Source organism: Stomoxys calcitrans, chromosome 3, assembly GCF_963082655.1.
Source record: "Stomoxys calcitrans chromosome 3, idStoCalc2.1, whole genome shotgun sequence".
NCBI classification, from domain to species: domain Eukaryota; kingdom Metazoa; phylum Arthropoda; class Insecta; order Diptera; family Muscidae; genus Stomoxys; species Stomoxys calcitrans.
The window spans coordinates 54,329,529-54,401,617 of NC_081554.1; the positions used below are offsets into that span (position 1 = coordinate 54,329,529).

A 72,089-nucleotide genomic window follows, 5' to 3' on the forward strand; every position below is an offset into this window, starting at 1 on the left:
TTCTGCAATATAGCACAGATCGGGTTAGATTTGGATATAGCTGCCATATGGACCGATCTCTCGGTTTTAAGGTTTTGGGCCTATTAAAGGCGCATTTTTTGTCCGATGTCACCGAAATTTGGGACAGTCAGTTAAGTTTAGCCCCTCGACATACTTCTGCAATATGGCACAGATCGGGTCAGATTTGAATATAGCTGCCATATGGACCGATCTCTCGGTTTTAAGGTTTTGGGCCCATTAAAGGCGCATTTATTGTCCGATGTCGCCGAAATTTGAGACGGTGAGTTAAGTAAACTCCCTCCACATATTTCTGCGATTTTGCCCAGATCGGTCCAAATTTGGATATAGCTGCCATATAAACCGATCTCTAGATTTAAGGTGTTGGACCCATTAAGGGGGCATTTATTGTCCGATTTCGCCGAAATTTGGGACAGTGAGTTACGTTTAGCCCCTCGACATACTTCTGCAATATGGCACAGATCGGGTCAGATTTGGATATAGCTGCCATATGGACCGATCTCTCGGTTTTAAGGTTTTGGGCCCATTAAAGGCGCATTTATTGTCCGATTTCGGCGAAATTTGGGACAGTGAGTTGTGTTGGGTCCTTTGACATTCTTCTTTAATTTGACCCAGATTGGTCCAGATTTAAATATAGCTGCCATATAGACCGATCTCTCGGTTTTAAGGTTTTTTGGCTGCATTTATTGTCCAATGTCGCCGAAATTTGGGACAGTGAGTTGTGTTAGGCTCTTCAACATTTTTCTGAAACTTGGCCGAAATCGGTCCAGATTTGGATATAGCTGCCATATAGACCGATATCTCGATTTAAAATCTTGGCCCTATAAAAGGCGCATTTATAATCCGATTTCACTGAAATTTGACCCAGTGACTTATGTTAGGCTTTTCGACATCCGTGTCGTATATGGTTAAGATGGGTTTATTTTCGGCCCGGCCGAACTTAACGTCTTTTTACTTGTTTCATTTTCAATTTTGACAAAACCTTATTTTAAGTTCGTTGAACTTTGAATTTCGATTTGGATCCTCTATTGCCTTGTTCCCCTTTCACCTTCCCCCCTTGTACATAAGATTCTAGTAATGAGATAACGCTAAGCCATGCAATATTCATGCATTAAACTCAAAGTAGGTGCACTTTATTCAATCAACAATCAAATCGTTGGCCACAACCAATGCATTCAATTTAAAATCGTCGTAAGAGCTTTTTTTCATTTGGGTTCATTTTCCTTTTGGAAACTTCCTAGAGTAGGCCAACACTGAGAGGTTGATGAACGTTTCTGAATGTGGGTGAAATGAATTCGTTTACACATCGTTTATAGATAACCACATGAAATGATATCGGCCTATGATGTCCAAAACGAAATTTCCATGTGCAAAATTTACATTAACCACACAGAATAGCAGTATTTGCTTCAAAATTCTAGGGAATTAACATTTTTTATTTATTTGCTCAATTCTTGGGGGTTATATGACATTTTTTTATGGGACTATGTAAATGCCCGTGTTTACATCGGCATTAATTACTCTCCGCACGTAGGCAAGAAATAAATCAAAGATTTTGCTATGCGAAAAGGAGTAACATTTTATTATATAAATATCGTTTACTTGGAATTTTCCAAGGGGCTTATGACCCCAAAGGAGAGATTGTTGGGAAATTTTGATTGCTCCACTTTGACGGATTACGATGGACTTGTGAGTCATTTTTTGAATGGTTGGGATTTTAAGGAGACGTAGCCGGGCAATGGTTACTTATGGGACAGATATTTTTATCTTTGAGATGGGTGCATCGAGTTAAGCCAAATTTTGTTTTGACACTTATTTTTGCCAACAACACGAAAATTTCTCTACCCTGAAACCCCCAAACGGACATTATGATCAGAGAGGCTAAAAAAGCCATTTAGATCACCAGGTGCTGATGGAATTTTTCTGGAATTACTACAGAAAGAGCGCCATCTAGCGTCCATTCTGGCCACTATATTCACAAGATACCTAAGAGATCGGTGCGATAAGTGACAGCATGTGTAGGACATGCTTCCCCACATGCTATCACTTAACGCACCGAACTCTTAGGTATGTTGTGAATATAGCGGTCGGATGGGACGCTAGATGGCGCTCTTTCTGTAGTAATTCCAGGAAAAGTCCTCGCGTGTTGTCCTCCCCTCCTATAGGTGTGGGTACCTTGGCACCTGTAGTCGAAAGTACTGCTTCCTGAGCACAACTAGTCGTCAGACTAATTAATGAAGAAGAGACGGATTAACCAGAGGGATGCACAGTTCGTTCCCAGCCTATAAGTAAAGGTAGTGTTTCTGACTCGCATTCAGACAGCGACGGTGTCAATGAAAAAGTCATCGCAGCCAAATCGAGAGTTGAGGGCATCGCGATGACTGCAGAAGTGAGCGATGATGGCTTTGCTAAGCTCACAAGCAGACCGAGAAAACGATCCGGTGCAGGACGAAGGAGATAGAGGAGTATGTACCGGCAACACAATCGGGCGAAAGTGCAGGATGCTGGAATAGAAAGAACTGACATTCAAAGCACTTCTACGGAAGCTAGAAAAAGAATCAGATCTCCCTAAAGAGCATAACACTGCTAAAATGCTGAAGAAGAAAAAGAACTCCCCGCTTTCAAGTACTCTGGGAAAACCAAGCCAGCCATCCCGCAATGGATACTCCAGACAGTGTCCTGCGGAGGTAGACAAAGTCGGAACAGGAACGAAGGAAGCGCGCACGGCCCCTGAGTCTTCTTGGAGGACTGTGACTTCAAAACTGAGGTCACAGCCATCACGGAAGGGGAAGATGATCGCTGATTATGGTAAGGAACCGCCCTCTTACGCCAGAATGGCAAGGAAGCACAACAGAGATGAGCTGACTTATGCAGTCATCAATATTGGGCTGGCATCCACTAGAATTCCGCCAGATCATCGGTCCCAAGTGGAGGATCTGGTTAACGATCGGATTTTCGAACATGTGTGGAACTCTGTAGAGGGTCCACCCATACAAATGATGAGCTGCGAGTATAGAGGAGACATCTTTACGCTGCCTTTTGCGTCGGCGGAATGTATTGATACCGTCAAACAGGTCGTCAGAGGTATCCACGCTGCCTAGGAGGACGCAAAGCTCGACCTGGTGAGAAAGATGGGTATCCCCGAGGTCACAAAGGCGACGGTCTTCATCAAGGGACGGGGCAGTAAATTTGCGACGGAACGCATGTTGAGATTCTTGGGCAAGCAAAACCAAGGTTTAGTCGCAAAGAAGTGGAAGGTATTCCACAGGGAGGAGAAGGAGGAAGGAACTTCTCTCCTTGTGGTTGGCATTGATCAGGTCTCCGTGACGAGTTTAGCTAAGACTAAAGGTATGGCGCACTACGGGATCAAAGCTGTCTTTTTTGGGACGATTGGGAAGACTAGGATAGGCAGAAAATCTCATTGTGGACCACGCCCAGTAGGAGACTATTCTAGATGTCCGACAAATTGACATACAGATTAAGTGTGAGGCAACCACTGCGTCTATAAGACTTAAGGCGATGGGAGAATGGATTGAGGATGGGAGCAGATCTATAGAAGACCTGGAAGGAAGGGAAAAGGTTTCCGGTTGGATACCTAAGATAAACCTTGAAATTGAGTGCGAGGCACTGCTGCCAGTGGCACAGTCTTGGATTGACGGTACCCTAATATTGCCCTTTGGAAGATCATGTTACACGGATGGATCAAAGCTAGAGGACAGAGTGGGCCTGGGGGCCTACATTGAGAACCCAGGGACTGGGATCTGTTTTAGACTGCCTGACCATAATACAGTCCTGCAGACGGAGATCCGGGCATGCGTGAGGTGGTGTGGTGCTAACGCGAGGACGTCGAGTGTGAACATCTTTACGGACAGTAAAATTGCCATAAGGGCATTAACAACCAGGACGGTAAGGTGACGAACAGTCTTGCAGTGTAGGAAGGAGATTTATGTCTTCTCTGAGGATGGCAAAATCTGCATCGTTTGGGTGACGGACCATAACGGAGTAAGGGTGAATGAAAGGACAAACGATTTGGCTGTGATGGCCAGAGGACTCCCGTCAATAAACTTGGTTAAACCTTTCGGGACGACGAATGCGCATGCATCATTGTAGAACAGCGAAACGATCGGAAGGACGGCGAAAATCCTATGGTGGAAAATCAAAATCCATTCTGGCTTGCAAAGAGCGATAAATGCTCACGGCACAACCCGGCAATCCCATGGCAGCCGGTTGTACGTACCGGATTGACCCGATGGAGTTATCCATCGGCAAGGGCTGCCGCCTCAGTGTACAACACACTGCTACAACAACAACAACAACAACAGTGGTGTAAAAGCAAAAGAAAGAGGAAAAAACTGGCGGTAAGCGCCAGCGAAAAACTTTAAGAGCATAGGCAAGGAACGCGCTTGTGACACTATGGAAAAAGAGACTATCAGAAGAACAGCGAAGAAAGAGTGAATGCAACCAGGACGAGACTACTACGGTTACAGATAATGATGAAAATTGGAAGGAGCTGGGTCACAAAAGACAAAAGTGCACCCATACAAAAAAGGGTCAACTAGCGAGACTGTATACAGGGTATATATAGTATATTCCTGACTTGAGTTAATTCAGGCCACGAGTCAATTTGGGCCACGATGTCCAACAACTTGCATTTAAGATATAATTCTCGCGCTAAATGCTTGGCTCCATCACAACAGGCGACCGGTTTCCCCTCGGAACCCATTTTCATTACTTCAAGGTGAACCCAAATCTAGTGCTTATCCACCACTAGCATAGTATCTTCGCCTAAACCTCTGCATGTAAACTCTACGCAGCTGCATCCATTCTGCGTAATACTTGTTCGACGTATCGCATAACCGCCTCCTAGAACCCCTCGTGCTTCAACATCCTCCCAACTGTTGTTCCAACTGAAACGTCTCAAATTGCAGCATTCGGTTACCTTCGACTTTCGAAATTTTGCCCATGAACATTCCACCAAGGAACAGGGGCATTTTATTCTGCTTTCGGAAAAGTCGCTAACATTTTTAATTATTTCGCGAGCGAAATTTCACAGCAATCAAACGTTTTTGTTACAAGACATGCCACTAAGGAATAGGGGCAAACTTCTGAGTTATGAGTGAGTGAAGTTCGATTCGAGTTTATGCTCAATGATAAGGGGCCTCCTCTTTATAGCCGAGTTCGAACGGTGTGCCGCAGTGCGACACCTCTTTGGAGAGCTCCAACAACTCAACCAAGAATGGATTATGTCGGTCTAATACCTGTTGTAGCTCCCATATAAATCCATCTCTCGATTTGATTTATTGAAACTATCCGTTTTGGCATAAATTTAACATAATGACTTCTATCATGTCTATCAACAACCATGCCTAGTATGGTTCCCATCGGAAGGTAATCAGATGATGTTTAGTTTCTGCTGCCAAAAAGAAACGCTTTTCCCTTATTTTCTCTGCTTAAATGTTTCGACTTTCGAATCATATTCACTATACTTCCGTCTACCTGTTGCTTTATTCCCCTTCTCATTTACCAATATTGCGAGTTCGATAATTTTGTTATCTTATCTCCCGGTGACAGACAGCCCGGCAAGTGGTAGACAGTGCATATGCACTTGATAAAAACAAAAATTCTCATAACAGATGGGCAAACATATCGCATGCGAGTAAATAGAGCTGGCTGCTTGTTGCGATAACAGCCCACACACTCACACACACACACATGCACTAACTAAAGATTACCCCTTCCTAATAAATACACACTAATAACAACAACAAGCAGAGAGATAACCATAAAACAATTTTCATTCATAAAAATTTCAAAGCGCCAACCAATAGCAGACAACATACGAACTTGGGCTAACCAAACATACCAAGCAACTTGCTGGGAGGTTATAAGTTGGCCGAGGCAGACACAACAAGTTTGTTGGTTGACAACGAACCTAGAACCAAGAGAATGCATTGCCGCAGCATGTACATGCCGGCAATAACAAACAACAACAATAAACATTACGGCCTGTATAAATGCCTTGGCTATGCAGGCGCCAATTAACAAAGCCAATAACAACAACAGCAACGGCAGTCTTCACTGCTGCATAGCCAATGCAAAACAAATTGTCAAGTTACGCACATACACACAAGCACACTTGGCCGCCTAGCTTGCTGGCCTGTGTTGCTGTGAACACTAACTCATACACCACCACCAGCCGCAACACTTGAGCAATGAATGTTTGAGTCATATGCCAGGCAACATGTATGTTCGCAAGCCTTCGTTTTGGCCGAGATGAAAACACGAGCGTCATGAACAGCATAAGGCACTGTGAGTGTTTATTTTGGTATGAAGGGTTGTTGATTCTCATGTTGTGTTCGAAGCCTTAGGTAGCAACTTGACTTGTTGCGAGCGGTTTTACAGCATTTGCCGCATGGTCGCTGTCTTTGGACAATCTGAAAATTTAATATAAAAATTTCAGTTGACGCGAGCGCACACGCTGACGGATGTTAGTTTCCGTGTTCAGACAGCAACAACACAACACTTTGGTGCTCACATTGTGGATAATAGAACACATGTTCAAAAGCAGAGATTAATCAGCAGCAACAACAACAATAATACAAACACGAGACGGTTTGCACAAAATGAAAACAACGTTTGACGTGAATTATTAACAAAAACAAAAAAAACCAGGAAAACTCGTCAACCCAAAGATGACATAAATAAAAATAACAAACAAACAAAAGTGAAATGTTATGAAAAAAATAATAATAAGAAGAAAATACCTAACATATGCACATATAAAAATAATGAGTATGAAATACTATAAGAAGTGAAAAATTATTGGAATAAAATTGAAAAATTAAACCAAAAGCAAAAGAAATTCTTTTAAAAACAACAATAGCCATAACAAAAATCATTAAAGAGAAATAAACGAAAAATTATTAAAGTTATCTATTGGTGAGTGTTAAAACAACAACAACCACACAATTAAAACAATAACAATGTAGTGAAATACAAAGCATTGATAAAAACAAATTTTTATGGCAAAAATATATCAAACAATTATCTTAAAGAATTTATAAAGTGAAAGTGTTATAAACCTTAAACAATTTTAAGAAAATACCCAACAATACCCCGTATTTATATGTGTTTGCTTGCCTACCTACCATCATCGTTAATCGTTTTTACTATTGGATTACGCGCTCAAATATTGGATTAACCCCAAAGCCCCCCACCATCAACATAACGCTTTGATTTCAACATACATTCATCACTACACCAGCGCCACCACAACTTGACCTTTGCCGGTAGTTGGGATTAAACAGAGCGAGAGAGAGAGAGCAACAGAAAAAGAGAAAAAACAGCAACAACAACTTTAAACTATTATTAATTAATACCTCACTCACACTGAAGCCATGGCTGCGGATTTATCAACAACCACAACAGGGGGAAAAGCAACACTCACAACTTCCTCAACGGAAAATCTCTACATGCAGTTGAATGCATCGGAATTGTCGGCGATCATAATGAAAGGTGAGTTCTTTCTTCCGTCAGCTGTCTGTAATTGCATATAGACACGGTTAAATTTAGTTTTTTGTTTGTGTTAATTAATTTGTTAATTTAATAGGCAGATGAATGCTAAACTTATTAAGAGGGAGATTAGTTATCATATTTATGACTTGATTTTTTCCTTTTGCAAATGAAGAAATTTCAAAGTCAAAACAGATGTTGTGTGATGTGGGTAATGTGAAATAACTGTTAAATAGCAAAGGGGAGGTTAGGAGGTTTGAATGGGATATAAAAGTGAGTTGGTATCGAACTTTAAATGCTTTTATGCAACATCACACATTTTGCCTTACTATTGAAAGTTCTTTGCTGTGCTATACTTTAAATAGAAAGCATTAGACGAAGTGCTCTATAGAGGGAGAATATTCTGCAATGGAATCTAAAAAAAATCGGAATTTAAAGATATATTCAGAGAATTATTTTTAGAGCAAAGATGAAAAATACCCTTTTGCTGAAATTTTTATGTTAAAAATTAAAAACCACCAGCCATATGGCAGGTCTTGTGGTTGTCGTTGGCTACAATAGTGACATAAATTCTATTCTTCAAATGGGAATTTTGTTCTGGGTGGTTAGCGTAGTACTTACCCTTAACAGTTTGCCACATAAAATGGACCAATAGAGTAAAAAGCAACCGCAAGATGGGTTTAAATTTTCTAAAATTATGGCAATTTTAGAAACGATTGTGTTTTGGGGTTTCCAAAAAAAAAAAAAGAAGAAACATCCACCTAAACTTTGCATAAAATGAATTGAAATATATTTCTGTGTCAGAGGCAATAATAGACCAAATACAGAAAAATTACTTGCTACTCAAAACTAAGGACGAAAAGGCACTTTAAATTTTCAGCCGAATTGGACAATAATTGAGTTCTTTAGGGATTAAGGAGGTCTAAAAGGGTGAACCATATCAGTTTATAGAAATATTCGGTCATGTCATAGAAAAACATTATAGGCCAAAGCGGGTAAAAAAATGGGATCTAACGAAATCTAAACAGGGATTCGACCGATATGCACCATACCTGTCATGAATATGAGGAACTCCAAAAATAGCATCCTATTTCCAAATTTCAACCAAATTTTATAAGAAACGGTCTCAAATGGGGGCATCAAACATGAGATCGATTTATATGGATATCATATTTGGCTTGAAGGTAAGGAGTTATGTTATAGGTTGGGTTAGGTTGAAAAGAGGATGCGGATGTTAATCTAACCCATGCTACCATGGGCATACACCTAAGCCAATAATCGGCTTGTTGTGCGCTCAATGTTATAACGTCCTATGGAAAAATGCAGTCAATATGGGTGTAAATTTTCTGTTTTAAGGTTTAAGAAAACAAATTTGAGCGATCGGTTTTTTTGGTACCTATATTCGAGTTTTTTTTTTCTCTTCGAACCACACTTGACTTGAATTTTAAGTAAGAAAAAAGAACATCATATGTAACATATCACCCAAATTCTATATAGAATTTAGCCCCTTATTTGAGATTAAAGAAGTAAAAATGGGGAATCGTTGAATATGGGAGTCGTATTAAGTTTTAGACTAATTTCCACCAATATACATCAGGACGTTCTAGTATTAGGTTTTAGATCAATTCCACCAAAATACATCAGGACGTTCTAGTATTAGGTTTTAGATTAATTCCACCAAAATGGATCAGGATTGCAGGTTCTAGCGACTCATGGAACCAAAACTGAGATATCGGGAATTGTTGTAAAACTATGTTAGGCTTTTGATCTCTTCGAAACACATTTTGCTTGGATGTTGGAAGTCCTAAAAGAACATAACATGCCAGATGACAAAGTTCGTATTAACCCATTCGCATTTAGGTTAGGTTAGGTAAAAGTGGCAGTCCTTTACAGACTCACTTAGATAATATAAAGTCCATTGTGATGCCACAGTAGCGCCAGATCAAGGCTTCTGGGGGGAATCGAACCCATGACCCCTGCACTGGTAATCCAAGCACGCTACCAACTCGGCTACCGGTGTGCCCAGATTCACATTTAAGAGGGTGTATTCAAATCAATCAACTTTTAATGAAATCATCATAGATACGAGTAATATTTTGAATCTTGCGCTAACCTCATGCTGAGACAAAATCCGTTTCAGCGACGGCAAAATCAATACATTATGAATTCACCACCCTGGAATACTTTAGCCAAATTCGTTGCCTTCTTTCGGAGAAATTCTCTCTGCCTACAAAGAGTAGCTGCCTACTTCACAAACTAAATTTCTGCCAAATCAGGCAAACATCTAAGCTTCTAGGGTTTGTAAAGGGATTATCGGAAGAAAAGTTTATATTGGGAATATATCAAGATAGACTGATTGCGCCCTCTGATGGCAACATTTTTTACAAATTTGCTCACGAATATTGCAGGGGGGCAAACCTATCGCATATCAATAAGGGCCATCTAAAACACTTTGAGACGCATTAAAATCTGCAACTATGTCAAATTCAACTTAGTTTTTATAATTTTTGGGGGCTAAAACTATTCTGGGGGATGCTTAGCCCACCCCCAGAGACTTTTCTACGCTTTTACTCATAGAAGATATCATCGTGCATTATCACCGTGCATAATATCAAATTGAATAAGCATTGCGCCCTCTAGAAGCTCAATAAGTATAGGGGTTTCCAACAAAAGGTATTATTTTCAAACTCCCGGTATGCTCCTTTAAGCTTGGTCGTAGTGGTCATTTGGCTGATATTCTTTTTGATCAACGGCATACCTTCCTCATTATGATAAAGTAAACACGATCTATGCTCAAAGCATTTTAAAACATTTTAAAACAAAAATCTTCGACTTGCCGACGGAATTTGGAACTTTTTCAACCATATGATGGCAGTACTAATTTAAATGTGCATACATTGCATATTAATAATTTTTTCCACAATACATTTTACTTTATGACCAAAACTTAATTATGTGCCTGACATGCTCGCAAATGCAAATTGAAATATTTGCAAATTTTGCCAAACTTAGGGCAAACTTCTCACATATCAATGAGTGCAGTCCGACTCAAGTTTTTTGAGCTCAATGATTAGGGGTATCCTTTTTATAGTCGAGTCCGAACGGCGAGCCGCAGTACGACACGTCTTTTGCGAAGTTTTTACATGGCATAGTACTTCACATATGTTGCCAGCATTAGGAGGGAAAAACCACCGCTGAAAATTTTTTCTGATGGTCTCGCCAGGATGTGACGCGTTCAGCGTCATAGATGGTTGAATTAACGTAGAGAAAATATCTGTTCAATGAAAGACTTTTTGTGTCTAAAGCTATGTTGGGCACATGTGCTAGTGTGCGTAATATTTCGCGTACATGTGTAATAGTGTGTGTGCATTTGCCCACCACTGGTCTAATCTCTGCAAAACTTTTTGATCACCAGACAATCTTCTGCGAGTGTTCCGTATGAGGGTCCGAGCGTTCGCGGACGACTCGCCTAAGATTAGTGGACGGAGTTGTGTCCTCATGACTAGTCTTTTGGAGGATAGTACCTCGCATCTTCCACCTAAGTTACTAAAGAGTAAGTCAGAGGAGTCTTGGAAGATCTTAGAATCACGCAAGAATCAGGGGGAGGGTAACAAATGCGTATTTTGGAAGATTTATAAAATACTCTTCTGGAAGAGTTGCGCCTTACTCTCCTGGACGAGTAACAAATAAGTGCTTTGGAAAATGGAAGGTCTAAAAATACATATCAAGAGTAGTTGTTCATCAAAAACGTAACAACCACGAAAAAACTTTAAAAAAATTTTTGCTATTAGTCGTCGTATTAGTCATACTAAGTACCAATCGTCATATAAACCAAGTGAGAAATCAGTTTGGTGTTGTGGAAGATGTCCACTCAAAAAAAAAAACATCAAAAAACATAATTCAATACAAGTCCTAAATGCACCAGGCATGAAAATAAAAACAAACCCGCAAAGTTAACTCAGGTGATTTATAAGCAAATCTTCTGGAAGATTATAACGCAAAGTGTTGCACAATAATCGTCGCAAAGAGTTGCTTAGACTTCTGCACACGCAAAGGATTGTCCAATGATAAACCAGGAAAGTGTTTCACGATTCATTCGGACGATTATACGGCATTGAGCTGTAAGAGAATCCTGGCGAAGAGTTGCTAAAGCTTCCGCACATGCTATTGATTGCCCAATGGTAAACCAGAAGAGTGTTTCACGAGTCATACGGGCGATTATAACGCAATGGGTTGTAAGAAAATCTTGGCGAATTAAACATTCGCAAACACAATGGATTGTCCAATGATAACCCAGAAGAGTGTTTCACGACTCATACGGACGATTATAATGCAATGAGTTGTAAGAGAATCGTCGCAAAGAGTAGCTAAAATTTCCGCGCACGCAATGGATTGTCCAATGATAACCCAGAAGAGTGTTACACGATTCATACGGAAGAACAAGTGTGTAAAACCCTGCCAGAATATTGTTCTTTTCATCGCGGGGACGAACGCTCTTCCAAAATTATGAAAAATGTTGGTAGGAATCACTTGTATCGGTAGGAATCTTTCGCTTAAAACGCAAGGACTAGACTTTCTTCCTATATGTTTGGCTTGTGCTGAATTGCCCCTTTCATATTCATTGGCCATAGTATGGCAAGGTTTATGCGTCGGCTATGCAGACTTTTATCGGATTGGAAAAAAAAGTAAAAAAAAAATTTGTAATAAGGTTTCGATATGCATTATCAATGTTTGATTTGGTTCCCCAACTCTGTAAGACGTCTAAACTGTAAAAGACCCAATTCATATATTATTCATTCCAATTCCCTTTCCCAACAAATTTAAAACCCAACTAAATAGGTTATTGTTCCCAAATGAATCCAAAATTTTTATTCCTCCAAAAAAAAAAAAAAAACCAAATGAACTTTTTGGTTTTTTTCTTTGGATTTTTTGGGTCCCCCATCAACAATTAGTGGGACATTAACATAGCCCAGCACTTCCGTTTCATTGACGTCTACAATATAGAAATATGATAAAGATGAAGAATCTATGAATCAATGAACGACATTTCTCTTTGGCAAGATTTTATATATAGAAAACCCGTCCCCAAACTACACTCCTGTGTCCACCTTCCCCCTAACTCATAAAACACACAAATTTTCTGAATGGCAAAGCTAACACCTGTTTTGCATACCCGCAAATGAAAAAAAAAAATTCCTAAATACTCAAAATATGGCTAAACACAAAAATAAAATAAACCAATTTGAGCAAAAAAAAATGAGGAGAAAAAAAGAAAATAAACACCCACTACTCTTAATATAAAATAAGCGCAAACAAATTCATTAAATACGACATGCATATACACATATAGTACTGTTGCTAAAAAGCCAAAGCAAGAAAAAATATATTGAAAATAAATATGTTTTGTGAATATTTCGGAAAAAACACAAGCACTCACCAAATGAAGGAAAGCAAAGCAAAAAAACTAAACATTAAGCCAAAATCCCCACAAAATGCTAATGAATTGTGGTGGTCCGCATAACACCAAGAAGAAAAAAAAAATCTGAAAAACGAATTATTTAAACGTAAATTTTTTTTCTTTATTTATGTAAACCAGAACAACATGTGATGTGATGTATTATGAACGGCTGTGCGTTGTGTGCGGTGAACTTGTTTTTGGAAATTTAAACACTAAAAGTAGGTATAATTCGAAATAAAATGGTTTATAGCTGGCGTTTGTTGTGTGCATTTCGCATGATGATGTATGAAATATTCCAATAAGTATTCATTAACAAGGGGAAGGAGTTGAAAGTTGAACAGAAATATCTGCAAATGAATGAAGCTTGAAGTAGATTTGTAACTACAAGTCACAAAATGGTAAACCTCAAGTTAAGTTCCAATGAAAAAACCAGCAATAAGTACAATATGGGAGCTATATCCAGTTCTGAACCAATCTAGAAGGACCTCGGCAGTTGTTTTTAGATGGATTATTAAACAATCCGTATTCAATTTGATCAATTATATTCGAATTGTAATAACTACGGTTGACAAATGAGAACATTATTGCAAATTACCCGATATCTGATAAACATATATATATGGGAGCTATATCTAAATCTGAACCGATTTCTAAAGTACCAGCCAATTTCGAGAGAATCGGTTAACAAATGAGCAACTTATTGCAATATTTCTCAAAATCAGGCGAACATATATATGGGAGCTATATCTAAATCTGAACCGATTTCAAGCAAACTTTTTATATATTGTAAAAGTCGTCGAAGAAAGCGTTGTACAAAGTTTTAGGAAGATTGATCAATAAATGCACTTGCAGTGGCTCTAGCAGTGATAATCGGGCAATATATATGTGTGAGAGCTATATCTAAATCTGAACCGATTTCCATGAAATTCACCAGCAATATTAAGAGTCATAAGAAACCCCTACCTGCCGAATTTCGAGAGAATCGGTTAACAAATGAACACTTTATTGCAATATTTCTCAAAATCAGGCGAACATATATATGGGAGCTATATCTAAATCTGAACCGATTTCAAGCAAACTTTTTATATATTGTAAAAGTCATCGAGGAAAGCGTTGTACAAAGTTTTAGGAAGATTGGTCAATGAATGCTCTTGCAGTGGCTCTAGGAGTGAAAATCGGGCGATAAATATATACGAGAGCTATATCTAAATCTGAACCGATTTCTATGAAATTCACTAGTCAGTTCGACAGTTATAAGAAAATCCTTTCTGCCAAATTTCTATATAATCGGTTAACAAATGACCATTTTATTGCATTATTACTACAAATCGGACGAACATATATATGGGAGCTATATCTAAATCTGAACCGATTTCGAGCAAACTTTATGGATATTGTAAAAGTGATCGGAGAAGGCGTTGTACAAAATTTTGGGAAGATTGGTCAATAAATGCACTTGCAGTGGCTCTAGGAGTGAAAATCGGGCAATATATATGTGTGAGAGCTATATCTAAATCTGAAACAATTTCTATGAAATTCACCAGCAATATTAAGAGTCATAAGAAAATCGTTCCTGTCGAATTTCTAGAGAATCGGCTAACAAAGTATCATTTTATTGCATTATTACTACAAATCGGATGAAGATATATATGGGAGCTATATCTAAATCTGAACCGATTTTTTTCAATTTCAATAGGCTTCGTCTCTAGGTCGAAAAACATTCCTGTACAAAATTGGAAGACGATCGGATAAAATCTGCGACTTGTAGTTTGTACACAAATTAATGATTAAGCCTAAAATGTGATTAGGCCCTAAATCGGATGATCGATCTGTATGACAGCTATATCTAAATCTAGTCCGATCTCGATCATTTTTAGTTTAGACGTGGGGAGTCTTAAAGCAGCTCACTGTTACAAATTTCAGCAAAATCGGAGGACAAATGCCCCTTTTATGGTCTGTAGGCCCTAAAGCTGAAGATCGGTCTCTGTGACAGCTATATCTAAATATAGCCCGATCTTGACCATATTAGAGGCAGATGTCGGAAGTTTTGATACAACTCACTGTTCCAAATTTCAGCGAAATCGGGTAATAAATGTAAATGTAAATATATGTAAATAGGGTCCCATATACACCATATTCGAGTCGGATGTTGAGGACCCTAGTGCAACTCACTGTTTTCAATTTCAGCAAAATCGGAAAATAAATGCGCCTTTTATGGTTTTTAGACCCTTAAGATCGGTCTCTATGGCAGCTATATCTACATATTGCCCGTTCTGGACCATATTTGGAGTAGATGATCGGAATCTTGATACAACTAACAGTTCCAAATTTCAGCGAAATCGGGTAAAAAATGCGCCTGTCATAGGCATAAGACCCAAATTCGACAGATCGGTCTATATGGCAGCTATATACCAATATGCTCCGAATCGGACCATTTTTGGTTCTGATATCGGCGGGCCTAATAAATCTCACTATGCCAAATTTCAGCGGAATCGGATAATAAATACGCCTGTTATAGGCTTAAGACCCTAAATCGCCAGATCGGTCTATGTGGCAGTTATGTCCAAATATGGTCCGATGTGGCCCATTCAAGAACTTGACCTGCCTTGGGACAAAAAAAGAATCTGTGTAAAGTTTCAGTTCGATATCCCTATTTTTAAGGACTGTAGCATGATTTCAACAGACGTACGGACAGATGGACGGACATGGCTTGGTCGTCTTAGATATTTATAACGATCAAGAATATATATATATACTTTATAGGGTCGGAAATGGATATTTCGATGTGTTGCAAACGGAATGACAATAAGAATATACCCCACCCTTCGGTGATGGGTACAAAAAACGTAAACTCAAATAAAAAACTATACAACATTTAAAAAAGTCGAAAATGAGTACTATAAGAGCATTCCCCCAGACGAAACGGCTAAACCTACAAACTTGAAATTTTGCATAATTGTCACTCTCGCTGCAAAGGTTCGACACAAGGCTGGAATTTTTAAAATTCCAACCAGAACATACTAAAATTAGTTAATTACTTCAAACAGCATTACTGTTGCGATTTATTTAAGACTCATTTGTTTATGTTGATGCAAAGCCATATTACAACAACAATAGTTAGATGAATTTGTGAGATATAGAGAGATTCAGAGACTAAGCATGCTAAAGTCATAACTAAAGGGTGATTTTTTAAAAGCTATAGGAAAGTTTTTAAAAAATATTAAAAAAAAATTCACGAAATCTTTATTTGAATCGACAGTGCGGTCCATATAATTTAATGTTTGAAGATTATTTCATGCAAATGTTGACCGTGACTGAACCTCTAATGGTTCATCTGCTTAGTCCAATTTTAGCATACTCTTTCCAACATTTCGGTCGGTATCTCACGAATAAATGCTTCAATGTTGTCTTCCAATAAGCTTTAACATAGCCCCACAAAACAATAGTCTACAAAAAAGTCTATCACAGTAGAGTTTTTTATCCGATTTCGCTGAAATTTAAAACAATGAGTAGTTCTAGGCCTCCCAACATTCGACCCAAATATGGTACAGATCGGACTATATTTCGATATAGCTGCCATATAGACCGATCTTCCGATAAGGGGTCTGAAGGCCATAAAAGCTTTATTTTTTATCCGATTTCGCTGAAATTTGAAACAGTGGGTAGTTTTGGGTCTCCCGACGTCCGTCCTAAATATGGTTTGTATCGGACAATATTTAGATATAGCTGTCATATAGACCGATCTCCCGATAAGGGGTCTGAAGGCCAGAAAAACTTCATTTTACATCCGATTTCACTGAAATTTGAAATAGTGCGCAGTTTTAAGCCTCTCAACATCCAACCCAAATATGGTACAGATCGGACTATATTTGGATATAGCTGCCATATAGCCCATAAAAGCTTTATTTTTTATCCGATTTCGCTGAAATTTGAAACACAAAATTCAACAGTGACCACACAATGTCCGTGCCGAATTTGGGTGCATAAGTTATCCAATTTTCACCAGATTGTGGTGAAAGGGGGTTTACATATACACGCGAGGTGGTGGGTATCCAAAGTTCGGCCCGGCCGAACTTAATTTTTACTTGTTCTTAGTGTTTTATTACTTATATTGAAAAACTAATTTTTTACTTTATTTGCGTGGTTTATGCGTCAAAAAATTAGCAAAAACTGTCCAACTATTATTTTTTTTCTGAATAAAATTTTTGTATTGTTTACCTTTTATTTCCCCCAAAAGAAAAAATCCCCAAGTTGATGTATTATGGAAATAATTGAATTTTGATTTGGAGGAATGGCGTTCATTCGCTCAACTAACTGGTGTTGGTTAGTCTAGAGGTCTTTGCTGTTTGTGGGACAAAAAAAAAAAGAATACATATACCCAAGTGTGTGAATGTGTGTTTGTATAATTGTTACAATTTGCATAACGAATTAATTGAATGAATTTATTTTCAATTTCACGCCATCGCTGCTGCTGCTGCTGCTGCTGCTGCTGGTGTTGAACTGTGTAAAAGCTTAAGTCAAAGACAAAAACAAAAAAACACACATTTATATAGCGTTTAATGAACCCTCAGCAGCAAATGTATTTCAACCCAGACAAGACAAACCCGATACCACCATGAAAATTTAGCACGTTTTTATGACATTTTTCAAAATGAAAAAAAACCGCAATGGAAAAAAATACGTAAGCAGACATTCAGTCATATAAATCTGTTTTATTCAAAAAAAAAAAAAAAAAAAATCGACCTTAAAAAGTTTAAACACCCTTTTGGGAAAACAGTTCAGCATATATAAGAGAATTTCAAATTTTTTTTTTTAAAGAAAGTTCTTGATTTTTTTTTGTGTTATGCTAAACCCTACACTCAAACAGTGGCCAGCATAAAACGCAAATAAGTTTTTTTTGATGTTTTTTGTTGGTTTGGTTTTTTTTTCGTTTTTGTATATGCCACTACTGCCTGAAATTTGAGAAGTCAATGTGCCAATTTCTTGTTGTATATTTATTTATTTATTTCGTTGATTACAACAGATTTTTTTTTTGCCTTTCATTTCATTTTTTTGTCACTTGCCCCTAAAAAATTTTGATTTTTCAAGACTCAATCGTCTACAGCAAAAATGTGTTAAAAATTCATTACAAAATTAAATACCCGCAGCCGCATGCATGGACAATAATTTATGACTTTGTTGAGCTTTTGTTGATGGCTTTAAGCCCTATGGTGAAGAAGAGAGACCAACAGAAAGAAATAAAAAACAACAACAACAAAATACAGCACAAAATAAACAAACGTCAACAGGTGTTGGCTAAAAGTATTAATGGCTGTGCTATAATAGCCCTTTAGAAAAAATGTCACGAGTGTTGTTGGTCCCTCCCCCCTTCCTTACACATCATAAAAGAGATGTTTCTCAGGGGTTTCAGATATAATGACATTAAATAAAACAAATTTTAGTATGGTAAAAAGGGGAAAAGTATTAAAAAAAATAAATAAAATAAAAAATTTTTAAAAAATGAGAGAAAACCTACAATGAAAAAATTAATATAATAAAAATAAAACCAATCATATTAAGAAATAATAGAAATTTTACAAAAGTAAACAGGAATTTGGCAAGCCACGGTAGCGCAGATTTTAGCATGTCCTCCCACAATGCTGAACACCTGGCCTCGAATTCTGGCGAGAAAAAAAATTCAGCGGTACTTTTCCCCCAGTAATGCTGGCAACATTTGCCCTGAAAAAACTTCTCGCCAAAGAGGTGCTGCATTTTTAGACAATAAATCAGATTTTTATGGGTTTAAGACCCTAAATAGGAAGATCGGTCTATATGACAGCTATATCTATATAGTCTGATCTGACCCATATTTGGGGCGGATGTTGGGAGGCTCAAAACAACTCACTATTTCAAATTTCAGCGAAATCGGATAAAAAATAAAGCTTTTATGGACTTCAGGCCCTTTATCGGGAGATCGGTCTATATGGTAGCTATATCTAAATACAGTCCTATCTGAACCATATTTGGGTCGAATGTTGGGAGGCCTAGAACTACTCACTGTTTTAAATTTCAGCAAAATCGGTTAAAAAAGGAAAGCCTTTATGGGCTTTAGACCCTTTATCGGGAGATCGGTGTATATGGCAGCTATATCTAAATATTGTCAGACCTAAACCATATTTAGGTCAAGTGCCAGGAAGCTTAAGATAACGCACTGTTTCAAATTTCAACGAAATCGGTTAAAAATAAAGCTTTTATGGGCTTCAGACACTTTATCGGCAGATCGGTATATATGGCAGCTATATCTAAATATAGTCCGATCTGAACCGTATTTGGGTCGAATGTTGGAAGTCCTAGAACTACTCACTGTTTCAAATTTCAGCGAAATCGGATAAAAAGGAAAGCTTTTATGGGCTTCAGACCCTTTATCGGGAGATCGGTCTATATGACAGCTATATATAGATATAGTCCGATCTGAATCATATTTGGATCAGATGTTGGAAGGCTTAAATTAACACACTGCTACAAATTTCAGCGAAATCGGGTAATAAATAAAGCTGTTATGGGCTTCAGACCCTTTATCGGCAGATCGGTATATATGGCAGCTATATCTAAATATAGTCCGATTTGGCCCACTCAAGAACTTAACCAGCGTGCATCAAAAAGACGCATCTGTGCCAAACTTCAGCTCAATATCTCAATTTTTGAAGGCTGTGGAGTTATCACAACAGACGGATGGACAGACGGCTATACTCACGGCCATCGTTAAATCGTCTTGGAATTTTACGACGATCCGAAATATATATACTTTGTAAGGTCGGAAATTGATATTTCGATGTGTTGCAAACGGAATGACTATATGAATATGCCCCCTATCCTACGATGGTGGGTATAAAAAAAAATATTAGTTAAATATTTTTTTTATTTTTAAGTTAGAAAAAAAAAAACAGTAAGGAAAGGCAAAAGTCGGGCGGAGCCGACTATATGATACCCTACACCTAATCTACAATTATAATTTCGAGCCATATCTATGAGGGCCATATCTCAAACTGAACCGACTTCCAAACATATCGTTTGAAAATTGTTGTTATTACGGCCATATAAATGCAAATCGGGAGATAAATATATATGGCAGCTATATCCAAATCTGAACCGATTTTGATGAAATTTGTAGATATATAAAGATCGGCAACAAAATAATCCGTGCCAAATTTTGTGCAGATCCGTCGAAAATTGGAGTTACTACTCCCATTTAAGTGCAAATCGGGCGATACATATACATGCGAGCTATATCCAAATCTGAACCGATTTTGACGAAATCTGGCAGATATGTTAGGATCAGTAAGAAAACAATCCATGCCAAATTTTGTGCAGTTCGGTTAAAAATTGTAGCTACTACGGCCATTTAAGTGCAAATCGGGCGATACATATATATGGGAGCTATATCCAAATCTGCACCGATTTTGATGAAGTCTTGCAGAAATGTTAGGATCAGTAAAAAAACAGACCGTGCCAAAGTTTGTGCAGATCGGTTGAAAATTGTAGCTACTACGGCCATTTAAGTGCAAATCGGGCGATAAATATATATGGGAGCTATATCCAAATCTGAACCGATTTTGATGAAATCTTGGAAATATGTTAGGATCAGTAAAAAAAATGTCCGTGCCATTGTTTCTGCAGATCGGTCGAAAATTGTAGCTACTACGGCCGTTTAAGTGCAAATCGGGCGTTACATATATATGGGAGCTATATCTAAATCTGAACCGATTTTGATGAAGTCTTGCAAATATGTTAGGATAAGTAAAAAAACAATCCTTGCCAAAGTTTGTGCAGATCGGTCGAAAATTGTAACTTCTACGGCCATTTAAGTGCAAATCGGGCGATACTTACGACGGACATGGCTAAATTGAATCAGAAAGTGATTCTGAGCCGATCGGTATACTTATCACTGGGTCTAGCTCTTCTCCTTATTAGCGTAGCAAACAAATGCACAAACTTATAATACCCTGTACCACAGTGGTGGTGTAGGGTATAAAAAATCTCTTAGTAATATCTCTGTCTGTTTAGCTGTTGGTATTGCCGATAGGTGTGGCTCTATCCTCTCTCCTCTTCAGCCAATGTCTCCAGCAAGTTAAAGCTGGCGAATCAACTTTATTGCCTTTGCGCTTCAATTGCCAGTATCCTTATTTTAATTATAACAAGTTGATTATGTTTAGTTTCATCACTCCTGCTCCCACATGACCAGAAACACACATACACTAACACACACACGCACCCACACATACATACATACATTTACAAACACCGTCATACAAAAGTATGCAAGTAGATTTTGTCTATATGCCACATTTATATTGTTGTTCTCATTTCATCAACTCAGCTACGCATTGAAGGACAAACCCTGTTAAGGGGTTTGGAGACGTTGGATATCCTTAATGCCATCCAACGCAGAAAAACAAAATATTACGATTTTTATGGCGCCACATGGCAATCACATTAGTTTTTCCTTGCTCATCTGGTAGTTGTGTTTTTTCCGATTTCTTTTTATTTCTTTTTATGCTTTCTTTTGCTTTCCGTTTTTACTTCATCTTCCTGCGTGCGTGTGTGAGTGTGTATGTGTGTTTTTTTTGGTAGTGTTACTGTGTGTGTGTCGGTTTATTTGTTATATATCATCACAATTTGTACAATGATGGTGATAATAAAAACAAGAACAATCTACACTGTACAGTCAGTCAGTCTTTCAAGGAAGCAGACAATGAAGCTGAGGCTGCCAAGGCTGCTGCTGCTGCTGCTGCTGCTACTCCTGCTTGTTTTGTGTCCTCTGCTACTGGCATGATTTGCTTCATATTTGGTGTTGGCATTGGTGATGATGGCAAAAAAAAAATTTTCCTTTTTTTTTTACACTTAACTGCTCTACGCAAAAACCCATTGCCGCCATTTGTTGGCCATCAGCACCAAGACCTTCCAAATCAAACCATCAATACAAATAACTCAACCACCTACTTGTTGTAAAAGGGTGATGCTTAGAGTGGCAGAACTTTCAAGATAGCAAACAAAAAAATTCAGCTATAAAGCCTACGTCCAAATTCTGTTATATTCACTTAAAAGTTATAAGGCCCTGGTTATTCCTACTGCTGATTACTGCTTCTAATATCTGTAACTTTTTTTTCTTTTTCTCTATCACTCCAAAACATATCCCTCCCCTCCATTTGCCACCGCATTTTCTTTGCAGCAAAATGAATGAAAATAAAGAAAAAAAACCCACATTTATGACACACAGCTGTGTCATCTATCCCCACTCGATTCTGTGTCGGGTTTTTATATCTTTTATAAACACAATTTTTATTCGACAGCAGCTTTGGCAACAACAACAACAATAACAACATACAACGGAATTTATACTACAAATAGCTCCAACATTTGTTTACTTCCTACATTTACTTTAACCATAGCCAGCAGCTTGCACCACTGGCAACACTTCCAGATCTCTTTGCCCCCTTCAGAGCAACAATACCACATTGCCCTCGTTTAAGCCATATGGCCTCCTACTCCATATGCCACCCTATGCCCTTGCTTTAGCAGCAGACACAAGACAACTTTATATCCTCTTGCTGCTCGTATGGCGCATTCTCTGCCCCTCCCAAAACCCCCTAACAACGTCAGTTTGTCTATAAATTTTTTCATGCTCGTTTGCGACTCAAACAATTGGGACTTTTCTCATACACAACACCAGTTGGAAAATTTGGCCATAAGGAGCAAAAGAACTTTTTTTTTGTTGAAATGTTGAAATTTGTTATTGCATTGCCTTGCTTTTTGTTTCTATTGGTTAGGGAGAGGTATGAAGGTTTGAAAAAAGAGACCATAAACTTTGAAGTGTAAATATGTGTATGAGGTTTTTCCTTGCTTTTCCATTTCTCTCTAGTCTATTGCCTTTTTCCTGCAAATTTTGGCGCCATCTGTTCCACTTACTACAAAAAAAAGGGGTGTGGGATGGGAGTTTGGCCATTGCATTTGGCAAATAATGAATGAAATCATTATGTGTGTGTGTGTGTGTTGCTGTGTACATACATATGTCTGCCTGCATGAGATGGCTTGGAATTCGAAAGCTTTTGGGATGTGTGAGGTCATCGGGAAAATGTTTGGAATTCTTTTGATGTCAAAAAGGAAATCAACCAAATGGAAACAAAGGATTACATTTCAATTGGCATCTGAACAATGAATACTATCTTAATTATACCAAGATAATGTTTTTAACATATTATGACATGTGGTATTTAGGAGAATGATTTATGGGGTTAATACAAAAAGTTAATCAATTCAATGATTGATCATATGGTTCAAAAGTAAATAAAAAAAAATAAAAATAAAAAATAAAATAAAATAAAATAAAATATAATAAAATAAAATAAAATAAAATAAAATAAAATAAAATAAAATAAAATAAAATAAAATAAAATAAAATAAAATAAAATAAAATAAAATAAAATAAAATAAAATAAAATAAAATAAAATAAAATAAAATAAAGTAAAATAAAATAAAATAAAATAAAATAAAATAAAATAAAATAAAATAAAATAAAATAAAATAAGATAAGATAAAATAAAATAAAATAAAAAAAAATTAAACAAAATAAAATAAAAATAAAATAAAAAAATAATAAAATTAAATAAAATCTAATAAAATTAAATAAAATAAAATAAAATAAAATAAAATAAAATAAAATAAAATAAAATAAAATAAAATAAAATAAAATAAAATAAAATAAAATAAAATAAAATAAAATAAAATAAAATAAAATAAAATAAAATAAAATAAAATAAAATAAAATGAAATAAAATAAAATATAAAATAAAAATGAAAATAAAATATAATCAAATAAAATGAAATAAAATGAAATAAAATAAAAAAAATATAAAATAAAATAAAATAAAATAAAATATAACTAAATAAAATAAATTAAAATAATATAAAATAAAATAAAAAAATAATATAAAACAAAATAAAATAAAATAAAACAAAACAAAACAATAAAATTAAACAAAATCTAATAAAATTAAATAAAATAAAATAAAATAAAATAAAATATAAAATAAAAATAAAATAAAATTAAATTTAAAAAAAAATAAAAATAAAATATAATCAAATAAAATAAAATAAAATAAAATAAAATAAAATAAAATAAAATAAAATAAAATAAAATAAAATAAAATAAAACAAAATAAAATAAAATAAACTAAAATAAAACAAAATAAAATAATATAAAATAAAAAAATTATATAAACAAAAAAAAATAAAATAAAAGAAAACAAAATAAAATAAAACAGAATAAAATGCAATATCAAAATATAAAATAAAATAAAACAGAATAAAACAAGTAAAAGCGTGATAAATTCGGCCGCCATGGATCGCATTTGTCGAGTTCTTTCCCGGCATCTATTCTAAGGCAAAAAAAAGGATAAAAGAAAATATTTACTCTGCTATTAGAGCGATATCAAGATATGGGCCGGTTCGGACCACAATTAAATTATATGTTGGAGACCTGTGTAAAATGTCAGCCAATTCGTATAAGAGTTGCGCCCTTTGGGGGCTCAAGAAGTAAAATAGAGAGATCGATTTATAAGGGAGCTGTATCAGGCCATAGACCGATTCAGACCATAATAAACACGTATGTTGATGGTCATGAGAGGATCTGTCGTACATAATTTCAGGCAAATCGGATAATAATTGCGACCTCTAGAGGCTGAAGAAGTCAAGATCCCAGATCGGTTTGTATGGCAGCTCTATCAGGGTAAGAACCGATTTGAACCTTTTTTGGCACAGTTGAAAGTCATAATAAAATACGTCATGCAAAATTTCAGCCAAATCGGATAGCAATTGCGCCCTCTAGAAGCTCGAGAAGTCAAGTCCCCAGATCGGTTTATATGGCAGCTATATCAGGTTATGGACCGATAAACCATACTTAGTACAGTTGTTGGATATCATAACAAAATACTTCGTGGAAAATTTCATTCAAATCGGATAAGAATTACGCCCCCTAGTGGCTCAAGAATTAAGATCGGTTTATATGGTAGCTATATCATGTTATTGACCGATTTGAACCTAAATTAGCACAGTTGGTGGAAGTCATAGCGAAACACGTCGTGCAAAATTTCATTCCAATCGGATAAGAATTGCGCCCTCTAGAGTCTCAAAAAGTCAAGACCCAAGATCGGTTTATATGGCGGCTATATCAGGTTATGGACCGAACCAAGATCGGTTTATATAGCAGTTATATCAAAACATGGATCGCAATGGCCCATTTACAATCCCAACTGACCAACACTAATAAGAAGTATTTGTGCAAAATTTCAAGCGGCTAGCTTTACTCCTTCGAAAGTTAGCGTGCTTTCGACGGACGGACATGGCTAGATCGACATAAAATGTCACGACGATCAAGAATATATATGCTCAGACGAACATTTCGAGTAGTTGCAAAAAGAATGACGAAATTAGTATAGCCCCATCCTATGGTGAAGGGTATAATGAAATATAATAATCTAAAATAAGGTAAATTAAAAATGAAAAACAATTAAAGTTCTCCAAGTTTGTTTTCTGTTAAGGGAAGGATAAATTTTATTTTGTTAATCTCTTTCCAGACGATCTTAATGATTGAAGAATTTTTTTTATTATGGAATGGTAAAGTCAGAATACACCTCAAAACCAACCATAGAATGACGCGTTTCGACTCTAGGTACGGAAGTCTCATAGGACACTTTTAGGTATTAAGACGCGTTGGTTTGAAGACTTCAAGAGTCGTATGTTTTGGTAGGTTCTACTTATACCGAATTTATTGGGGTATATGTAAAACACTAAACAAGCTCGACACCCTGTCTGCTAGCTGTTCTTTTTCCAATGCATGCGTTTGTGTGTTAAAGTGATCGAGTTTTTGTCCACCCAACTCCAATGACTTCCATGGTATACACATGTTTGTGTGCATCTTTCGGAAGTTGTGTTGTGTCAAAGGCTTCGAACGCTAGACAATGGCAATGGCTGTCGCTGCTGTTACGAGTGTCCAGGTGCGAATCCCGGCCACTTCAAGTTACAAGACATTTTTGTCTCAAGAAGGAAAATATGAACATTTTTATGAGAGCTTTACAAAGATGAAAAAAATATTAAAAAAAAACTAATTTTCCAAATTTTTTTTTTTAAAAATTTAAATACAATTTTTTCCAAAAAAAATATCGCAGTAGAATTTGTTATAGGCCATATGTTAATTAAATTATTTCTTAAGGCACAACGTTAATTTTGCTAGCTTATGTTCTTTAGTGATATTTTTACTAAAAAATTGTGTTTTATTAGAAAATTTTTCAATGACAATTTGTCTGTAGAAAAAAATTTTATTAAGTATTTGATGCTGGGAAATATTTTATAATTTTTTTCTCATTTAGGCAACGTTTTTTTTAAGATACATTTTTTATTATATTTTATTTTTCTTATTATATGATTATTGGTCAAATTTTGTATTTAAAAATATTTTTCCGAAAACATTTTCCAAATGTCCTAAAATTTTTTCATCTTTTATTCACATCTATGATTTTTTTCTCACCCCTTGGCATAGTAGTATCAAATGTAAATTTGTCCTTCTCATTTCAAAAACTGACATTTACATACTTCATCAATTTGTTATTGTCTTGTCATAAAATAAAATAAAACTATACAAAATGAAGCCATCAAATCAAATGACAATCATTCCCACTACTGTTGATGTCTTCGTTATACTCACTTATTGTCTGGCTGACGATGATAAATATTTTCTATGTCGAACGTTATCGGACGACGTCCGTAGTCTCCCTAGTTGTCTCCGTTGTCGTTGTCATAGTCTAACTAACAACACTACAACAAAATCATGACTCAGGAAACAATGCAAAACAAATTAATAACACTATAGTAAATCGGCAAAAAAAAAAAACAAACAAGATGTTATTGAAGAGATCAACTCATCAGACTAGACCAGACAGGCGTCAAATGTTGAAACCCCCATGCCATGAGCATGACTGCAAAATAGCTAAACTTCGATAGTTACAAACTTTGTGGGTAATTGAAGGTGGGAATCGATGTGTAGTCAATAGAAGATAGTTGTGGAAAAAGAAATTACATGGAGTAATTTGAAGGAAAAATGTACTTAATCTTAGGAAAGAGATTTTCAAAATTGTGAGTAAGATTTTTTGAAAACTGTTTCGAAGTTTCCAATTGACCATAAATGAATGTAGGTTGAAAAGAGGGTGCGGATGTTAATCAGCCCCATGCCGCTATGGATTACTGGCATCCGCACCCATATTGTCATGGTCGGTAAATATGAACCGTTTGTAGGGTGTTTTGGGGCTGGGGCGACCACCGGCACTTTGCACTGAAATAAACAGCCTGTTTGTTTGTCGGTTTGTTTCGCTGAACCGATTACCTCGAAATTTTCACAGATTGTGTAGGTTGGTCTCGAAGGAAACAAAGGCTATATAATTTTTTGATATCGGCAGGGGGGGCGGACTCTCCCCCTTAACCCAAAAGTCCTACCCAAAAATAAAAGTGGACCGATCGGAACAATATGGGATTCAAATGAAAGGTATTTACGAGTAGAGTAAGAATATCATAAAAAAAGTTGGGTCCAAGTACCTGTGGGGGCTGCCCAGCCTCAAAATTCCTTAAAATAGGTTTATTTGACGATCATGACAATATGGGACTCAAATGAAAGGTATTCGGGAGTAGATTACGAATATGGCCAGGAAGTAGAAATAGGCTTTACAATTCATTGAAAACGGAAGGGAGCGGACCCTCCACCGTTATCCCAAAAAACACCACCCAAAATAAAAAGTGGACCGATAAGGACAATATGGGTATCAAATGAAAAGTATGCGGGAGTAGATAACGAATCTGGCATAGGGCGTCACCCCACCCCCACATAAACGCCCAAAATGAACACATTAGCCAATCACGGATATGTGGGACTCGGTTTGTTTGTTCCGTATAGACTAAAAAACGGCAGAACCGATTTTCTCGAAATTGTCGCATATTGTGTAGTTTGGTCTGGAAGGAAACATGGGCTACATAATTTTTCGATATTGGAAGGGGGAAGGACCCTCCCCTTCATGTCAAAAACACCACCCAAAATCAAAAGTGAACCGATCGAGACAATATGGGTATCAAATGAAAGGTATTGGAGAGTAGAATACGAATGTGGTATTTGAAATTTGAGTCTTAGTACCCATCGGGCCGCCCCAACCTCAATACCTTCTCCAAACAGCCATATTGGATGTTCATTTCAATATGGGGCTCAAATGAAAGGTATTCAGGAGTAGATTTCGAATCTGGCATACAAATTCAGATCGAAGTATAGGGGGTCATGCCATCCCTTAAAAACGCCATTAGACTTATTATGACTATATGATACTTGGCTGAATCGATTTTCTCAAAATGTTCATATATTGTGTACGTTTGTCTGGAAGGAAAAATAGGCTATATAATTTAGCGATATCAGGAGGATATCTCACCTTACCCAAAAAACGCCACCTATAGTCGAAAATAGTCCGATGGGCCCAATAAGAGTATCACACATAAGTTATTGGAAACCAGAAAACGAATATGGTAATTAAATTTGGGTTCAAGTGCGATTCGATATCCGCATTCAGGGTGAAGTATCCCCATCCTAAAAAGAATAAGGCGCAGCGGAGCAGGCCCGGTCCAGCTAGTTTTGTATATAAGCAGAGACAATGTCAATTGTAAAGGGTGATTTTTTTGAGGTTAGGATTTTCATGCATTAGTATTTGACAGATCACGTGGGATTTCAGACATGGTGTCAAAGAGAAAGATGCTCAGTATGCTTTGACATTTCATCATGAATAGACTTACTAACGAGCAACGCTTGCAAATCATTGAATTTTATTACCAAAATCAGTGTTCGGTTCGAAATGTGTTCATTCACCGTTCAGCGATGAGGCTCATTTCTGGTTGAATGGCTACGTAACTAAGCAAAATTGCCGCATTTGGAGTGAAGAGCAACCAGAAGCCGTTCAAGAACTGCCCATGCATCCCGAAAAATGCACTGTTTGGTGTGGTTTGTACGCTGGTGGAATCATTGGACCGTATTTTTTCAAAGATGCTGTTGGACGCAACGTTACGGTGAATGAACACATTTCGAACCGAACACTGATTTTGGTAATAAAATTCAATGATTTGCAAGCGTTGCTCGTTAGTAAGTCTATTCATGATGAAATGTCAAAGCATACTGAGCATCTTTCTCTTTGACACCATGTCTGAAATCCCACGTGATCTGTCAAATACTAATGCATGAAAATCCTAACCTCAAAAAAATCACCCCGTATTTTGTCTTTTTCAGTTAATTTTTCAACACTTTTTAAAATTCTTTCAATTTGTTTGAAACTGAATTTTATGGCCAAGTCTTAAAGCTTTTCTTTTTTATACTTTTCTTCATTATAAAGCCTTATGATTTTGTAATCCTCAGCTTTGGTCAAATTGCCTCATAGAATGAAAAACATTTTTCTTCTTAGCCAAATGTCCAAATGACACTCTTCATGCTTCGCAGACAAAATGAGGCATTTCATGCTTCGCATTTGGTAATTCCAAAGACATAAGCTTTTGCGTATTTTTTTTTCATAAGACCATAGAATTAAAACAGATGACTAATAAAACAAATGAGGTTTAATAATAAGTGTCTGCCATAGAAATTTTCCATTTGTTGTTAGGCTAAGGAGCCAAGAAAAGGAGGTTTAGCAAAACACTTGTAGCAGATGTTTTTTACAACTTCTCTTGCGATTACATTACCAACAAAATGAAAAACAAACAGACAATATTCAAATAAAAAAAAATTTTATGTCTATATTGACATGGTCAGAATGGAGGTTAGGTTTTACATGATCCATACAATGTATGTCGGTTTGTGCGTTTGTCGTTCTGGCCATTTACATGAGTATGCAACTATTGAAACAAGTGTTTTTTTTTTGTTTGTTCTTCTTTTTGTACATCTAGAAATCAACCGCATTTGTTACTTGTATCGCATTGAGTGTCTAGAAAATTTTAATAAAATCTAACAAACACACAAAATCAAACGTCGCACTTAACTAAAAATTATCATGTACACAGGCATGTCATGTCAATTAACCAAAAAATTTCTGTTTAGGTGTACTACCATACATACCCACATTGTCAGTTGTCTCTTTGACCGTAAATAAACATGTTCATTAGTTGTTAACGTTAACCAGTAATTACCAATGGCCATTTCAAAAAGAGTTGCCAAAAAAAAAAAACAACCGAAATGACTTTAACAAAACGTCATGTCATGGCTGTCTATCATTTCGATTATTGCATTGCAAAATCCAAACAAACCAACTAGCCAATCATTTGCATTTTCGACGCCAAATCAATGTAATGAGCCAAACCGCTAGGCTAGATTGAGGGACGGGCGGGCGGGCGGACGGACAGATAGACGAATGGCCATATTCAAAAGCCAAAAGTAATAAATAAGCCCATAACTGCAACACCAATAACAGTTGAAGGGAAAATTTATAATCAATTAATCATGACAAGGCGTTATAAGTGATTAAGTCCATTACGTTAAAATGGTTAAAATTTCGATAATTTATGCACAAATTTTAATTTTTTAAATTCATGAATTTTGTTTAAGGAAAAGACAAAATAAAATAAACATTAAAAAAATAAAATTAAAAAAATTTAATATAAAAAAAAATAAAATAAAAAAATTAAATAAAATATAATAAAAATATACAAAAATAAAATAAAATAAAATAAAAACAAAATAAATTAAAATAAAATAAAATATAATCAAATAAAATAAAATAAAATAATATAAAATAAAATCAAATAAAATAAAACAAAATAAAATAAAATTAATAAAATAATATAAAATAAAAATAAAATAAAGAAATTAAATTAAATCAAATAAAAAAATAAAAGAAAAATAAAATAAAATAAAAACAAAATAAAATAATATAAAATAAAATTAAATAAAATAAAATAAAATAAAATAAAATAAAATTAAAATAAAATAAAATTAAATTAAATTAAATTAAATTAAATTAAATTAAATTAAATTAAATTAAATTAAATTAAATTAAATTAAATTAAATTAAATTAAATTAAATTAAATTAAATTAAATTAAATTAAATTAAATTAAATTAAATTAAATTAAATTAAATTAAATTAAATTAAATTAAATTAAATTAAATTAAATTAAATTAAATTAAATTAAATTAAATTAAATTAAATTAAATTAAATTAAATAAAACAAAATAAAATAAAATAAAATAAAATAAAATAAAATAAAATAAAATAAAATAAAATAAAATAAAATAAAATAAAATGAAATAAAATAAAATAAAATAAAATAATAAAATAAAATAAAATAAAATAAAATAAAATAAAATAAAATAAAATAAAATAAAATAAAATAAAATAAAATAAAATAAAATAAAATAAAATAAAATAAAATAAAATAAAATAAAATAAAATAAAATAAAATAAAATAAAATAAAATAAAATAAAATAAAATAAAATAAAATAAAATAAAATAAAATAAAATAAAATAAAATAAAATAAAATAAAATAAAATAAAATAAAATGGAATGAAATGAAATGAAATGAAATGAAATAAAATAAAAAACGGAAATAAAATAAAATAAAATAATATAAAGTAAAATAAAATAAAAAAAAATTAAATAAAATAAAGTAAAATAAGGTAAAATAATCTAAAAAATTATAATAAAATAAAATGAAACAAAAAAAAATAAAATAAAATAAACAAGTAAAAGCTTGCAAAGTTCAGCCGGGCCGAATCTTATATACCCTCCACCATGGATCGCATTTGTCGAGTTCTTTTCCCGGCATCTCTTCTTAGGCAAAAAAGGATATAAGAAAAGAGTTGCTCTGCTATTTAAACGATATCAAGATATGGTTCGGTTTGGAGCACAATTGAATTATATGTTGGAGACCTGTGTAAAATGTCAGCCAATTCGAATAAGAATTACGCCGTTTGGGGGCTCAAGAAGTAAAATAGAGAGATCGATTTATATGGGAGCTGTACGTATGATGGTCATGAGAGGATCCGTCGTACAAAATTTCAGGCAAATGGGATAATAATTGCGACCTATAGAGGCTCAAGAAGTCAAGATCCCAGATCGGTTTATATGGCAGCTATATCAGGTTATGAACCGATTTGAATCATACTTGGCATAGTTTGTTGGATATCATAACAAAATACTTCGTGCAAAAATACATTCAAATCGGATAAGAATTGCGCCCTCTAGAGGTTCAAGAAGTCAAGACCCAACATCGGTTTATATGACAGCTATATCAGGTTATGGACCGATTTGAACCATACTTGGCACAGTTGTTGAATATAATTACAAAATACTTCGTGCCAAAATTCATTCTAATCGGATAAGAATTGCGCCGTCTAGAGACTCAAGAAGTCAAGACCCAAGATCGGATTATATGGCAGCTATATCAAAACATGGACCGATATGGCCCATTTACAATACCAACCGACCTACACTAATAAGAAGTATTTTAAGCGGCTAGCTTTACTCCTTCGCGACGATCAAGAATATATATACTTTATGGGGTCTCAGACGAATATTTCGAATAGTTACAAACAGAATGATGAAATTAGTATACCCCCCATCCTATGGTGGAGGGTATACAAATTTGGTCTGTTAAGAAAGTTCATCGCCGGCTCATTTTTGAGAACGTTAATAAGCAGAATTGTCAATTTTGAAGTGAAGATCAGCCAGAAGCATTGCAAAAGCTACCAATGCATCCAGAGAAAGTCACAATTTGGTGCGGTTTATGGGACCATACTTTTTCAAAGATGATGCCAATCGTACCGTTATTGTAAATGGTGAGCGCTATCGTGAAATGATATCCAAATATTTTTTGCCCACAATGCTAGAGCTTAACTCTCATGACATGTGCTTTCAATAAGACAATGCCACATGCCACACAGCACGTGTAACAATGGTGTTATTAAGAGGCGAATTCAGTGAACATTATATTTAGCGTTCGGGACCAGCCAATTGGACACTCATGTCTATACAGCTCATGTCTATACAGACAAGCCCGCTTCAATTGACGCTTTGGAAGACAACATTGAAGTAGTTATTGGTAAAATACCGGCCGAAATGTTTAAAAGGGTATGCCAAAATTGGACTAAGCGGATGTACCCTTTAAGACACCGCTACGGTCAACATTTCTATGAAATAATCTTCACACATTAAATTATATGGAAAAAATTTCATGAATTTTATGTGTTTATTTTTCGAAAATCTTTTCTGTAGCTTTTAAAAAATCACCTTTTAGTTTTAATTTTTCCAATTGCTCCTAAAAAAATCACCCTTTAGTTTTAATTTTTCCAAAAATCAACCTTTAGTTTAAATTTTTTCCAATTATCATCATTTTTCGCCATATTTGATCAACATTCCCAGAATCATCATCACCATCATCAAACAACATCCAACGTCATTCATCCTCACTTTATAACCATCGTCATTGTTTCTATAAAAACCTTCTTACAATACTTATACTCTCCATTTAAGATGGGGGTGGTATGAGATTTTTCAATGATTAAAGCATTCAGTGCTACACCACACAAATCTTCTGGGAAATATGCTTGATAGTATGATGGCTGCATCTCATGTTGTAAAACCATAAGAAATGATTAATATTACGCGTTCTCTTACAGAAAAAAAATTATTTTGCAAATAAAAATAGATTCCTCATTGGAATCTATAGAGGTACGTGTATTGTACGGTTTTTTGTAGGATATGGGTGTTAGAGCGGAAAGAAGAAACAACTGTACAAACGCACATAGAAAACCACCATCCGCCTTATATTGTTATAATGTGAAGAACGCATAGTGATTCGAATGCGAAAAACCACAATTTGTTCGGAAGGCCCTTGGAGATGTTTTTCTTACACAGAAACGGCCTGTAGAGAGAATTCTTTAAGATTCTTTGAAACTCAATGGCTATTGTGATGATGATGAGCGTGATGACACATTAGGCTATTAGTGATGGGAATAATTGTAAGAAATTGTAAATATTGATGAGTGAAGAAGTATACTATTAAGGAGAATCTGAACCCGGCCCGCTCCGCTGCGCCTTCATTAACACCACGCGAAAAATATTTTTTTTACTTAATACCTGATAAATTATTAATACCTGATACATACTTAATACCTGATAGATACATATCTCCCCAAAACAAGTGGTTTATCTACTCCCAGATGCTATACCCTTTATTTGTATTCCATATAGCCATGATTGGCAAATATTTCCATTTGGGGAGGGGTTTCAGAGCCACATATTGTCTTAACCTTCTAAAATGCCTATTTGGATTGGTGTTCCGGTCGGTGCCGTCCTTTAGGTATTTGTACAACATTTTCAAAACCAAATTCATACTCTACTCTCGAATAGCTTTAATTTGAGTCCCATATTGTCCCCATCGGTCCACATTTATTTTTGGGCTTTGCTTTTGGGATAAGGGGGAGGGTCCGCTCCCCTTCCGTTAACAACAAATTATATAGCCTATTGCTGCTTCCAGACCATATACGTAATCTATTCTCTAATACCTATCATTTGAGTCCCATATTGTCATTATTGTCCAACATGTCCATTTGAGGGGGTTTGGGTCGGGCGGCCCTCTAGGTACCTGGACCCAATGTTTCTTTTTTTATCGATTTGATTCTCCACTTCCCAATACCATTCATTTGAGTCGCATAATGTACCGATCGGTCCACTTTTATTTTTGGGTGGGGCTTTTGGGGTAAGGGGGAGGGTCCGCCCCCCCTCCCCCTTCCCATAACAACAAATTCTACGGCCTACTGCTCCTTCCAGACCATATTTCTAATCGACTCCCTAATAACTTTCAATTGAGTCCTAAATTGTCCCGATCGGTCCACTTTTATGTGTGGACCGATCGGGAAAATTATATAGCCTTTTGCTCTTTGCAGACCATACTCGTAATCTACTCTCTAATACCTTTCATTTGAGTCCCATATTATTGTTATCGCCCAATATGCCTTTTTAAGGTGGCTTTAGGGTCGAAGTGGCCCTAGGTACCTGGACCCAGTTTGTAATATTAAGTTGGTACTCTACTCTCCAATACCTTTCATTTAAGTCCCATATTGTCCCGATTGGCGAAATTTTATTTTTTTGGTGGTGCCTTTGGGAGACGAAACCAATCACTATGGGTCGCGTTTCGTCTTTGGTTAGAAGACTTTTCAACCATATTAGGTGTGAAGGCTTCAAGGGCCGTGCGTTAAATCGTATTTATTGCGAAAACGCTTCTATGATACAAATACTTTTCCCAATACATGTGTTTTCGTAGCGCAGAGGTTAGTATGTCCGTCTATGATGCTGAACGTCTGCATTCGCTGAAAAAATTTTCAGCGGTAGTTTTCCCCTCCTAATGCTGACAAGAGTTGTGAGGTACTATGAAGTTTTTACACCGCATATTACCACGCCACGCCACCAGAATGAGGAAGGGATAAACACCGCTGAAAATTTTATCTGATACACTCGCCAGGATTCGAACCACTACGTTCAGCGACATAGGCGAACATGCTAACCCCTGAGCTAAGGTGGCCTTCTACTCTTTGCCCTTTACTTGGCGTAAAATGCTTGAACCACCATCAAGAGTCAAGGCTTCAGCGGCAGTCGGGTCCAAGAACACCCCATACCGTTTCTGCTCGATTGTCTTTTATGCTTTGCCCTTATCCCCATTAGAAGCTCTGGGCGCCACTCTAAGGAGTAAGGGTCTCAGCTAAAGTCGTTTATGTGAATATCCTCTAGATGTTCGATTTTTGTTATTGTTAACCCTCTGGGGGTGTACTAATTTCGGCATTCTGTTTGTAACTCCTCAAAATATGCGTCTGAGACCACATAAAGTTTATATATTCTTGATCGTCATGTCATTTTAAGTCGATCTAGTCCGTCTGTCTGTCGAAAGCACGCAAACTTTCGAAGGAGTAAATCTAGCCGCTTGAAATTTTTGCACAAATACTTTTTAGTAGTGTAGGTCGGTTGGGATTGTAAATGGGCCAAATCGGTCCATGTTTTGATATAGCTGCCATATAAACCGATCTTGGGTCTTGACTTCTTTAGCCTCTAGAGAGCGCAATTCTCACCCGATTTGACTGAAATTTTGCACATAGTATTTTAGTATCACTTCTAACAACTGTGCTAAGTATGGTTCAAATCGTTTCATAACCTGGTATAGCTGCCATATAAACCGATCTTGGGTCTTGACTTCTTGAGCCTCTAGAGAGCGCAATTCTTACCCGATTGGAATGAAATTTTGCACGACTTGTTTTGTTATGATATCCAACAACTGTGCTAAGTATGATTCAAATCGGTTTATAATCTGGTATAGCTGCCATATAAATCGATCTGGGATCTTGACTTTTTGAGCCGCTAGACGGCGTAATTCTCATCCGATTTGACAGAAATTTTGTACAACGGCTTCTCTCATGAGCTTCAACATACGTGTCTAATATGGTCTGCATCGATCAATAGCTTGATACAGCTCCCATATAAACCAGTCTCCGGATTTTGCTTTTGGAGCCCCTACAAGGCGCAATTCTTATCCGAATGAACTGAAATTTTATACAATGACTTTTACAATATTCAGCATTCATTTATGGTCCGAATCGGAATATAACTTGATATAGCTTCAATAGCACAACAGTTCTTATTCAATATTCTTTGTTTGCCTAAAAAGAGATACTGCGCATAGAACTCGAGAAATGATCGAGATCCATGGTGGAGGGTATATAAGATTCGGCCCGGCCGAACTTAGCTCGCTTTTACTTATTGTTATTGTTTTTTTAATCTTTATTTTGAGAGTCATGTTATTATGTCAGCCGGTTATACGTACCGGAGTTATGCGATGGAATCCTTCAAAGGCAAAGACTGCCGCCTCAGTGTACAACACACTGCTACAACAACAGCAGCATTATACTCGCTGATGTTTCTCTTTATACGCTTGTAATGTTTATTGGCTAATATGCGGTTATGAACTGAAGATATTGATTTTCAAACCTTCCTTTTCCCAGTATTTAACTGGGTAAAATCCTCGTACTTGACTATTGAACACCTAGAGATTTTTACTTCATTACCTTTAACAACTTTCTACTGAAGTTCAAACTGTATGTCATGGTATTCACTAGGAAACTATGTTGCTGTACGACAGTTAGTCTTAGGTCCGGGTTGGCTTCCCCCTTTGAGCTTTAAGAAACAATTTCATTTCAATTTTGTCTTTAGTTACTTTTGTAATTTTTTGCAATGATGAGCTTACACAAAATTAATTGCATCATCTTTTCAAGTTGAAATTTCCTTAAACCTTTCCTAATAATTTACTTAATCAGTCTTTCTATTGATATGACATCCTTAACCACAAACTTTTCACAAATTCGATTAAATACCATAGGCTTAAAGTTTCCCTTGACCACAAATGGCAAATTTAATTTCTGCAAGTCTTTCAAAACTTCATGTCAAACCATCATACCATGCTTGCCTATATGGTTGGGCTTATACCCTGGGCATATGGACTTTAAATCACAGCAACCATGACCATTATTAAACCATTTAAGGCAATGAATTTTGCATTGTTCTCAGAGCTTATATCTAAAATTTGTTTACATGAAGTGCGTTCTCGACAAACATTTAACCATTTAAGGCTGATGGCCAGTGACAGAAGCATAGAGACAGTAAACCAAAGAGGTCTTTAACATAATGGAAATTCTTGAAATTCTTTGCCCACTCGGGTTATTGTCAAAGGGATCACAACTGAAAATGTTAAAGTTAGTGACAGGTCTTTAAGTTCTAACTAGAGCTCATTATTTTATATGCAGCAAAAAGGCCTAAGATAAAACTTAAGGCTTGTTATATGATTTTCTTTTATTTAACAAGATATCAAGTTCAAAGTCTCAGCTGTGTGGTAGATAAAATGAGGGGACTACCACCAAAAAAAAAAAAAAAAGATTAATTTGTTTCTTCACCTTTATGAGTTATTAAATAAGGAAGTGTGAGCTCTTCTTGCCAAAAATGAAAAACAAAAACAAACAAAGCATCACCTTTGCCATCTTTTTGGCTAAGACATCATCATTACCATCGACACTGCCATATATGAAAACTATGTCAAATGTTTGACCAAGACCTGGTTTTCTCAACTTTACTTTAATGATTGTGAGGTTTAAGTCTGTTTTTTTTTCCATCTTCTTTTGAGGAGAGGCCTTTACAAATGCAACTTTTGCTTTTATGTTGTGTTTTTTTTTTGTGGTGTTATATTTTTGTTTTTCAACTGCCTTTATTTGGTATTTGCTTAAAACAAATGTTTCCATATACAAAAAAAAAAACACTAACAAAAAAAAATTTGCCACAAATTGTTTATTGTAGCAATTAATATTGTTTGGCTGTTTGGTTTTGAATTGACCGCAACTGATATGAAACACTATGGTCATGCCTTGCCATTAGACCCATTGAGTGTCCATCGAATCGAAATCTTCATCATACACTTGATGCAAATATTCACAACAGAGTAATAACAACGTCATCTTGTGGCGTTATGACTTTTTTTTATCCTAAATTTAATTTGAGACATCAGCATACATGTGCGGTGTTATACCTCCACTCAGCCAGCCGTCTGTCCTCATTCTTTGGATGACTACTGTGGTCAAATTGTATGACTAACCAAAGAAAAAAAGAAGAAAAATAAAAAGCTTACATATAATGACGCACTTGCTGGGCTTAAATTTGAAATAAACTCAACACAAGTAATAATTCCAGGGATGGGAGTTGGTAATTTCTGAAATAGTAAAGGGTATTCTATCAAGTTGGTTAAGAAGTGCTAAATCACTATAGCCTCCAAATCACTATAATCATTCAAACGAACAGCTATCGTTTACTAATTCATCCCTAAGAATTAGCAATGCGCTACAATGAACTTTTTGTTAACAAATAAATGAAATTCAGAGTTGGGAGTAATGAATGCTTTAAATATTAAATTAACAAAGGCTGATGAAAATGTCTTTTTAACAAACCCTCCAAAGCTATGAAGCTCGCATTAACCACTATCTTTGGCTTAGTGATAAAAAATCGGCGCCAGCAATAATCAGAGATGGGAGTAGATAATTGTTGTTGTTGTTGTTGTAGCCACATTTTCATGTGGAGGTGGCGATCCTGTTCAAGCTCTTAAATCACTACAACCACTAAAAAAGCCTTACTCGAACGAACAACTATTGTTTACTAATTCGTCCCTAAGAATTAGCAAACCTCTGCTGCACGGTGTCCTTTTTGTTAATAAGAAAATTAATTTCAGAGTTGGGAGTAGTGAATGCTTAAAATATTATATAAATAAATTATATTGCAAACTGGAGGCTGAGGAAAATGTCTTATTGATAAACCCTCCAAAGCTATGGCACTCGCACTATCTTTGGCTAAGTGATACAAATTGACGCCGGTAATAATTTTCAGAGATGGGAGTAGATAGATCTCGTTGTTGTAGCCACATTTTCATGTGGGAATGGCGATCCTCTTAAGCTCTTAAATCACTATAACCACTAAAATTGCTTTACTCGAACGAACCACTATCGTTTACTTATTCATCCCTAAGAATTAGCAAACCTCTGCTCCACTATGGTCTTTTTGTTAACAAAAAAATTAATTTCAAAGTTGGGAGTGGTGAATGCCTACAATATTAAATTTACAAACTAGTTTGCAAACTGGAGGCAGAGGAAAATGTCTTAATGACAAACCCTCTAAAACAATGGCACTCGCACTAACCGCTTTATTTAGCTAATTGATCAAAATCAGCGCCAGAAATAATTTTCAGAGATGGGAGTAGATAGATCTCGTTGTTGTAGCCACATTCTCTTGCGGGGGTGGCGATCCTCTTCAAGCTCTTATATCACTATAACCACTAAAACCGCTTTTACTCGAACGAATACTCATGGTTTAATAAATCATCCCTAAGAATTAGCAAACCTTTGCGCTACAATGGCCTTTTTGTTAAAAAAAAATGAATTTCAGAGTTGGGAGTAGTGAATGCTTAAAATATTGAATTAAATTAAAATATTAACTAAGCCCGCAAGGGCTTAGGATGCGAGAAAAGGGCATTCAGAAGTAGAGCACATTCAGAATAAGAGCTCATTCAACGTGCCCCATAGCGATACCACTACGTAGGTACATGCACTGCAAATTGTGAGTGGTTTAGCCAAATTCCCAATTTTTTTTTTTTCAAAAATCCCCCAAATCCCCATCCGATGAAAACGCCATCCAGTTAGTAAGAAATCTTCAGCATCTCCTCCTCAACCAAATTCACCAGGGGTACTAGGTCAACATATTGAGATTCCCAAAGTCAAATTCCCATTTTTTTTTTCAAAAATCCCCAAAATCCCCATCTATTGCCAACGCGTCATCCGGTTACGAAAAAATTTTCAGCATTTACTCTTTAACCTTATTTAACTGCTAAGCTCTACTCATTGCGAATGCTTAAGTCAAATTCCCATTTTAATTCAAAAAATCCCCAACAATTCCCAAAATTCCCCAATCCATTAAAGCAGAGATAAAAAGACACTCTCACCATGATAATCTCGTCATGTGGGTAGGTTAACATGTTCAGTCTATCCACGGTAACCAACCGCAACCTTACCTACAACTGGTGCTTTATAAGTTGGCTAAAATCAAATTTCCAAAATTTTTTCAAAAATCCCCAAAATGTTTTCAAAAATCCCCAAAATTCCCTCAAAATGGCCAAGAAGTTAGGGAAATGTAAGCTTTTTAGTATTTAGTGATATTTCTAGGATGTTTACTGCTAATATGGGGAAATAAAAACTATTACCTTTACACCCTCCCCTTTACATTATCCCCCTTTCACTCTACTACTATCAATTGCTTAGTGTCAAGGCCCCTTTGTTAAATTCTGTGTGTTTTTTTTTTTCAAAAAAAAAAACTTTGTTTCAGATTCCCATTAATGCCCTTAGCTATGCCTCCAGCTAAATAACACTCAATAAACACATTTTTATTAGAAAAATTTCCAAAAATCCCCTAATAGTTCCCCAATCCATTAAAGTGGAGAGAAAAAGGCCCACTCACCATGATAACCACCTCATGTGGGTAGGTTAACATTTTCAGTCTGTCCATGGTAACCAACCGCAATCTTACCTACAACTGGTGCTAAAAAATTGGCTTAAATCAAATTCCCAAAATCTTTTCAAAAATCCCCAAAATCCCCTAAAAGGGGGCAAGATGCCTGAAAAAATTAAGATTTTTTAGTATTATTGATATTTCTGGGACGTTTACTGCTAGCATGGGGAAAAAATCAAATTCCCAAAATCTTTTCAAAAATCCCCAAAATTCCCTCAAAAAGGGGAAGATGTTTAAAAAAAGGAAGATTTTTTAGTATCAGTGATATTTCTAGAATACTGACAGCTAGAATGGGTAAAGAAACCCTTAACCCTCCCCCCCTTACATTAGTCCCCTTTCACTCTCAATTCATTGCCTAGTGTCAAGGCCCCTTTATGAAAGGAATTGTGTGTGAGATTTTTTTTTTTTGAATAAAATTTCAGTTTCATATTCCCATTAATGCTTTTAGCCATGCCTCCAGCTAAATAACGTTCAATAAACACATGATATGGTTTTTAGACAATTTTTGTAGAGCTCATACTCGTATTAGATAACATCATGACTTAAAAGATAATCTTCAGTGAGACCATTGAAGCTGTTGCAAATTTTAATGATGCTTTGTGTGAATGGCATTGTCTGAATGGTGGTGATGATGATAATGCTAAAGCCTCATGCGGAGACAGATCTTCAGCAGTAGTTGGAAGTTGATGATGGCTACTGTTGATGGTGATGTTGTGGCTGATATTGAAGTGATTTTGATTTTTTGATTATGACTAGGCAAAAATCTTTTGATTGTTTTTAATGTTTGATCGTCACGAATGATTTTAATGTCAATAATAATGAAAATTTTTTCATATGAAGATTGCCATTTGCCATTGAGCTGAGTTTTATGAGTTGAAAATTAACTTTATTGAGATTGTTATTGTTTTTGTCATTTTATTTTTATTAATATTTAATATTTTAAGGTTAGGGTTTTTATTGAACACATTATGGATATCATTACCAACAAAAATATGGGAGTTTTTTTTTTAGTTTTTTATAGGAGATTTTTTTTGTAGCAAAAACTGACTAGGTGGTTTTGATGGCGCCTTATGTAATTTATAAATTTTTTTAATTTTTTTTTTTAATTTTTTTTTTTTTATTTTTTTTTTTATTTTTTTTATTTTATTTTTCTTTTGAATGCCTCATCATATCTTTTCTTATATTATTGTTCCCATACAAATTTGTCAAATATTTTTTTATTTTTTTATTTATTTTTATTTTTATTTTTTTTTTTAATTTTCCTACAAAACGTTTTCCTTTGAAGATTTCCCCCCTGATCTCTTCTTGTGTTTTGGTTTAGCAATTATTATTATAAATATAAATTTTAATATTCATAGATTTTTATAGATAACTAATTGCCTATTTTAAGAGTCCAATATTCGTACAGCTGCCATGGCGACATTTAAAATTCCCTAATATTTTCAAATTCAACACAATGAGTGTGTATTTGATTCATTCATAAAAATTGGCTGGCATGAGGCTTGTGGCAGTTTTTTGCTCTTTTCGTTTGTGAAAGCCATCGATAAGAATTATGCTTATTCAAGAGTTCGTTTCCACTACAGAACAACGTCGAAAGAAGCAAGAAATAAATGAAATAAAATCAAAATTTAAAATAGAAATGCAAATGCCATAAGCTAGCCAAAAAGGTCTTGTGATGATGATGATGATGGGACATGATAACCTTTTGGTTGGCAAAAATATTCGTTCTTAAATTAAAGGCGTAGTAGTGATAATGAAAGTAAAAAAAATAATTTAATTTCTTGAAAAAATTTGGAAAGAAAGTTCATAGTCTATTTAGGAGAAACAAGAAAAATCTAAAAAAAAATTCTAATCTCAAAAGGAAAACAGGTAGCCCTGTATTATGATTTCCCATGGACCAACCCCCTCCTATCATCTCCAAAGCAATCAATTAAAGCATGAGAGACAAAAAAAAAAACACACACACCTGCCCACAGTTCTTTGATACCAGCTTAACTTTTTCCCAAAAATCACCCAACTCAGCCTTTGAAAGGAAAAAAATAAGAAAATATTTTCCTTTTCTGTTTAGGGGTTGTTGTTACGGTCTTGAGTTTTTTCTTACACCACTCTTTGTCATGGTAAAAAATCACACACACACACCAATAAGCGGCAACAAGTGATTATTTTCACATCATATTTCTTAGGCATGGTCCCTATTTTTTTTTTGTTGTTTTCAAGATGTACAACTATGATGGGTTGTGGTGTGATTTTTTGTATTTCTTTCTTCTCTTTACGTGACTTGATCCCTTACAGGTGTTAATAATACATAAGGCCTTGTTGTTGTTGTTGTTACATTTTCCTGTTGCCATAATATGTAACAGAATCAAAATCAAGCAATTGGAATGTGGTTGTAAGGTCGTTGTGGATAAAAAACAAGTGTTTTCTTATTGACTTATATTTTTTTTTGTTGCAGCAGCATCCTTATCAGATGTCTTGCCTTGGAGAAAACCTTTCTTTGCCAGGTGCAAAGATTAAATTTTATTTTTCAAATGATAGCAATCTTTGAAGGAAGCCGAAACCGAAATCAGCTTAAGAAGCATGGGTTTGGAATTTTAAATCTTGAAGCAAGACAGGGGTTTCAATGAAATTTATTGGGTTGCCCAAAAAGTAATTGCGGATTTTTTAAAAGAAAGTAAATGCATTTTTAATAAAACTGAAAATGAACTTTAATCAAATATACTTTTTTTACACTTTTTTTCTAAAGCAAACTAAAAATCACAGCTGATAACTGACAGAAGAAAGAATGCAATTACAGAGTCACAAGCTGTGAAAAAATTTGTCAACGCCGACTATATGAAAAATCCGCAATTACTTTTTGGGCAACCCAATATATAAAATTGTATCAATGTTTGAGAAAAAAACCGTTTTTATGGCCATGGTAGGGATATTTGGAGTGTTTTTCGAAAATAATTCGAAGATTTTCTGTAAAAGTTACTTCACTTCTGAGTTGAATTAGAATGAAAATTTCACGACTAATTTGCCTTTCACCATATGCCTGTCAAATAATTTCAAAACGTTTAAAAATGCCAGAGGCATATGTATGAAAAATATCGGAGAATAGAACAGGTTAGAGCGTGCTAAGTTCGACCGGGCCGAATCTTATATACCCTCCACCATGGATCGCATTTGGCGAGTTCCTCGCGCGGTATCATTTTTTAGGCAAACAAAGAATAATGGTTAAGAATTGTTATGCCATTGAAGCTATATCAAGTTATAATCCGATTCGAAGAAGTTGAAATAGAAGACCATATTACCAGTCATTGGGTAATATTTCACTTGATTCGGATAAGAATTGCGCCTTGTAGGGGCTCAAGAAGCATATTTGGGAGATCGGTTCATGTGGTAACTGTATCAGGCCATAGATCGATTCAGACCATATTAGATACGTATGTAGAAGGTAATGGGAGAAGCCATTGTTCAAAATTTCAACCAAATCGGATAAGAACTGCGCCCTCTAGAGGCTTAAGAAGTCAAGATCCCAGATCGGTTTAATGGCAGCTATAGCATGTTATGAACAGATTTGAACCATACTTAGCACAGTTGTTGAAAATCCTAACAAAACACTTTATGCAAAATTTCAGCCAAATCGGATGAGAATTGCGCGTTCTATTATCTCAAGAAGTCAAGATCCCAAATCGGTTTATATGACAGCTTTACCAGATTGGCGTAAATCGGCATAAAACATGATATAGCTGCCATATAAACCGATCTGGGATCTTGACTTCTTGAGCTTCTAGAGGGCGCAATTCCTATCCGATTTGGCTGAAATTTTGCACTTAGTGTTTTGGTATCACTTCCAATAACTGCACTAAGTATGATTCAAATCGGTTCATAATCTGATATAGCTGCCATATAAACCGATTTTGGGTCTTGAATTCTTGAGCCTGTAGAGGGCGCAATTGTCGTCCGATTTGACCAAAATTTTGCACTTAGTGCTTTGGTACCACTTCCAATAACTGCGCTATGCATGGTTCAAATCGGTCCATGTTTTGATATAGCTGCCATATAAACCGATCTGGGATCTTGACTTCTTGAGCCGCTAGAGGGCGCTGTTCTCATCCGATTTGTCAGAAATTTTGTACAACGGTTTTTCTCAAGACCTTCAACATACGTGTCTAATATGGTCTGAATCGATCTATATCTTGATACAGCTCCCATATAAACCGATCTCCCGATTTTGCTTCTTGAGCCCCTACAAGGCACAATTCTTATCCGAATGAACTGAAATATTACACAATGACTGACTACAATGTTCGGCATTCATTTATCTTCCGAATCGGACTATAACTTGATATAGCTCCAATAGCATAACAGTTCTTTTTCAATATTTTATTTGTTTGCCTAGAAAGAGATACTGCGCATAGAACTCGACAAATGCGATCCATGGTGGAGGGTATATAAGATTCGGCACTGCCGAACTTACCACGCTCTTACTTGTTTTCTATAAACCTGTGATCCTACATTCTCTGCCATACTTTAAATAGAATTTAGAAATAAATGTCAGTAGATTTCTGGGAATATTATGGTTGATCTTAAGCCTGAAATGATTTATAAGCATTTAGCAAGAATATTTGTTGGTCAATGTCATACTTTCTTTTCTTTTTTCAAATGCAACAATACCAAGTGTCAGTTGAAAAATTGTAACAGTCAACATTTGTTGAATTTGCTTACCCTTGCAGAAACGGCCAAATATCTGGAAAAAAATTAAAAAAAAAAAAATAAATTAAAATCAAAATTCGAAAGCAAGTAAAGTGTGTCGAGAGGTAAAATAAACAGCCCCCACACCCCCGATATTGGCGATAACAGGACCTAAAAAGCCATAAACAAAAAAATGAGGCAAGCAGTTTTTTCTTTTCATAATACTCCCCAAAGCAAAAAAAAAATTATTTAAAAATGTGACAGACAAACATTTGGGAATAAATAACCATTAAAAATGTTTAAACGTGGCAGTAATGCAATAATCTGGCCAATATATAAAAACCGAATTTTTTTTTTAAAGTGAAAAGCTGACTGGAAAACCTGCCATGGCCAATACACATGAGGAGTTATGGTGCTGAGTTGGCTGTATAATTTTTTTTGGAATATTTTAAGGTTAACAAGTTTAATGGCTTTGTTGAACTTGAAATTTTTTTGCCTGGACAAGGCAAAAAGGGTGTTGTGCGGTTTTGCGAAAATAATTCAACATCCAGAACCAGCTCATGTGTTTTGCAAAAAAAAAGAAGTCTCAGCCATAAAAAAGCAAAAAAAAAAAACATTGTACTCGTAAATAAATGTGAAATTGTAAACCTTATAAACATATCTTTGAGAAAAGGGGTCATAAAACCAGTTGACTAAACCATATTTGTTGCTGTTGTTGTTGTTGTTTTTGTTTTGGCCACACCACATTTTTTTGCTGCGTTGCTGGTTTAAAACAAATCGAGAAATCCTGCTCGAGACAGGTTTAAACACCAAACAAATCACCAAATGTAGCAGAAATTAAAATTGAGCCCGAAAAAAACCAACGACATCAACAATAACATGAAGCAACCATAAATTTAAACTAATCGTCTTAATTATACAAAGATTTCGGTAGACAAGTGTTTGCATGACTATTTCGATGGGGTATTTGCTCTGCCAAAACCGGCTGGGGGATCACCCATTCATGCAGAAAGCGTGGGCGAAATGTCGCTTTGAATAAATGCCTTATTCATAGATTATGCAAATTTTTATTGATTTTTGTCTTGTGGTTATTGTTGTTTGTTTGGTATATTTAGCACAAATTCTTTTGTGAATGACTTGAAGGCATTTTTGACTAATTTGTATTCTCGATTTTCTGTTTGCGTTGTCTCATTTTAGGTTCTCCCCATTCAAATGATCGTGATGCTGGTTTCTGTTCCGGCAGTTCAGAGGGCGGTGATGACTATTCCATGGACAATTTACGTCTGGCGCCCAGTACTCCTCACACAGATGCCTCCGATGATTCGGTGGAGGTCAAGGCATCACCCATCTCTTTGGTGCGTAATAAACGCAAAAGTTCTGAGCCCTCTAAGGTCATCAGTGGTGAGCTGGAGGAGAGGCCCGCCACCGCTTCGCAATCCAATGGACCTTTAAAGAAACGCATACGCTATACTTCCACCACAGATTCGGGTGTGGTGTTAACACCGCCCGCGGTAACCATAACCTCGCCCCCGCCCTCGCTATGGGATCCTAGTCAAATATTACCTCATGAATTAATGCCAAATCCCGCCCAAGTTTTTGTGCGTCATCCCGGCGTTACCACTTTGCATCGTTTGCCCAAAGAGGAAATTGTCGAGGAATTACCTCAAGAGCAAGAGGAACCCTTGGCTTTGGTGTTAAAAAAACCTGTAACCAGCAACAGTGAAGAAACCTCCAACACTAAACTTAGCCTCAAATCCTTAACACCCAAGAAGCGTTATATAGCCCATGAACCCTTAGGGGAAAGATCTCCCAAAATAGCCTGCCTGGACAGCAATCAAACAAATCATCATACACCAAGTCTGGTGCCGGCGCCTGCTCTATCTTTGACCTCCTCGCATGAAGACTTTGCATTGAATACCTCAGCAAATACAACGAAAAATTCCTCGTCCACCTCCTCCTCTGGAGCGGGCAGTTCTTCGAAACCCCAACAACGCAACTATAAAAATATGACCAGAGAACGACGCATAGAGGCTAATGCTCGCGAACGTTCCCGGGTACACACCATCTCAGCAGCCTATGAGACTTTGCGTCAAGCCGTACCCTCATATTCCAACAATCAAAAGCTTTCCAAGCTTTCGGTGCTGAGAGTGGCCTGCTCCTATATACTAACATTATCCCGCATGACCGGCTATGATTATAGTCAAGATCAATCGGAACCCTCGATAGCAGATTGTTTTGAGGCTGTCACCGCCACCATACAGACAGAGGGTAAAATACGCAAGAAAAAAGAGGATGAAAAGTAAATTTAAGAAGTCTGAACATAGAATGTTAGGGTTTCTATAGCTGAGTTAGACATAGAGAGAGATTGAGAGAGAGAGCGAGAGAGAAAAAACAAAATGCCATAACATTTTGTTGTATTTGGACTGAAACTTAAACAAACTTGAAAAAAAAACAAACAGAAAATTCAGAACATGAAAACTTATGAAAGCTTGAAAAGGGAGGCAAGAGGAGAAAGCTTTTAGATTTAGAGAGTTGAAAATCTAGGTCCAAATTGTGGATGTTAAACTTTCAACCTTTAAAAAGAAATTTAAACAGAAAATTCATAACATGGAAACTTATGAAAGCTTATAAAGGGAGGCAAAAAAAGCTTTTCGATACAGAGATTTTCTAGGTCCAAATTGTGGATGTTAAACTTTCAACATTAAAAAAAATCAAAATGTGAAAGTTTTTAAAAGCTTTCATATGGCCTCAAAACTTTGCTAATGAAAAGGAAACTGAAAAAAGCTTTTGGGTTTAAGGATTACAAATTTGAAATAAATCAAAGACAAAAAATAATAAGCTCAGCACAAAATCTTGGAAAAGCTTTAAGCAGAAGATCAAAGTACAAAAAAAATTCCAAAAGCTCTCAAAGATCCTAAAAAAATGTAATCATGTAATGGAATGCATAGAAAGCTTTTAAAAATGTTCAAACTTTTTAATAATCTAGGTTGCAAAGGTTCCAAAAAGCTCTCATAGTATCTTTGGCATTCAACTTCTTTACAATCTTTAAGCTTTTTTCAGTGAATATTAAATTTTAAATACGTTTAAGTGAACGTAAGTGAGGAACCTTGGAAAAGCTTTAAGGAAAGTTATAAAATGGGTTAAAAGTTTTTACCCATGTAAACGATTGAGTGCTTTTATTCAAATACTGGACAAAAATTTTCTTTAAAAGCTTTTTTGGAAACAACATTTTATATTTTAAAAAGTTAAAGAAGTTTTGAATAAGTCACGTTTGTTTAAAGTAAAAAGAGTTCAAACAGTTTTAAAAAGCTTTGAAATCCTTCCAAATTTGTTTCTGTTTATTTTCTTTGAAAACTTTTATAGACCCCAAAGCTTTTAAAATGAGACTCCTTTGCTTAAAGCTTTAACAAAAGGAGAAAAAATCCAAACAGTTTTAAAAAACTTCAAAATTCTTTGTGTGCCATTTAGATTGAAAGCTTTTTCAAATTCAATTGTAAAATTTAAGTGATTGTGCAGGAAGCTCCTTTTGAAAAAGCTTTTAAAAACTTTTAAAATCTAAAAATAGTTTTAAAAAGCTCTCATAGACCCATGGGACACCTTTGCTTAAAGCTTTAACAAAAGTAGAAAGTGTTCAAACAGCTTTAAAATTCTTCCAATTTTTTTTTTGTGTCATTTCCATTTATAGCTTTTTCAAATTCAATTATGAGATTAAAGTGATTGTGCAGGAAGCCCCTTTTGAGAAAGCTTTTTTAAAACTAATAAATGTGAAAATATTTTTAAAAAGCTCTCGTAGACCCAAAAGCTTTTGAAATGAGGTACCTTTGCTTAAAGTTTTTTCTAAAAGTAAAAATTGTTCAAACACTTTTAAAAAGCTTTGAAATGTTTTTATTTGGTTAATTTTATTTGAAAGCTCTTTGAAATGAAATTGTAAGGTTTGTGTGATTGAAAAAGCTTTTACATCTTATAAAAATTGAAAATGGTTTTAAAAGGCTTAAATACACCAAAAAGCTTTTACACATTTTTTTTTTTTAAATAACTTTGAGTGATTATGAACGAGGCAACTTTGAAAAAGCTTCAAAAATGTAAAATGTAAAAAAGCTTTAAAAGCTCTCAAGGATCCTAAAATCATTATAAAATGTTAATAGATTTTTTTATTGAATTTTAAACTTTAAATAATTTTCAATGCTTTGGACCTATTATAAATAGACAAAAGAATGTATTATTCTAAAAAGTATCTCTTAAAACTATGAAAACGCCATGTCTAAAAAAAACTTTCAAAACTGCTCGAAATCGTAGAATTTTACCGTTCATACTCATTAAAGATTGGTTAGAGTATTATTCATAAGTCGGATGAATAAAAACTTGCACCTTAGAAAGAAGTCAATTGTCCCCTCTTAGATAACTTTTAACCAATCGCTTGTCACCATCAGGCCTGTGGATGCAACATGAGCAGGGCATATCAAAAGGTTAATTTTGTTTGGGGCCATTTTCCTCAATAAAAATTTGGGCCATATGTTTTGGGCTTATCTTTCTGTTCCCATATGTTGAGCTATATATCTTGGGCCATATTTGCTGCACCCATTTTCTAAGGAACCGATAGAGCTAATAAGAACGTTTATCGTGTATTTCTATACTAAATTGGGGGAATTTTTCCTCATACAAATTTGAGACCTATTTTCTATGGTCATATATATTGGGACCATATTTTCTTGATTCATTTTTTTTTTCTCGAACCATACCATATTTGGGCCATATTTCTTTGAGTCATGCTTCACTGAGCCGAGCATAGGAGCTCTTCAAATCTTTTCTGTTTCGGGGCCAAGACTGAATATGACCATTGAACTAATAAAAGTCTAAACCATCAGCGTTTGTTTGTCGTACCCTCCATCATAGGATGGGGTACACTAATTGTGTATTTCCGTTTGTAACACATGGAAATATTGATCTGAGACCCAAGATTGATCGTCTTGAGAATCCAAGTCGATAAAGCTATGTCTGTCCGTCTATCAGTCTGTCGAAAATACGCTAACTGTCCAAGGAATTAAGCTAGACGATTGAAATTTGGCATGAATAATACCTATGAGTGTAGATCGGTTGGGATTGGAAATGAGTCATATCGGTCTATGTTTTGATATAGCTGCCATATAAAACTATCTTGGAACTTGACTTCTTGGGTCTCTAGAGGGCGCAATTCTTATCCAATATGGGTGAAATTTTGTTTTGATTTTCAATAACTATGCCAAGTATTGCCTTAATCGGTTCATAGCCTTATATTGACTTCTTGAGCCTTTAGTGGGCGCCGCAAACCATAGTTACTTTGGCTCAAACGAAAAACCATTTGCGGCAAACGATAGTAACCATAGTTACTTTGGCTCAAACAAAAAACCATTTGCTGCTAACAAGGAATCATTTATTGCAAACGAAAATTCATGTGCTGTAAGCAAGGAATCATTTATAGCAAACGAAAATACATGTGCTGTGCTTTTCACTATGTTTCCCCGGCCCTCCGTCACCTTATTTTGTATTACAATACAAAACAACACAAATAGAACAAGCGTTATGTAATAAAAGGAAACTATTCACCTAATAGAAATTTGTTTGCGACAAACGTTTTATATATTTTGTGCTGATGTAGGAAATTTTTGAATTATGCATTCATTTGTCTGTAATAGGAAGAAACTCCCCACTTAAAGTTGAGCAGACTAAAAAAAAAAAAAAATTATAGTAACTTTTTAATTTTTAAATAAACCGTTTAGTGTCTCCAAAAGCTCTTTAAAGAACTCTACTTATAATCGCAGAAAGCAAATTATCAAAAACTATTTAAAAGCTTATCAAGAAAATATTTAAAATATTCTCAAAAGCTTCCTTTTAAAGTTCCCCTCTAAAGCTTTCACAAGTTTTCAAAAAGCTCCTTGAAAGTACAGATCTATAAAATAAAAACACATTAAAGCTACTCCTATATAAGCTCTATTCATAACTAATAATGATATTAAAATTTATTTAAATGTGATTTTGCTTTAAACAAACAAGAAACAATTTAAGCTTAATTTATAACACATAAAAGAACTCACTAATCCAACCCACTGTTTATCTACAAAACAAAAAAAAAAAGAAATAGTAAAACAAAAAATTCTTAAATCCTAAAAAATTCCCTACAAAATTACTGTTACTCCAAAGCTTTGTCAAATTTCATATGGGAAAAGAAAAGGCTTATGCAAAATAAAAAAAGACAATAATTAAAAAATATTAAAAAAAAAAAATAATCTCTACAAGTTTACAGAAAAAAAAACTCACGCAACAAAAATAATAACAAAACTTATTATGACAATAATTTTCAAAAAATATTAAATACTATAATATAATTATTACAGTAACTCAAAACGAAAAAGGTTTGCAAAAAATGTACAAAGTCCTGGTATGTCTAGTGAATTAAATGAAAGTTATCTATTTATGTGTAGGGTTTTCATTTAGCAAAACTCTTTGGTTTTTTTTTGTATCTAAGTTCTTATATTTTTATTTTTTCTTTTGTATAAATTAAAAATTTTAGTTTTAAGTCCTGCAGTCTTTCTTTAGCTTCTTTTAATTTAATTTGTAATCTCATTGTTTTGTTTTTAAGTTTTTCCTCTTTATATTGTTTAGTAAGTTATTGATATAAAGTGCCATAAGTGAAAAAAAAATATATGAAATGCTAAGAAAAAAAAAAACAAAAATTGGTAAAAAACAAAAATCCTCAATAAAATCAAAAATACGGCACTTTCTTACAAGCGAAAGTGTTGACATTTTTTCTTGTCAAAAATTTAAAAATACTGTCTTTTATTGTGATTTTATATGGGTTTTATACAAAACAGTTGTGCAATCGTTTCTCGTCTCTTCTTTGTTTTCGATAACTTTGCTGCTGACTGCAGAGTTGCATTTTTGACATTTTATATGGGTTTTATACAAAACAATGGCGCAATGGTTTCTCGTCTCTGCTTTGTTTTCGATAACTTTGCAGCTAACTGATGAGTTGCATTTTTGGCATTTCGACTCTCCTGGTCGTACTAGGATTCCGTGCTTTTGGTAGAGCTGGCAAAATATCGATGACACTATCGATACTATCGATATTTAATTTTTTAACTGAATAGCGATTTATATTTGACCGATGGATACTATCGCAAAAGTTAAATTTTTTTGCAAAACTTAACAAAAATAAGCAATTCGACACTGAATGCATTCTTTAAATAACATTCCGCCTATAGAGGGCGCAATTTTCATCCGATTAGGCAACATATTGTACAATGATTTCTCTTATCTCTCCTTTAAATAACATTCCGCCTATAGAGGGCGCAATTTTCATCCGATTAGGCAACATATTGTATAATGATTTCTCTTATCTCTCCTTTAAATAACATTCCGCCTATATTCATCCGATTAGGCAACATATTGTACAAGGATTTCTCTTATCTCTCCTTTAAATAACATTTCGCCTATAGAGGGCGCAATTTTCATCCGATTAGGCAACATATTGTACAATGATTTCTCTTATAACTTCCAACTGACTTTATTAACCTGGTCTAGTTTGGTATGTGCATTGATATTCCTTTTATATAAATCGATTAATTTCCCTAGGTGATGGGAAATTAACGATAGTATCGATACTATCGATATGTATTATTAAAACTATCGAAAATATCGAATGTTGCGATTATCGAGAGTTTGCCAGCTCTAGCTTTTGGTACTCAAAAATTTAAAAAATATGTCTTTTATTGAAATTTTTTTCTTGTATGGGTTTTATGCAAAACAATGGTGCAATCGTTTCTCGTCTCTTTTTTGTTTTCGATAACTTTGCTGCAGACTGCAGAGTTGTATTTTTGACATTTCGACTCTTCTGGTCGTACTAGGATTCTATGCTTTTGGAAGAGCTGGCAAAATATCGATGGCACTATTGATATTAAATTTTTTAACTGAATACCGATTGAAATTTTTCCGATGGAAACTATCGCAAAAGTTAAATTTTTTGCAAAACTTAACAAAAATAAGCAATCCGACACTCAATGCATGCATAAAATAACATTCCGCCTATGCAAATTTTGCCCATGAACATTCCACTAAGGAACAGGGGCAAACTTCTCACATATCAATGAGTGCAGTCCGATTCAAGATAAAGCTTAATGATAAGGTACCTCCTTTTTATAGCCGAGTCCGAACGGCGAGCCGCAGTGCGACACCTCTTTGGAGAGAAGTTTTACATGGCATAGTACCTCACAAATGTCGCCAGCATTAGGAGGGGAAAACCACCGCTGAAAATTTTTTCTGATGATCTCGCCAGGATTCGAACCCAGGCGTCCAGCGTCATAGGCGGACATGCTAACCTCTGCGCTACGGTGGCCTCCGCCTATAGAGGGCGCAATTTTCATCCGATTAGGCAACATATTGTACAATGATTTTTCTTATCTCTCCTTTAAATAATATTCCGCCTATAGAGGGCACAATTTTCCTCCGATTAGGCAACATATTTTACAATGATTTCTCTTATGACATCCAACTGACTTTATTAACCTGGTTTAGTTTGTTATGTGCATTGATATTCCTTCAATATAAATCGATTAATTTCCCATAGGTGATGGGAAATTAAAGAATAAAACTATCGAAATTATCGAATGTTGCGATTATCGAGAGTTTGCCAGCTCTAGCTTTTGATACCCAAATACGGATGAAGCCTTTCCAATTTTACTAATGGACAGACTAGAGCACATGAAGAGCACCCATCATCGGGTAGATCTGCATTTGGAGGCCGCGAGTAGTGTTATTGTGGTGGGCCACTATGGAACTGGGTTAAAATCGGGATTGGAACTTATATACTGCACTTCACAGATTTCTTTATAGAAGTCCAATCTTTAAAAGGGAGGCTTCCACGAACGGCTTTGACGCCCTTTCTGCCCGGATAATCCTCCAAATATTTTGGAGGATTATCCGGGCAGTAAAATCGTTGTCGCTGGAGATTTCAATGTCCGCAACTCCTACTGGCTTTCCGATTCGAGCCATACGGATCCTGATGGTCAATTCGTTGTGTTTTACTCTACGCATATTGGTCTGGCGCAACTACTGAACGAACCGACATATATCGCATGTGTCCAAGGTCACCAAAGTAATACTCTTGACCTTTGCTTGACTTGACTTGATACTCTGAAAAGTATGAAGTTAATATTCTTCCTCTTTTTTGTATTTTGATCTTCGTACTGCTTCCTCCCTAGTCCCGAAGCGGTCAATATTTTTATACGAAAAAGAAAGTTGGAGCTCAATGGATTCTTTCAACATTTTAATTGAAAACGTCCACATCATCGAACTTGCTGCTAATTTCGTTGCAAGAGATTAAACAAGTAAAAGCGTGCTAAGTTCGGCTGGACCGAATCTTCGGCTGGACCCATCACAATGGATTCTACCAAGAAATGGGAACCATAACTGGTTATAGACCTATTTGAACCGTACTTGGATGTTGAAAATCATAACAGAACACTATGTGCAAAATTTCAGCCAAATCGGATAAAAATTGAGGGTTGCAGGGGCTCAAGAAGTGATCGATTTATATGAGAGCTATATCAGGTTCCTGACCGATTCGGACCGTACATGGCACAATTGTTGAAAGTCATAACGGAACACTATGTGCGAAATTTCAGCCAAATCGGATTGAGGCTCCCAGGGGCTCAAGAAGTCAAATCGGGAGATCGGTTTATATGGCAGATATAGCCAAATCTGAATAATTTGAACCGATATGGCCCATTTGCAATCCCTAATAACCTACCTCAACATTAAATATCTGTGCAAAATTTCAAGCGACTAGCTTTACGCGTTCGACCGTTATCGCGATTTCGGTAGACGGACGAACGGACATGACTAGATCGATTCGGAATGTCCTATATCGATATTCCGAGGTGTTACAAACGGAATGACTAGATAAGTATACCCCTACGCTATGGTGATGGGTATAAAAATATTTGCCACCAAATTTTAAGCCACATTTTTCACCACATACACGCATGAGGTGAAACTGAAAACTGAAGATGAATGTCAGAGTCGACGGAGTAACGATTCCGAAAATACTTGATTTCAAATTTGACAGCTCTTACACAATCTCCCCACATGCTACAAGAATTTCCGATGAGGTCTAAAGTAGAAACAAGGTCCTCAAGTCACTTGCCGGCAGCTCTTGGGTTGTAGACAAAGACACCTTGTAGACAACGTACAAAGCAATTGACCGGTCTGTGTTAAGTTATGCAGCGCCAGTGTGGTCTCGTCAGCTTTGTGACACGCAGTGGAATAATATTCAGATCTATAAGAATGCCGCCTTCCGAACTGCAATGGGCTGTTTCCTCAGTTCGCATGTGGACCACCTTCGTTAGGAGACAAAGTTCCTACCAGTGGAAAGACAGAACTACAAGCTGACTAAGCAATAACTTCTTGGCTGTTATCGCAGTGACCATCCAAATATTATCTTGTGGATAGATATCCACCGCCTAGAAGCCTTAAGATAGATCTACATGATCTAGAGCGTAATGTTCAACGCTACAAGAGAGATAACCTCTAGATCAAGCGGCATATCAAGTAGGTCTAGGCAACATTCATGTAGACTTAGTAGCAGATGCGGTGAATAGCTACTGGGTAAATGTGGTCCTTGGAAACCTACCGCCTCCCACTGTACCAGAAAGAATTGACCTTTCCTGGCAAATCAAAGTAATTCTGGCTCAATTGCGATCTGACAGATGCAGCCGCCTCAACTTCTACAGAACAGGGATTGATGTCGAGGTACAGGATGTATGTCCCGATTGTGGCCTGGGACCACACGACACACGTCACCTGTTTAACTGCCTAGCCAGTCCCACTCGACTCAGACCCAGATCCCTTTGAATGCCCCCCATCTTAGTCTCAGATCCAGATAGCTCTGGACGCACCCCACCTTAGTCTGAGAGTTCCTGGAGCTGCATACTTAACCGAATCAAGCAGACGTAAGATGGAACACAAATCGACACCAGCTTTCTTTTGAGCGATTGTCAAATTGTGCGGAATCCAAGCCTTTTTGTACCCTCCGCCATAACATGGATTATACTAATCCAGTCATTCCGTTGGTATCACCTTGAAATAATGATCTGGGGCGCCACGTTGTCCATTGGAGGGTTTCCCGTGAATTGTGCGAGTACTTGTGTTTCCGCACTAGAGATTGTCCATATAATCTCTGTCTGTAAAAATGGCGATATTGAGCCGAAACTTTGCACAGATTCCTTTTTTGTTCATAAGCAGGTTAAGTTCCAAGATGGGCTATATCGGACTATATCTTGATATAGCCCCCATATAGACCGATCCGCCGATTAAGGGTCTTAGGCCTGTAAAAGCCGCATTTATTATACGATTTTGCTGAAATTTGGGACAGTGAGTTGTGTTAGACCTTTCGACATCCTTCGTCAATTTGGCTCAGATCGGTCCAGATTTGGATATAGCTGCCATATAGAACGATCCTCCGATTTAAGGTCTTAGGCCCATAAAAGCCACATTTATTATCCGATATCGCTGAAAATTGGGACAGTGAGTTGTGTTAGACCCTTCGACATCCTTCGTCAATTTGGCTCAGATCGGTCCAGATTTGGATATAGCTGCCATATAGAACGATCCTCCGATTTAGGGTTTTGGGCCCATAAAAGGCCCATTTTTTGTCCGATGTCGTCGAAATTTGGCAAAGTGAGTTAAGTTAAGACCCTTTACATACTTCTGGAATATGGCACAGACTGGTCTAGATTTGGATATTGCTGCCATATAGACCGATCCTCCAATCTAGGGTCTTAGGCCCATTAAAGCCACATTTATTATCCGATTTTGCTGAAATTTGGGACAGTGAGTTATGTTAGACCCTTCGACATCCTTCGTCAATTTGGCTCAGATCGGTCCAGATTTGGATATAGCTGCCATATAGACCGATCCTCAGATTTAGGGTCTTAGGCCCATAAAAGCCACATTTATTATACGCTACCGCTGAAATTTGGGGCAGTGAGTTGTGTTAGGCCCTTCGCCATCCTTCGTTTATGTGGTCCGGATCGGTCCAAATTTGGTTATAGCTGCCATATAGACCGATCCTTCGATTTAAGGTTTTGGGCCCATAAAAGGCGCATTTATGGTCCGATTTTGCTGAAAATTGAGACAGTGAGTTGTGTTAGGCCCTTCGACATCCTTCGTCAATTTGGCCCAGATCGATCCAGATTTGGATATAGCTGCCATATAAACCGATCCGCCGATTAAGGGTCTTAGGCCCATAAAAGGCGCATTTATAGTCCGATGTCGCCGAAATTTGGTGCAGTGAGTTAAGTTAAGCTCCTTTACATCCTTCTGGAATATGGCACAAATCGGTCCAGATTTGCATACAGCTGCCATATAGACCGATCCTCCGATTTAGGGTTTTAGGCCCATAAAAGGCGCATTTATAGTCCGATTTTGCTGAAAATTGAGACAGTAAGTTGTGTTAGGCCCTTCGACATCCTTCGACAATTTGGCCTAGATCGATCCAAATTTGGATATAGCTGCCATATAGACCGATCCGCCGATTTAGGGTCTTAGGCCCATAAAAGCCACATTTATTATCCGATATCGCTGAAATTTGAGGCAGTGAGTTGTCTTAGGCCCTTCGACATCTTTCTTCAATTTAGCCCTGATCAGATCAGATTTGGATATAGCTGCCATATAGACCGATCTTTAGATTTAAGGTTTTGGGCCCACAAAAGGCGCATTTTATGTCCGATGTCGTCAAAATTTGGTACAGTGAGTTAAGTTAAGCCCCTTTACATACTTCTGGAATATGGCTCAGATCGGTCCAGATTTGCATATAGCTGCCATATAGACCGATCTCTCAATTTAATGTATTGGGCCCATAAAAGGCGCATTTACTGTCCGATTTTGCCGAAATTCGGGACAGAGAGTTAAATTAAGCCCCTCCACATGTTTCTGCAATTTGGTCTAGATCGATCAAGATTTGGATATAGCTGCCATATAGACAGATATCTCGATTTAAAGTCTTGGCCCCAAAAAAAGGCGCATTTATAGTCCGATTTAACTGAAATTTGACACAGTGACTTATTTTAGGCTTTTTGACATCCTTAATGCCTTTTTACTTGTTTTTTGTTGATTTGACAAGACGGATTCCACAGTTCCATACTTTTAAAGGATTTTTAAGCCACACCTCTACTATCTAAAACTTTTCAGGATGGCGAAAAAACTTCTCCGTGTTGTCAAGCACTAAAAGAGGTTTCACACAAAAGAATGCTAGAACAGTATCGCCAAAGTTCTTAACAAAACCAGGTTTTTTTCCTTCAATATTTGCCGGCTTCTGTTTTATACTTTAATACCCTATTGACATTGCTAGCAATCAATACTGGTTTCGTCAGCTGTATAGGCTTCTTCTTCTCTTTGCAGGCGTCTCATTTTGGCAGTATGTTTTCTCCATTTGACTCGTTGTGGGAGAGACCGACCACAATACCAATCAGCCAAACATCTGTACAAATTTTGTGCTCAAGTCTTCACAGACATTCCGAACACAAAATGCCAAAACCAAAGTCAATTTTTCTAATTTGTGTCAAACCTTGCCATATGATAGCGCCTGTGACGGCGTTAAAAATTCCATTCAAACAGGTGTTAATTAAGGTCTTAAACATTTTGATAAAAGCAGCCGTGCAAACAAAAACAAAAAACACACATGTTTGAGCACCACCACCCCTGGGCCACATAAATTGTACATCATTATATTTAGAATAGAAATAAATAGCTCAATGACTAAGCGGGAATTTGTTGGTGAGGGATTACAAAATATTGGACCGATAGAATGATTCGTTCTATGTATGTGTGTCAATATCATATGCATGACTTATAATTATTTTTCATACATTTAAAATAGAATTAGCATACAGATGGAAGTGCCTTGTAGTGCCTTCTTAGGTCCAATAAAAAAAAAACTGCATCAATAATTATAAGAACATCTGTGTATAATGTTTACTCAATATATGGAAAAATTCCATAAAACTTTTTCTAACGACATAAGTTTTAACTCGTATATACACGAACATTTCGATTGTCGCATCTAAGCGATGAGGTTGGGGGGACCTCAGCAGTTATAACGCCAAAACTTTTCATTTATTGATCTTTTTAAACTAAGCTACTGGAAATATTTACGTCATTTCTTCACAAAAGAGAAGATCCAAAGAAAATGTCTTTGCTTCGACTCTGTGAAAATATGTTCGATGCCATTATGTACGGAACACGATTTCTTTTGCAAGGTCACCACGGGCACGCTTGCAGAAGTTCAAACGCTGAACCCAATTTTCAACGATTTTCAATCATAAATCGGCCCATACTGCAGCAACTTCGCGTTCAATATTCGTACGAAGTTCATCAATCGTCGCTGGCTTGTTGGCATAGACCATAGACTTGAAGTCAACTCGCTCGACCTAGGCGGTCAATCGACTGTGACTTGTGGCGCCTTACTGTTTGGAACCACACGTCCTTCAAGTCCATTTCATCCAATTAAGGCCAAAATATTTATTGTTATCATAGAACGGTAGCGATTCCCATTCACAGTAACGTGCAGGTCTTGATCATCACGGAAGAAGTACGTCCCAATGACGCCACTGGCCCATAAACCGCACCAAACCGTAAGTTTTTCGGTATGCAATGATGACTCATATAGTACATGTGGATTGTTGTCTGTACAATAAGGCAACTTTTGTTTATTGATGAAGCCATTCGGCCAGCAAATGAGCCTCATCGCTAAATTAGACCTAGCGCTCTTAATGTTGAACCCATTGACTCCGAATTTTGATAGTAAATTTGAATAGTCTCGATTCGTTGTTGGCTCGTATATCTTTTCATCCATCCTTTCCATGAAACGGCAAACCTTACTGAAGAGAAATGTCAAAAGTACGGTAACAAGTAAAAAGGCGTTAAGTTCGGCCGGGCCGAACATTGGATACCCACCACCTCGGGTATATATGTAACCACCTTTCGTCAAATCCGGTACAAAACTCATACCTTATGTCCCATAGCAGAAATATGTGGAGGCGCTTAACTTAACTCTTTGCCCACAATTTCGGCAACATCGGACAATAAATTCGCTTTTTATGGCCCCAAAACCTAAAACCGAGAGATCGGTCTATATGGCAGCTATATCCAAATCTGGACCGATCTGTACGATAATGCAAAAGTAAGTTAAGGGGCTTAACTCACTGTCCCAAATTTCAGCGACATCGGACAATGAATGCGTGTTTTATGGGCCTAAGACCCCAAATCGGAGGATCGGTCTATGTGGCACTATATCCAAATCTGGACCGATCTGGGCCATATTGACGGAGGATATCGAAGGGCCTAAGACAACTCACTGTCCCAAATTTCAACAAAATTGGATGATAAATGTGGTTTTTATAGGCCTAAGACCCTAAATCGGAGGATCGGTCTATATGGGGGCTATATCAAGATATAGTCCGATATAGCTCATCTTCGAACTTAACCTGCTTATGGACAAAAAAGTATTCTGTGCAAAGTTTCAGCTCAATATCTCTTTTTTTGAAGACTGTAGCGTGATTTCAACAGACAGACGGACAGACGGACGGACATGTCTTGATCGTCTTAGATTTTTACGCTGATCAAGAATATATATACTTTATAGGGTCGGAAATAGATATTTCGATGTGTTGCAAACGGAATGACAAAATGAATATACCCCTATCCGTCGGTGGTGGGTATAAAAAGATATGGCGTCGTTTGCTGCCCTATTGGTCGACTTTTATAGCGTCCCTGTTGAATAACTCTTTATAAACAAAAAATAATAAAATGTTCATAATTTTGCCCCTTTTTTGTTTTAAATGTAGACAGCATATTTATCCAAATATATTCCTATCTGAAATACTATAACGGTTGTTGAGGAGTCTACAATATTTTATTATACCAACTTTCATCGAAATCGTGCAATTAATGCGTCTTTTATGGGCTCATATCCATTAACTGGCAGATCGGTATATAGGGCAGCTATAAGCAAACATGATCCGTTCTGAACCGCATTCAGCACGATTCTTCAGGGCTCTAGCACAAATCACTGTAGCAAATTTCAGTGAAATCAAATAAAAGCTGAAACTTGCAACAGTGAGTTGTGTCAGGCCCCTGGACATTCGTGCTGATCGGACCACAGACGCTGCCTCATGAACTCATGATCTGTAACATTGTAGTCGAAGAGAAGATAGTATGGGTGATTAACAATTTTCAGCCATTTAAATTTGCCAAACTGGACGGAATCATCCGATAATTGGAATCATCAGGACAAGAAAGACAAATGCGAGGGCTGCTACATAAGTTTCTGGCCTAATAATGAAAATGCAAATTTTTATCATAAACCAGTAAAAAGACGTTAAATTCGACGGGCCGAATTTTGGATACCCACTACCTCGGATATATGTAAACCACCTTTCGTCATAATCCGGTGAAAAATGATAATTTATTCCCCCATAGCAACTTTATCGAAATATGGTCCGAATTGGATCAAATTCGGCACGTACGTTGAGTGGTCTAATAAGTTCAAGAATTTGTTCAATTTTGTAGAACAAAATATTATTCGTTTTGGTAGCTGTATTAAAATATCGGCCGATCTGAACTATGTACGACACGGGTGTAGAAAAGCCTAACATAAGTCACTGTGTCAAATTTGAGCGAAATCGGATTATAAATGTGTCTATATATGGCAGCTATATCCAAATCGGAAGCAATCTGGGCCAAATTGAAGAAGAATGTCGAAGACCCTAACACAACTCACTGTCCCAAATTTCGGAGCAATCTGGCAATAAATGCGCCTTTTGTGGGCCCAAAACCTTGAATCGAGAGATCGGCTATATCCAACTCTGAATTGATCGGAGCCAAAATGCAGAAAGTTTTCGAAGAGCCTAATACAACTCACGGTTCCGAATTTCGGCGATATCGGACAATAAATGCGCCCTTTATGGGCCCAAAAAAATAAATCGAGAGATCGGTCTATATGGCAGCTATATCCAAATCTGGACCGATCTAGGAGGATGTCAAAGGCCCTAACACAACTCACTGTCCCAAATTTTGGCTAAGTCGGACAATAAATGCGCCTTTTATGGACCCAAAACCTTAAATCGAGAGATCGGTCTATATGGCAGCTATATCCAAATCTGAACCGATCTAGGCCAAATTACACAAAGTTGTCGAAGAGCCTAATACAACTCACGGTTCCGAATTTCGGCGATATCGGACAAAAAATGCGACCTTTATGGGCCCAAAAACTTAAATCGAGAGATCGGTCTATATGGTAGCTATATCCAAATCTGAATCGATCGGAGCCAAAGTGAAGAAGAAAGTCGAAGGGCCTAACACAACTCACTGTCCCAAATTTTGGCGAAGTCGGACAATAAATGCGCATTTCATGGACCCAAAACCTTAAATCAAAATACCGGTCTATATGGCAGCTATGTCTAAAATTGTATCGATCGGAGCCAAATTGAAGAGGGATGTCAAAGGGCCTAACACAACTCACTGTCCCAAATTTCGGCGACATCGAACAAAAAATGCGCCGTTTAGGGGAACAAAATCTTAAATCGAGAGATCGGTCTATATGGCAGCTATGTCTAAATCTGAACCGATCTGGGTCAAATAGAAGGAGGATGTCGAAGGTCCTAACACAACACACTGTCCCAAATTTCGGCGAAATCGGACAATAAATGCTACTTTTATGGGCTCAAAAATTTAAAACGAGAGATCGGACTATATGACAACTATATCCAAATCTGTATTGATCAGAACCAAATTGAAGAGAGATGTCAAAGGGCCTAACACAACTCACTGTTCCGAATTTTAGCAATATCGGATAATAAACGTGGTTTTATGGGCCTAAGACCCTAAATCGGCGGATCGGTCTATATGGGGGCTACATCAAGATATAGTTCGATATAGCCCATCTTCGAACTTAACCTGCTTATGGACAAAAAAAGAATCTGTGCAAAGTTTCATCTGAATATCTCAATTTTTAAAGACTGTAGCGTGATTTCAACAGACAGACGGAGGGACATGGGTAGAACGTCTTAAATTTTTACGCTGATCACGAATATATATTCTTTATAGGGTCAGAAACGTATATTTCGATGTCTTGCAAACGGAATGACAAAATGAATATTCCCCCATCCTTCGGTGGTGGGTGTAAAAATAGGTAGTTTTTGTAACCACATTTGTGTGTGTGGAGGCGGCGATCCTCGTCTAGCTCCATCAGTAAACAATGTTTTTCCGGTCCATAGAACCGATCATCGCAGGAACGTTATGGCCATTGATTTTGAGGCGCCAATAACTCCCCCTGTCATATCAGGTATCATAGACACTCAGTATTTAAGCAAGAGCAGATGACGGCCGGCCTTTTATTAAAACTCTCCGCTCGATATCTTTGAATATATACGACTACAGTTGCAACTACTCCGTATATAGCTAAATATCATGTGAACGCACCCGGTAGCACTCAGCTGAGCTTCTCGTTATTCGTTATGACGATGAACACCACACAAATCGGAACTGAGAGTTCCAACCCGTGTGGTGCTCATAGTCACCCCGTGCCGGGATCAAAAAAGTAGCAAAAAACCAGTAAGGAAGGGTTAAAGTCACCTACCCTATAAGTACAATGTGGGACCTATATCCAATTCTGAACCAATTTTGATGGACCTTGGCGAGCAACTATCTTCAAACTGTAAAAACTATGGTTGACAAATGACAACATTATGGAAAATTACCCAAAAACTGACGAACATATATATGGGAGCTTTATCTAATTCTGAACTTCTCAGATAATGTTGTAGTCGTCAAGGAAAGCATTGTGCAAAATTTTGGCAAACAATGCGCTTGCAATGGCTCTTGGGATGAAAATCTGGCGATATACGTATATGACAGCTATATCTAAATCTGGGCCGATTTCTATGAAATTCACCAGTAATATTGAGAGTTATAAGAAAATCGTTCCTGCTCAATTTCGAGAAAATCGGTCAACAAAAGACCTTGCTGTGACTTAAGAAGTTAAAATCGGGTGATATACATATATATGAGAGCTATATCTAAATTTGAACCGATTTCCATGAAATTCACCAGTAATGTCGAGAGTCGTAAATTTCGACAGAATCGGTAAACAAATGAGCACTTTTTTGCAATATTTCTCAAAATTGGACGAACATATATATGAGAGCTATATCTAAATCTGAACCGATTTCCATGAATTTCACCAGTAATATTGAGAGTCAAAAGAAAATCCTTCCTGCTCAATTTCGAGAAAATCGGTCAACAAAAGACCATTTTATTACAATATAACTGCAAATCGGACAAACATATATATATGAGAGCTATATCTAAATCTGAACCGATTTCGATGAAATTCACCAGTAATATCGAGAGTCGCAAAGAAATCCTTCCTGCCAAATTTCGAGAGAATCGGTTAACAAATGACCATTTTATTACAATCGGACGAACATATATATGGGAGCTATATCCAGATCTGAACCGATTTTTTCCAATTTCAATAGGCTTCGAGTCTAGGCCGAAAAACATGCCTCTACCAAATTTGAAGGCGATCGGATGAAAACTGCGACCTGTACTTTGTACACAAATTAACATGGGCTGACGGACGGACAGACAGACAGACGGACATAGCTACATCGAATCAGAAAGTGATTCTGAGTCGATCGGTATACTTATCAATGGGTCTATCTCTATTTCTTTTGGGTGTTACAAACAAATTGACAAGTTATAATACCCTGTACCACAGTAGTGGTGTAGGGTATAAATAGGTTTAATGTTTAACCTAAGCTCTTTTTCCATTCCAATCAAAATACCTCTAAAACATGGTTATTGAATACTTCAACAGCATTTTCTGGCGATCAAAATCATCGACCACATATTTTAAGGCTACACCGCGGATGACCCATCAATTCAGCGTTTTGGGCGGTCAAAAAGGCGCTGGTGTGTGCGAATGTGTCAGAGCTCGCATTGTCACGGTGAACAATGATTCGTATTCTCCTTCTTGTTTTTTGAATTTCTTCCAAGACTTCTGGCCATCAAATTGTTGTGAACCACTCAGAATTGACAGTCCTACGTTGCACAGTGGGATGGGAAAAAAAATAAGTGGAAATAAGTCTGCCATTTTGGAACGGATAGAGATATCTCCATTAAATTTTAAAATGTGATAAAGCTGAGGTGTTATCCAGTTTATACGCAAAATTTCAGGGGCCTAGAAGGAGCCCATTGGTGGGCTTTCCAAGTTGGTCAACTCGGCCCTACAAAATTTTGTTCGGACTGCCAAAAGCACAAATATTTTTTTTTGCTGAAAAGTGCTGAAGATATCTCTATTCGTTCCAAAATGGATGACTTATTCCCACTTACTCTTTTTCCCAACCCACAGAGTGTTGCTAAAGCAGAATAGTCGCCGCATAACCATTTTTGCCGAATAAGCAAACGACCATTCGCTTCAAAATGTTTCTTCCACGTAGAACTTTAGTATAATTTGACCCGTCTTCGAAAACCCTGACGGTCAATTGTTGTTTTGTTTCGGGCTCAGAAACATGGATCTACGATTTGCCACCTGTGATGATATTGTTAACGTATTTTGAATCACGGCAATCGTGTTTATTGCCACATTTCTTCGCACTAATCGACACCAGCCTTTTTTTGAGCGATTTTCAAACTGTGCGGAATCTAATGAGAACAAATCTTTTAATACCCATCACCATAAGGTATTTCACACCTCGAAATATTGATCTGGGACCCCTTAAAGCATATATATATTCTGGATCATCTCGACATTCGGAGTCAAACTAGCCATGTCGATCAGCCCGTCCATCTGAACGTTTGCCGCAACCACGAAAGCGTTGGAACGAATTTAGAAATCTGTTTGAAATTTTGCAAAGATACTTGTTATTGATGTAGGTCATTGGTTATTGCAAATGGGCCATATCGGTTCAGATTTCAATATAGCTCCACTATAAACCGATTTCTTGCTTTGACATCTAGAGCCCCTGGAAGCCGCAATTGTTATCCGATTTTGCTGACCTTTTGCGGGGAGTGTTTTGTTACGGCTACCACCAACCGAGCCCAGAACGGTCCAAAATTGGTCTATATTCTAGTATAGCTCCCATGTAAACAGCATATAAACCGATCTCCCGATTAGTCTACTACGACTCCTAGAAGCTTCAATGTTTGCCTCATTTGTCAGAAATTTGTTCCATAAAAGCACACATTTGCCCTTCAACTAAGTTCATTTGTGGAAATTTTTTTGCTAAATACTTGATGATGGGTTTGCAATATTTGGCCTGGCCGAACTTACAACGTTTTTGTTATGCATAACACATATGGTGTATAATTATATTTGAGTCATGCAAGTCGAGTGAGAACACTCGATACTATGGGCCAAACTTCAAAGACCTACGACACGCAGATAAATAAAAGCAAAACTTAAAATCAACTGTAGCAAAATTTCGACCAAGTGAATGGAGTACAAGAGCACTCAGTTTCTATATTTAATAAGTGGGTCGATAAGGCTGCACTATGGTGCGAAATCAACACATTTTGGGAAAAACACAGCCCTAATTGGCCAAACAATTCTGCGAAATGGATATAACAAAAAACTAAATTATAATAACTCCTAGCTTGACTGTAGTCCAACATCTGAAAGAACTACATGAAGTGCAAGAGCACTCAGTTCTTGTGTTTGTTTACTAATGATTCGATAAGACTGCATTATAGACGGAAATCAAGATATTATGGGTAAAAAAGAAAACAAAACCGTAACAAAAAACAAGCAAAAGCGAGTTAAGGTCGGCCGTGCCGAATCTCATATACCCTGCACCATGGATCGCATTTGGCACACAATCGGGCGATCATTGGTATGCATTCGTTGGAGGCTATAACAAAAATGTTTCTGAGCCGAAAAGCCTTTTGGCGATACGAAGTTTCGACTACTTTAAGTCGCCAGGCATTGGTGATGTATCACCGGTTGAGTTACAACCTCTGTCTGATAGACTGGATCTTTGGCTTAGGGAGATACACTCTGCTTATATCAGCATGTCATATATACCTGTGGGATGGAGGAACATGAAGGTCATTTTTATTCCGAAAGCAGGAAAACCCTACCACACGAAAACGAAAGATTTTAGTCCTACTAGCCTGTCCCAGGATGCCTTACGGCAGGACTGGGATCCGTGGATATAAAAGATGGGTCAGCAGTGGAACACCTCAAGGAGGTGTACTGTCTCCTCTTCTCTGGAATATAGTCTCAGGAAGAAAAAAGCGTATGCTGATGACATGGCAACTGCGGTTAGGGGAAAGTTTTGTTTGGCAGGAAATTGAACTTACAATCCAACATTTCGGAAAGCGCGCAAGAAAGGCAACTCTTTTGCCCTATACACCTGCAAAAGAGAGCCATTGGCAAAAGTTGGGGGTTTAAACCGCGCGTCATGCATTGGGTATATACTGCAGTTGTCAGACCTAAAATGCTATATGGTGTTGTAGGCTGGTGGACGGCGCTTCAAAAGTCCACGTACTGCTCAATACTTTCCGGATCCAAAGGATGGCTTGCTTGTGCATCACAGCAGCACTATGGACCACACCTTCTGATGCACTGAATTTAATGCTTCATCTAATGCCTCTGGTCATTGTGGCTAAACAATTGGCAAAAGTTGGGAGTTTAGAACGCGTGTCATGCATTGGGTATATACCGCAGTTGTCAGACCTATAATGCTATATGGTGTTGTGGTCTGGTGGACGGCACTTCAAAAGTCCACCTACTGCTCAATATCAACCGGATCCAAAGGATGGCTTGCTTGTGCATCACAGAAGCACAAAGGACCACACCTTCTGATGCACTGAATTTAATGCTTCATCTAATGCCTCTGGGCATTGTGGCTAAACGAATTGGAGGTGAGGCGGAATTTAATGCTACATTTAATGCCTCCGGGCCCTGTGGCTAGACAAATTGCTGCGACCACTGCCGTGAGACTAAGGGAGATTTCTTTTGATCATGAGGCGGCTACGGACACTGTGTTATCCTTGATACAATGACCGATGTTCCATACAGTGTGGATTACACCCTCCTGAGCCGCTTTTTGATAAAAATTACTATACCACTATTCCTGATAGAACCGATTGGAACTACGATATCCCTTGTAACAGAAGTTACGTAGACTTCTATACGGATGGCTCCACACGAAACGACCAGGTGTGCTTTGGTGTGTACTCTGAAGATCTAAAACTGGTCATATCGAAAGGGTTACTAGACCACTGCAGTGTGTATCAATCGGAGATCCTTCCAATTAAGGAAGTGGTGGAATGGCTAGTATTTAGTTGCCCAAAAAGTAATTGCGGATTTTTCATATAGTCGGCGTTGACAAATTTTTTCACAGCTTGTGACTCTGTAATTGCATTCTTTCTTCTGTCAGTTATCAGATGTAATTTTTAGCTTGCTTTAGAAAAAAAGTGTAAAAAAAGTATATTTGATTAAAGTTCATTCTAAGTTTTATTAAAAGTGCATTTATTTTCTTTTAAAAAATCCGCAATTACTTTTTGGGCAGCCCAATAGTATGTCATAACGACGATTGGCATAAATATCTTCTCAGACAGCCAAGCAGCCATTAGATCCCTGGAGAACGTATTTCTGAACACAAAAACTGCACTCGACTGACGCAGATTTTTCAACCAGATGGCTGAATAGTTCAAACACCTGTTTGGTTGCCGGGCCACAGAGATATCCCAGGGAATTGTAAAGCGGACGAACTTGCGAGACTAGGATCTACCCTACACATTCCAGGGATACTGGTATCTGTGGGTATGCCTCCTGCTAAGTTTTCAGGACCAGACCCAAAAGACAACGAATGATAGATGGTCACACAGAGGGGCTGTGAGCATTCCAAAACTATGTGGCCTAATCTAGACTTGAAGAGGTCTACTGCTTTGCTGTCATTGGCTAGAACTGACGTCTCAGTCATTGTGTCCGTCATGACAGGTCACTGATTAATCGGAAAACATGCTGACAGACTGAAGGTTGCCAGCAACGACTTTTGGAGAAGCTGTGAGGACATCGAAGAAGAAGAGACTATATAACATCTTGAGTGTGTGTGTCCCGCACTAGTAGTCAAAGGGGAGTTAGGTGGACTCCCATATATCCAATTCGTGCTCTAGTCTAAAATACCTTTCATTTGAACCCCATATTGTCATTATTGGTTTATATTTCCACCTGGCGGGCTTTGGTGGTGGGGTGGCCCCCCTTAGATATCCTACCCTAAATAAGGATACCAGAATTCTGTTTATGATTTATTACATACAAACTAAATTTCGCTTAAATCGCCACACCCATCTACGAGATTTGGCGTTTTTGAAAATATGATAAGGGGAGGGTCCGCCCATTAAAGTTTGGATGATAGATTTACTTCTTTCTCCTAGTTTTTGTGGTGGATTAGAGTAGCCAAACTCTTTGCCCCGAAAGTCGATATCCGATTCATTCTCTACTTCCGAAGCCACATTTGAGCTAAATACTGCTATAGTCGGTATATATTGGGTTGCCCAAAAAGTAATTGCGGATTTTTTAAAAGAAAGTAAATGCATTTTTAATAAAACTTAGAATGAACTTTATTCAAATATATTTTTTTAACACTTTTTTTCTAAAGCAAGCTAAAAGTAACAGCTGATAACTGACAGAAGAAAGAATGCAATTACAGAGTCACAAGCTGTGAAAAAATTTGTCAACGCCGACTATATGAAAAATCCGCAATTACTTTTTGGGCAACCGAATATGTGTGGTTTAGGGGGAGTTTATGAAGCGAGGCGTCCCTGAAACATTTTTTCATAAAACAGATATCGGATTTGAGCCCCCTTTTGCCATAACTCACAAATATGTTCAGTTTGAAATGTATGTTGGGTGGGGCGGCCACCCATGCACTTAGCCCGTGCGCTACTGTTAAATTCCTTTTATTTGAGTCGCAGTTGCAAGGGCGAGTTTAAGGGGTGAGACTACCCCCAAACACTTAGCCTCAAAATTGGATATGAAATTCGTTTTCTAATTTATAATAACTACTATTTGAGGCCCTTATGGTCATAGTAGGCAAACATGGCCGGTTTGAAGGGAGTTTAGGGAGTGGACCCTGAAATAATATCAGCATCGTGATAGAGCACGATTTTTTTTTTGAGCCCCTTAGTGTCAAGCATTTTGAAGGTGGCGATCAGGATATTCAGGGCTACGAGGCTTGCTCAGATCTACACTAATCAAATTTTTTTGTATTGGTTATCTATTGGGTTGCCCAAAAAGTAATTGCGGATTTTTCATATAGTCGGCGTTGACAAATTTTTTCACAGCTTGTGACTCTGTAATTGCATTCTTTCATCTGTCAGTTATCAGCTGTTACTTTTAGCTTGCTTTAGAAAAAAAGTGTAAAAAAAGTATATTTGATTAAAATTCATTCTAAGTTTTTTTAAAAATGCATTTACTTTCTTTTAAAAAACCCGCAATTACATTTTGGGCAACCCAATACATTCAAAATCATATTTTAAAGCTACCACTTGGGATTCCACATTTTTAAAGATTCGCAGGTCCTTTGTACTCTCCTATCAAAGACCTTTTATTACTGTCGTATTCTATGTTGATCGGCCTTCATTTATTATTTTTATTTCCTTTTTTTTGGGTAGGAGGCGGGGAGGTCGATTGCCCTCTGCCAATAAAATATATTCTTGGTCGTCCTACATGACAGTTTGGTGTTGTTTTTATTGGGAGAAGAGAGTCGGTCCCCCCAACCCTAAGGCCCAAAAGACCATTTATTTGAGTCCTCTAATGTCGAGATCTACATGTCCGGATAATTGAATCCTTATACCAACATTAGATTGGAACTCTACTGTCATAGATCTTTCGTTTAGTTCCCATATTATCCCGATCGCTGACTCTGTCCAAAATGTGTATACCAGATTCGTTGCCAACTCTCAAAGACCTCGATGTTATACCCATTTTGTGACGTTGAACATTCATGGCCGATTTGAGGGTTTTTAAATACCTTGGACCAAATTCTTATAACAGATGTATACTCAACTTCAAAAGTGATATCCATATTATCCCAATCGGTAAATATGTCCTGTTGAGGGGTTTTTGGGGGGTGGAGAGGTGTTTCATACACCAAGGAATACATTTTTATGTCAGATTTGTACTCAAATTTTAAATACCTT

At 36.6% G+C, this 72,089-nt stretch overlaps 1 protein-coding gene across 1 annotated transcript; it reads left to right on the forward strand.

Annotated features, from left to right (window-relative positions):
• The first annotated feature begins 6,483 nt into the window (after positions 1 to 6,483).
• Positions 6,484 to 48,226, forward strand: LOC106089272 (phosphatidylinositol 3-kinase 2). Its single transcript, XM_013255092.2, has 2 exons — positions 6,484 to 7,533; positions 47,046 to 48,226. The coding sequence occupies exons 1-2, from the start codon at positions 7,416 to 7,418 to the stop codon at positions 48,149 to 48,151; spliced, it is 1,224 nt and encodes a 407-aa protein (XP_013110546.2). The 5' UTR covers positions 6,484 to 7,415; the 3' UTR covers positions 48,152 to 48,226.
• The last annotated feature ends 23,863 nt before the right edge of the window (positions 48,227 to 72,089 follow it).

Coding starts and splice junctions, on each gene's coding strand:
- LOC106089272 (XM_013255092.2), top strand. CDS start 7,416: ATGGCTGCGGATTTATCAACAACCACAACAGGGGGAAAAGCAACACTC. Junction 7,534..47,045: donor GTCGGCGATCATAATGAAAG/GTGAGTTCTTTC, acceptor GTCTCATTTTAG/GTTCTCCCCATTCAAATGAT.